The 72,089-nt window shown below is 39.8% G+C and overlaps 1 protein-coding gene across 4 annotated transcripts; it reads left to right on the forward strand.

Moving 5' to 3' along the window:
* Positions 1-4,711: 4,711 nt before the first annotated feature.
* Positions 4,712-59,505, forward strand: LSM14A (LSM14A mRNA processing body assembly factor). Of its 4 annotated transcripts, XM_032842017.1 has the most exons (11): positions 4,714-4,991; positions 29,184-29,347; positions 33,124-33,253; positions 40,994-41,116; positions 46,278-46,454; positions 46,734-46,799; positions 50,099-50,281; positions 50,381-50,552; positions 51,562-51,793; positions 56,584-56,642; positions 57,586-59,505. In XM_032842017.1, exons 1-10 carry the CDS (start codon positions 4,871-4,873, stop codon positions 56,605-56,607), a joined length of 1,392 nt encoding a protein of 463 aa, XP_032697908.1. In that variant the 5' UTR covers positions 4,714-4,870; the 3' UTR covers positions 56,608-56,642; positions 57,586-59,505. The 4 variants fall into 4 exon arrangements, with proteins under 4 accessions (XP_032697910.1, XP_032697907.1, XP_032697908.1 ...); XM_032842016.1 differs by lacking the exons at positions 56,584-56,642; positions 57,586-59,505 and adding an exon at positions 54,219-54,327 and having other exon boundaries at positions 4,713-4,991; XM_032842018.1 differs by lacking the exon at positions 56,584-56,642 and having other exon boundaries at positions 4,715-4,991.
* Positions 59,506-72,089: the final 12,584 nt, after the last annotated feature.

Here is a 72,089-nt window from a genome sequence, read left to right on the forward strand (position 1 = left end):
TCAGACACAGCCTCAAAACTGTCAACACAATTCTCCTGGCCAGCAATGCCAGCTACTTGAGTCGTCATTTGATGAAAAACTCGATTTGCCATCCTAGAATGGTGTAAAATACACCCATTATGGAATCATACAGATGAGGTTGAAATTCATGATTTCCTACCTTAATATTGGATCTAGGTTACTTGACATCCCTGAGCCTCAGTTTTTTCATTTAAAAATTAGAAGGGCACCTGGGTGGTGACTCAGTCAGTTGAACGGCGGACTCTTGATTTCGGCTCAGGGCATGATCTTGGGGTGGTGAGAACGAGCCCTGCCTCAGGCTTGGCGCTCAGCAGGGAGTCTGCTTGAGATTTTCTCTCTCTCCCTCTCTCTCTGCCCCCTCCCCAATCTCAATAAATAAATCTTTTTAAAAAAAAATTAGAAATAAAAACAGGTTATTCAGAGCTACTATTAATTAAAAGACAGCAAATAGGAGCACCTGGGTGGCTCAGTCAGTTAAGCATCTGACTTCAGCTCAGATCATGATGTCAGGGTCCTGGGATCGATCCCCATGTTGGGCTCCATGCTCAGCAAGGAGTCCTCTTGTCCCTCCGCCTCTCCCCCTGCTCGTGCTCTCTTGTGCTCTTTCTCTCTCAAATGAATAAATAAAATCTTTTAAAAAAGATAAAAGTCAGCAAACAATGAAATTGTATCATCTGTGCATTTACCTACGGAAATTCAATGATCATGCTCTAAAAAGGGAAAGGGAGAGAGACAGAAATCGGTCACAATGCCACACAATGTGCCTGCACCGCCAAACAAACATAGGACGGGAGACATCCCCCATAGTACCATCAATTAAGTCTCAGTTTGGGTATGTATCTCAAAATGAGCAGAGTGGTTCTTTGAAGGGACATATTTCCCAAAAACACAGGCCTTAAATGCAAGTCAACAATGTCATGTTACTTAACTGAAAGGCTAGCAGTCTATCCCAACTCTAGAGGAAAAACTGACCAGGAGGGCCTCTCTAAGGATAAAATGGACATATCCCTAATGGATATACATGAAAAACAACAACAAAAAATCTTCCAAATTCTACTTCCAATTAGATTGAAAAGGTCACAGCAGACGATCACTTCCCCTGTAGTAATAGAGGGGGGAAATGGGTAAAGTAAAATATATTTATTTTTACAGATATCACAAAGTGGTTTAAAGGAACTAAATTCTGGAAAAAGGGGGATATGACTTCGTAGATGAGATTAGCAGCTACAGGGGGCATTTACCACCTCTGGGCCTGGGCAGGCAAGTGATGGGGCCTGCCATAGTCAGAGGACTCTGCTTGGCTAAGAAGAAACCACTAATACTATAAACATCTCTCTGGAGTAAAGCAACGGATTTGAAAAGATGAAAATTCAAAACGCAGTGCTAGTCTTCCTCTTTGGTTAAAAGGGTGGTAGTGCAGAAGGCTGGGGACTGAACTGAAAGACCTCTTCATCTCCTGATACTTGGGTCCACGTCCCACCAGAAGGGGACGTCTGTGAGACACATAGATCATATCTTGCCCTCAAGGCATTGGAAGCCCAGGTGAACTTGTTATACTGTGAATTATAGTAAGAAAAATACATATTTGGTCTTCATCCTGTTTCTGGAACAGAGTTCCTAAAACACTTGGAATTTCATAACTACTGATGGTGATAAAGGTGTCTTCTTGTACATTAATGAGGTTACTTCTAGAAAGCACCTAAGAATGGAGGCTGGTTGCCAGTGCAGCGGACCTGCTAATTACAGGGTTAGACCTCTCAGTCCCACTCCCACCCTCTGTCCCCCACTGCCAACATCCAAGGAGGCAAGAGAGGCTGGAGATTGAATCAAGGGCCAATGGCCAATGAGTTAACCAATCATGTCTGTGTAATGAAGCTTCCATTATAACCCCAAAGGATGGGGTTTTGAGAGTTTCCAGCTTGGTGGAGATGTAGAGATGCAGGGAGGGCAGCATGCCTAGAGAGGGCATGGAAGCTCCATGTCCCTTTCTACATACCTTGCCCCGTGCATCTCTTCTGTCTGGCTTTTCCTGGGTTATATCCTTTTATGATAAACCAGTGATCTAGAAAGTAAAATATTTCTCTAGTTCTGTGAGTCACTCTAGCAAATGAAGTGAACTCCAGAAAGGGGGTTGTGGGAACCTCTGATTAACAGCCAGTTGGTCAGAAGTATGGTAAAAACCTGAATTTGTGACCAAGTCTGAAGTCCAAAGGGGTTGGGGGGTTGTTGGAGCCCCCAGTCTGTAGTTGGTTGGTTGGAAGCACAGTTGAGAACCTAGGCTTATGATTGACATCTGAAGGGGGAGTAGTCTTATAGGACTGAGACCTCAAACTGTGGGATCTGATGCTATCTCCGGGTAGATAGTGTCAGCATTGAGTTGAATTGTAGGACACCCCAGCTGGTGTCCAAGAATCACTTGTTGGTATGGAAATCCCTATGCATGCATTGGAATTGGGATCTTGTGGCTCTTAAACAGGGGAGCAACATGGGATCTGGGTTTTCAAAAGCCATGGTAATGTCACAGTTTTCAACTGTTTTCTAGCTCACAAGGTGGAGATTCATATATATAATATGCCATGGGGTATCACACTGATCAGCAGCAATTACGCATGGTTCCTGGCACCACAGGGGGCAGGAAACCATGAGTTACAAGACATTAACAGAAGCAACAAGATTGGTTATCCAGAGTGTAGCTAGAGGAGTACTCTTGGTTTCAGTATTGGATATCTGATTGAGTCCTGGGGCCAGTGATGGCAATGAGGAGTAGGGGTAAAGAGCAGGTTTATTTGGGGGAAGGAAGGTTATAGATGCAGATAATTTTGAACATCTTGAGTTGGAAGCTTCACAGGAAATACCTGTGAAACACACCCCAAATACGGCATCTAGAAAGTACACAGTTTGTGTGACTGAGAGTCAGGATATCTGAAAGATGTAAATTTGGGAATCATCAGCTTTGCGATGGAAAAGGATGAGTTTGGGAAGGATGAGAAGCTAAGCTAGGTTCTAGGCCTGGAAGGGAAAGGAATGAACACGAGTAAGAGCTCAACTCCCCAGCAGGAAGCTGGTACTGAGGCAGGTTATTTCATAGCCTTCCTCTGAAGCCATTGCACACCAGGCTCAACACAACCTCTAGTCTTCTTTCTTGCCTCCCCGTCTCCACATTGCCGCACTTCTCATCATTCGTTCACTTAGCTAACCAGACATCCTGTCTGCGCCCTGCCCTCATCCATATAGCAATTTACTGAGAAGTTGCCCTGTGCCAGGAGCTGTACTGGGTCCTGACCATACAGCAGTGACTAAAGCATCCTTGTCTCAAAATGTTTACATTCTAGCAAAGGAGACAGATGCACACAAATAATTAAAAAGACATATTGGGGAGAGATAAAGACTGGAGAAAAAGTAAGCAAGTTAAGGGAATATAGTGATGCAGGTGTCCTATTTTAATCAAGACAGTAGGGAAAGTCATCTCTGGAAATCACATCTGAGATCTGAATAAAGTGCAAAAGTTCTTGGCAAAGAAAGGGCGGCTAATGAGGCAACAAGGGGCTCAATCATACATGTTTTTATAAGCTTAAATAAAGAGTCCAGCTTTCACTCTGTGTGACAAAGGATCACTGGGGAGGGGAGTATTGAGTAGAGAGGAAGGACGCGTACTTAGATTTTGGCAAGATCCCTCGGGCTGCTGTGTGGAGAATTACCACTTGGGGCAGGAACAGAGGTAGAGGGTCCTTTTAGGAGGGAACTGTAGTAACCCTGGGCAGGGTAAGTGGGGTTTGTTGTACAGGGGTAGGAATAGAGATGGTGAGAAGTGATCAGATTCAGGTTATAGTTTATAGATGGAAAGGACAGGATTTGCAATCAGAACAGATTTCCGGGTGAGAGATAAGTCAAGGACGACTCAAAAGATGAACAGTTGAATAAATGGTAGCAGTTACCCCAGTGGTGAATAGTGGGCAAAGGTTAATTTTAGAGGGAAAATCGCGAACATTGTTTTGGAGACACAAAGTTAATTACATGCTGATTACACATCCAACCAGAGAGGTTGAGTAGACTATGGCTTATATAAATCCAGAGTTCACAGAATTGATCAAAGCAGCAGACAAATGCTTGGGATTGGTCTGTGTAGTGGCATTGAAAGCCACGAGCCTAGATGAGACCATCTGAAAGTGTTGGACAGAGTCCCAGCTCCAGCAGCTGCGAACGGGAGCTGGGGGGTGGGAGGTAATGGGAGGCTGTCATGGTCCTTGAGAGCTTCAAGAGGGACACAGTAGCCTCAAAGGGGAAAGGACGGCGTCTTGAAGGGGCTTGCCACGAGCTTGGAGGCGGATGGGCCATTTTCCAGGCTGAGAGACACACATTAGCGAACACAGGACGACGGACAAGATACGAGGGGTCTGGAAATGGAGGAGGCCGCAGGTGAGGTCAAGAGGGCCGCGCGCGCCTCCACTCCAGCCCACCGTGTCCTGGCGCCATGAGGTACTTCGCCTCTCCCTGAATCGTCTCTCAAGCTGCGCGAGCACCGCTGCCCCGGAGTAGGCCAAGCAGCCCCGCCGGGACTACCGAGACCGCGGGGGAAGGCTGAGCCGCCCTCACCCGGCGGAGTCTCGCGAGAGCGCGGCCTCACCAGCCCAGCATGCCCCGCGCCGCCGCCGCTGCCGCCGCCGCCGCCGCCGCGCCGCGGCTTGAGGGCGGGAGGCTGGGGGAGGGTAGCGGAGCCGGCGCCGCCGCCATGTTGGGTCTGAGGCGGCTGCTGTAGGCGCCGACGGAGCGAGCGGGCTTGTGGAGCGGCGACAGCGGCGTGGGTTCTGCCTCTCTGCGAGCGGCCCGGAGCGGCGGCGGCGGCGGCGCCATGAGCGGGGGCACCCCTTACATCGGCAGCAAGATCAGCCTTATCTCCAAGGCGGAGATCCGCTACGAGGGCATCCTCTACACCATCGACACCGAGAACTCCACCGTAGCCCTCGCCAAAGGTACGCCGGGGCGGGCCTCGGGGTGGGGTGCTGCGCCCGGCTCTCGGCCCGCGGCCTCCTCGCTCCCTCCTTGCCTCTTCCGTGGTCCTCCCGGAGGCCGCTCCCTTCCCTCCCTCCGGGCCCGGGCGTCGCGGGCCGGGCCGCGGCCTCCCCCGGGCTTCCTGGCTTCCACCCCGAAGGTCCGCGCCTTCAATCCGGGAACTGCAGGACCGAGAGCGGGGCGGGCGGGGCGGCCCTGAAGTCCGAGAACGGGCCGGAGAACACGGAGAGACGTGTCTTCCAACTCCGAAATTCGGGGGTTCTGTCGTCTTGCCACAAAACAGATTCTGAGTATTCAAAGAATTTCTCCGCCTAGCTTGAGTTTCGTGCGATTTGTTGATTCGAAGGGACCTATTTTCTCACGTTCTTAATTTCGATTCGTTACGGTATTCATCAGGTGAACTGTAAGTAATGTGCCGAAACTTTGGGTTTGCTCGGCGACGCAGACCGTCTCCAGCTGCCACCGGTACCAGCGAGCAGATCGCATCCCACTTGTCTCCTACGCGGTATATTTACCTGTTAAACCGGAATCCTTCTCGAAGGCTGTTGTGCAACCATCTCTTTTTACAAATGCTTGCGCTTCTCGCATCGACCCTTGTTTCTGAAAAGCCGGTGGGGAGGAGGGTTCCAGCTTAACCCAGGACCCTTGTTCCGAAGGCAGATCCGAGTGGTCCGTGGGCTCTGACTGGTCCCTGTGAAGGCTCCCTGGGATGGCGAGGCCGGGGCATTGAGGAGGAAAGTGTCGTACCCGTAGTATTTCGTTAAGCGTCGCCCAGTCTTGAGTGGGTTTTGTTTCCGTTCACACGTGCTGGGCCTTCGCTCCGCCAGAAAACCAGGAAGAAAATAAACTTTAGCTCCTGCTCTTAAAGCAAATCTCGCAAGTTTGGAATCCTTAGAAGAGGGTAGCGAGATAACTAAGGTAGCTTTCCAGTACATCTCGTGGAGTTATGGGATCAACTCCGTGGTAGAGACAGAGGTCCAGGGCTAGGAAGAAATTTTCTAAATCTGTAAAAAGAAGAAAAATTTCATCTGTAACTAGTAGGAGAATCATTTCACGGTATGTCACACTAAATGTCACACTAGTGACACTTTGGTGTCCTTTTTAATAATACTCGTGTTGGGGCAAATTTTATACCTGAGGTAAGGAGTCTTAAGTCTTTTTTTTTTTTTTTTTTTAATCTTCACTTCTTTTCCACTCCCAACCCATGAGTCTTTAGCTGTATAGTGTCTTAGTTTTTAATGGCTTTATGAAATTATCAAAAAGGCTTTCTAAAGCTCTTGGTGAGAACCACATACAGTATTTTTCATTAAAGTGGTTTAATAACTTTTTAAAAAGCATTGTTTTCCGTAATCTGAATTTTAAGGTGTCTTGCCAGCTTAGAGTTTGAGTTGACCGTGCTTTTACTTCTCACAATGAAAAAAAAACCTGCATACATTTTTAAGTTTTCTGATGTATTAACTTCAGTCTTTTAAAAGCCTTTGAATATATTCTTTTATTCAAGAAAACAAAAAGTCTATATTATTAATGACCCACATTTTTAAAAAAATCCATTTTGGCTTCTAGAGTTAATATTAACTACAATTTTATTAGTCTGTAATAGTTCAGTTCATATGCCAATTTGTTCTTTGTATCCTGACTTGATAAATACGAGAACAGCAATGAAAAGATTTTTTTAAATCACTGAATTGTCTGTATTTATGGCTTTGATAATTAATCCCCCATATATAATACATGCTTTTTGTTAAGCAGGAAGAGTTATTTAATATGTAACAGAGATTTGGGAATACAGTTGTATTTGCAAAAACTGAAGTTACCAAATTTTGGTAGCTTATTCTACATAGCAGTATCTAATCTAAATCTCCAATAAAGCAATACTGTCAACACTGGGCACTTCAAATTCCAGAATTAGAAGTGGGGTGTTTGTTCTTAAAACTTTAGAATTTATGACTTGTGAAGTAATGTGATATCTGATATTCCACCTTTTTTAAAATTTGGATGATGAAGCAGTTGAACAGATTAAAGCCAAAAAGTTTGTTTATGTGGTTTAGAACCCAGTCTGTATTTACATTTAGACATCCCTGTTATCTTTGTGAACTATCAGTTGAGTTAATCTCTTCAAATGACATTCTTGGAATTCTCTTTTGGATGTTAATTTTTTTCCCTCTCTGGAAGAGGGTTTTTTCCCCCCCTTTTATTGTGAAATTACCTCACACGTTGAAAAGATACATAGATAAAAATGGAATATTTTTAAACAAAGATCCCTGTAAGTACCACAGAGGGCAAGACAGACTGTTGCCAGCATCCCAGAATCCTCCCACCCCTTGCATCTTCCCATCACCACAACTACCCACTTAAGCTGGATATAAACATTATTCTAACATTTATAGTCTTATCACTGAAGTTTACATCCCTGAATAATAGAGTTTATGTTTGTCCTTTTTGAACTTTATATAAATGGAATCGTCTTGTATATATATTTGATTTTGTTTTGTTGTGGCTTGGTATTTCATCAGGAATATAACAAGTTTATTCTGCATTTATTTTTTATGTTCTACAGTTAATGTTTAAATTGTTTACAATTTTTGCTATTATGAACAATGCCTTTGTGAACATTTAAGTGCGCTGATGCCTGTTTGTATACTTTTCTTGAGGGTGTGCACTTGAATTGCAGGGTCATGGGGAATGTGTGTCTTTATTAGGTAATGCTAAGCAGTTTTGTTGTTGTTTACTAGTTTTTATTTCAGTTATTAATATATGAGAATTCTAGTTCCACATCCCTTACCAACAGTAATACTTAGTACCAGATATTTAAATTCTGTCCAGTCTGGTGAGTATGAGTGTACCTGGCTTTAATCTTCCTGATTACTAATGAGCTGAACATTTTGTCATATCCTAGTCATTTGGATTTCATCTTTCATGAAATGCCTTTGAAATCTTTTGCTCATTTTACTACTGAAATGCACGTCTTTTTCTAGAGTTCAGTATTCTGAGTACGAATCCTTTCCTGGGTATATCTGTTGCAAATATCTTTTCCCATCTAATGGTTTCTTTTTCTTTTTTTTTCTTTTTTTCTTTTTTTTTTAAACGATTATTTATTTATTTATTTAACAGATAGAGATCACAAGTAGGCAGAGGGGCAGGCAGAGAGAGAGGAGGAGGCAGGTTCCCCCACCAGGCAGAGAGCCTGATGTGGGGCTGGATCCCAGGACTCTGGGATCATGACCTGAGCCGAAGGCAGAAGCTTTAACCCACTGAGCCACCCAGGGGCCCCCATTTAATAGCTTCTTTTGGTGAACATATGTTCGTTTTAAAGAAGACATGTTTATTATTACTCTTTTATTTATGGCTAGTGTTTCTTCCTTCCTTCCTTCCTTCCTTCATTTCTTCCTTTCTTCCTTTCTTCCTTTTTAAGGAATTTTTCCCTACCCCAAGGTCATAAAGATACTTAGATTACTTTTTCAGAACTTTTTGTTTTGCCCTTTCACTTAAATTTAGTAAGGGATTCACTTGGTTTACATGATCCAGGTTAAAACAGGTCCTTTACTTGGATGTTACTTATAATTTAAATTCATGTGGAACTATACAGTGCTCTTAAAATTTTGGGTTAGTTATATTTGATGTGCTATATAGTTACTGTGACCAAATGGCCTGGTTTGCCCTGGTGGAAGGTCCTTGTTTGTGCCTGTTGTTCTAGCATAATTATTAAAACACTCCTTTTCAGGCACCTGGGTGGCTCAGTTGGTTAAGCGCCTGCCTTTGACTCAGGTCAGGGGATCAAGTCCCCATATGGGCTCTCTGCTCTGCAGGGAGCCTGCTCTCCCTCTTCTCTCTGCTTGTGCTCTCTTACATGATCTCTCACTCTATCTCACACACACATAAATAAATAAAATCTTTAAAAATAAATAAAACCTTAGAAAAATAAAACTAAAACATCCCTTTTCGCTCTTGAAAGTGTTCCAGTTTGGGTAATAAATTGTATGATCACACTAAATATAATCAAAAGCCCAGGGGTAGTAACTAACTGGGTAATGTCCTTTATTTTCTGCTAGAGATTTCACAGACTAGCTCTAGCTCTGTAAAGGTAATATTGAAGTTAAGTTTGATGAGCTTTGATACACAGAATCTTCTTATGAATGTCAAGGAGTCTTAAAGGCAACCTAGAAAGACTGATGTCAGTCTGTTAAGTGTGTTAATAGATCATTTGGTCTGTAGTTTGTCTCTCGGAGTCTTTGTCATAGCTCTGAGTTTATTTTCTTCCTGATTACGACCTGCACTTCATCTTCTTTGCTTATTTGCATATGTTTGTCACCTTCCTTCCCTCCATAAAGTCTGAGTTCCTGGGAGAATGAATGTTTATTTAATGAATAAATGGAAATTATTTAGCATTTTAGGTTATTAATCTTGTAGAAATCTCTTGGGGGAATCTCCAAATAGTACTTCCCATGTTCACAATTATATATCTCTTTAAAATTGAAATGCCTAAGATGTATTGTCCCTCACCCTATCCCCAACAGTGAGAGATTTTGGAGACTAGAAATACAGGAGGATAACATCTTGTGACAAAATTAACCTTGTTAGGGAGATGGAGTTTTTACCTTGTGACTCAAGCTCAGTTATAATTTTCGTTTAAAATTGAAGGGAAGAACTAGTTCCAGATGTTTGAGGGAATTGAAAAGTGGTGGCATGCATGAATAGTTTGTAGAATATTTCCAATTACTGTAAATTCAAACCTGTGTCTGTGAATGTGATGCCCAAGCACATACCAGAGACTGGATGCGAAGAGATTGCGAAGAATCAAAGTTTCACAAATGCGGAGTTTTGTCTCATTCATTGCTCTACCCTTGGTGCCTAGAACAGTGCAAGCCCCCGGTAAATATTTGAATAAATGAAAGGATAGTTGTAGTTATTAAAGATTTCTTATTATGGGAATTTCAAAGCTGGAGAAAGTACATATTTCCCATAAGTGTTATGTTTCTAGATTTTTATAATATTTAAATAAAATGGGCTAAAATGAATGAAATTCTTATTTCATCTACATTAGGTTAGCTATATCTGGATAATACACCACTCCAATGAAAACCAGGTTGCCACTGCATTAGGAAAATATTTGTAAAGAAGAATGATTAGTAAGTCGGGTGCTTTTAAAATGATTTGTCCTTAAAATCAAGGCATTGGTAGGAGAATATCAAAGCTGGTAATGGATTATTTACTTAAATTACATAAAGTAACTTAGTACTAAATTACTTATTACTTAAATCATCTGCTAAGTCCTGCCCATTTTTATACCTTAGCCACTTCTTGATTGTTAATTAGCCACATACTCATAAACTCCATTGAGTGAGTAGGAGAGCTCTGTAGGATGGATGAAATGCCTGGGAAGTGCTGTATTGAATTCTTGCATTCTCACATGAGTTGGGGACCTAATCCAGCAATTCACAAAATCACTACCTAGAATGTCCAAAGATTAGTAACTTTTCAGGCTGCAGTTTCTTTTGGTTTAGTGAGGTTGCCAGAACTTGAGCCTTGGAAACACTTTATTGTTGCTGTACAGTCCACGGAAATACTTAGTAATTTGGGAGTCTGAAGTCAATGCCAGAAACTAACTGCATCTTTGAGAGGAGTAAGATAAGCTGTGGCTTTCTGAGTAAGAAGTACAGAAAACAGCGGCGCCTGGGTGGCTCAGTGGGTTAAAACCTCTGCCTTCGGCTCAAGTCATGTCCCAGAGTCCTGGGATGGAGCCCCCGCATTGGGCTCTATGCTCAGCAGGGAGCCTGCTTCTCCCCACCCCTCTTTGCCTGCCTCTTTGCCTACTTGTGATCTCTTTCTGTCAAATAAATAAATAAAAATCTTAATTAAAAAAAAATAGAGAAAACAGTAAAAAGCCTGAAGAAAATAATAATAGAAGGAAAGAAATAGGAAGAGTAAAGAAATCTTACCTGTGCTTGACACATAGCAAGGGTTTCGTAGTGTTTAACTCAGTGCCACAGTAATACTACTAGTAACTGCAGATGACTTAACCTGAGTTTACTGCTCCATGATAGAAGATGCCCTCTACAGAAGCAGTTTACCTTCTTATTTCTCTGTGGTGCTTTAATACTGTTTATTTTTTTAGACACACATACGTGCGTGCATGCGCACTTGGGGGATGGGCAGAGGGCGAGGGAAAGAGAGAATCTTAAGCTGGTGCTACGCTCCTGGAGCCCAACCACAGGGCTTCATCTCACAATCCTGTGATAATGACCTGAGCAGAAATCAAGAGTCCAACAATTAACTGACTGAGCCACCCAGGCACCCCTGAAGTAATATTTTAATTAGCTGTATTAAAATCTAGATATCATTGAAGTAAGTTTTAAGCTTAATTTTAATTTAATTTTAATCTTAATTTTTAATGGATGATGTGTAAGTTAGTTTGTAAAATATTTTATTCACGGAGATCTTATTCTAGTTTTGGTTTTTTGGATTTTTTTTTTTTTAAGATTTATTTATTTATTTGTTGTGGGGGCAGAGGGAGAGGGAGGATGAGAGAGAGTGGAATCTCAAGCAGACTCCCTGTGGGGCTCCATTTCACAACCCTGAGATCGTGACCTGACCTGAAATCAAGAGTCCCAACACTTAACCGACTGATCCACCTAGACACCCCTCTTATTCTAGTTTTGTGGGGTATTTATTTCTCGAAGAAAATGTGACCCAAAAGGCCAGTTGGAATGCTTAGTAGCTCTTTGGCCTTGGACAATTTATTTAATCCTAGCTTTAACTTGTTCTTTTAAATATACGTAATAGTACCCATCATTTATTCTGAGAGTAAATGAGGTAGTATCAAAAGTGCCTGGTTTATTGGGGCACCTGGGAGGCTCAGTGGGGTAAGCCTCTACCTTCAGCACGGGTCATGATCTCAGGGTCCTGGGATCGAGCCCCACATCAGGCTCTCTACTCAACAGGGAGCCTGCTTTCCCCTCTCTCTGCCTGCCTCTCTGCCTACTTGTGATTTCTTTCAAATAAATAAAATCTTTAAAAAAAAAAGTTGGGACTCTTGGGTGGCTCAGTGGGTGAAGTCGCTGCTTTCAGCTCAGGTTGTGATCCCAGGATCCTGGGATCGAGTCCCACATCGGGCTCCTTGCTTGGCAGGGAGCCTGCTTCTCTCTCTGCCTCTGCCTGCCACCTTGCCTGCTTGTGTGCTAGCTCTCTCTCGTGCTCTCTCTGTATCTGATAAATAAATAAATAAATAAAATCTTTTTTTTTTTAAGTGACCCAAAAAAAAAAAAAAAAGTGCCTGGTTTATTGTAGGTGCTTAATAGAGTATAACTATCTCATTGTTATTTCCAGCCGCCATCTCCATCTCTGTCTTCTCTAGCACCTGAACTCCATAAGTCATTCAGACCTATTGTAAGTACAGTATGTCTGTTGAACTTACTACCCTTCAGTGTCCCACATCCCCTTCATGGCTTTACTTCCCTCTTTATCCTGTTTAAAATCCAAGAGCAGTTACCATCAGTACTTAGCATAAACTCAGCCTCCTGCCCACTCCCGCTTTCTTGTACAAGCTTAGAGAAACCACAGTCCTGATTATATCAACAGACATGCTGACCAGTTTCACTCTAAATTTACATTCACTAACCTCATCAGTCATGGTTACTTCCCTGCAGTTATACTGTATTTCCATAGTCTCCTTGTTCCATTTTTTTGCATGACTCTTTCATTCCTTCTGTTTTCCTCAGACCTCCAATACCTCCTACCCATCTTCACTTTCAGTCTGTGAACCTTGCTTCCTATTTGAGGAAAGAATAGCAAGCAGAAGAGAATTTTGATGAACTCATCCTCCAATCCCACATATATCCAGTTACTCACATCTGTGCTCCACACTTTGACTTTTTCAGTGGTCAATGTAGAGAAAGTTTTCTTCTCTGTCAGACCACCCTTCCCCTTATGTAAATTCCATCCCCTCTTGATTTGAGGTCATTGCTTTAGCAATTCTCTACTCTCTTCCTGTGAATTCAGTTTTCCTTCTCTGCTAGATCTTTCCTGTCTTCGAGGAGATCTGATGCTAACTCACCCATCTTAAAAAACAGCAACAAGAAAACACTATGACTCTTTAACTGTTTCCTCTATCACCCCATTTCTTAAAGATATTGATTGATTGATTTGACAGAGATCACAAGCAGGCAGAGAGAGAGGAAGAGAAGCAGGCTCCCCACTGAGCAGAGAGCCCTATGCGGGGCTCTATTCCAGGACCCTGAGATCATGACCTGAGCCGAAGGCCAAGGCTTTAACCCACTGAGCCACCCAGGCGCCCCACTACCACCCCATTTCTGTCCTTCCCTTTACACCAAAATTCCTTGAAGGAATTACCCACACCACTTAACTTATATTATTTTTTGAACCTAGTTTATTGAGGTTTTTATTTGCACAGGTGACAGACTTCTTAATATACTTTATTTTACCATCTGCACTTTTCTCTTGATAATCTCTTGCAGTTCCTGACTTTGAATACTCTCTGTACATTACTGACTCCTGTCTCCAGCCTGGACCTCCTCACTTGTATGCCCAGTTGCCTCCTTAACACACCTGGAGAAATGTCCACATACCTGTTTCTCACATACTGTTTCTCCATCTGATTGAATTGACAGTTCATCCTTTTAGTTGGTAAGACCAGAAACCTTTGAGTCATCTTTAATTCTTCTGTCCTTCTCACACTTCATATGCGTTTCTGATCCTATTACCTTCATTTTCAAAATATATCCAAAATATGACCTCTTACTGTCTCTACTGCTCTACTTTGATTTATTATCTCTCACCAGACTTTTCAGAGACACTCAGGGCCTCGTATTTCAATGTTGGCCTCTTATTTAATTCTCTTTTTGCCCCCCAGTTGTGTTTGAGGGCATCTTTAGCATTTAAAAAAAAAAACAAAAAACAAAAAACAACTACATGGAATGTGTGGGTGGCAAATTTTTTTTAGTGAGCCTTTGTTTTTCTTAATTACTTGACTGTATCATCCTAAATTCAGATTTTATTTTTATTTTTATTTTATTTATTTTTTTGCAAGGGTGGTAGGGAGGGCCGAGAGAGGAATTATCCTCAAGCAGATTGCTGAGCCAGGAGCCTGGCGCAGGGCTCAATCCCATGACCCATGAGATTGTGACCTGAGCTGAAACCAAGAGTCAGATGTTTAATTAACTGAGGCACCCCAAGAGTCTTTTTCTATAAAACTTTGAAGGTATTGATTTGTTGTATTCTGACATTCTAGCGTTGCTGATGCCAATCTGGTTCTTAGTCAGTTCTCTCTCCAGAAGCTTTGTTCTTGGAGTTCAGAAATGTTACCACACTGATTCCTAAGTGGTTCTCTGTGAATCTTATAAATCCAAAGACTCCCAAGTCTCTTCAACCTAATAAATTCTGTCTTAGATTAGTTTCTGTCTTGTTTCTCTTCCTCCATTCCTCACCCATGTTTTGAATTCCTATTGAATGCAATATTGTGTGTGTGTATTTTTGTTTTTTTCTGTTATTTTCATCTCTGTCTCTTGGTTTTATAGTTTGGGAGATTAAAATATAAAACCAACTACAAGAAAGAAAGCACAACTGAAAGCAGCTTAAAGAGTAAAGATTAAATTTATACTGCAGATTGGACAAGGTTTTACTTTTATTTGCTGTTGATAAATCCTACTAAAATTATATGCAAGGACTTTTTTTGCTGTTTTAGGCAAAAACTATAAAGGACAAGGTAGATTTGGAAAGGAGACAAGAGCAACAAAATTTTGGAGTTTGAAGAGCAAGTGGGTGAATTTAAATGACTTAGAAGAGCTGAGAAAGCTACAATCTAAGTAGACAGTGGGTTATACCAAGAACTAACCTGATTCACACCCAGACTTCTGAAAGGCTCAGCAATTGGCATTACCAATTGGAATGGAAACTAGAATGAAGTATGAAATAATGAGGTGATGAGAAGAATGAAGGAATGAGAACTGAAGATGGAGTTAAAAACTGGAAGAGCAACTCAAAAATTGTTTTAATGGTGGTCAGATTTCCAAATCCCCTTTTGCATTTCACACAGCTGGATAGCTGCTCTTCTCCAACACTGGTACTCTCTGGAGAGGGTGGGATAGAGTTTCTGGAAAAACATGGACCCATTAAGAACAGAGGTACCTCTACACTAAAAACAGCTTGGAGCAAATGGGGCATTTAAGAAGCTTACATCTGCCTGGTACTTACTATTTAGTAAGCTATTCATTCAGGAAAATTACTAAGCACCTACTATGACTACATGCTAGACAGTATGCTAGGTGCTAGGAAACAAAAGAGCATTAGACACAAGATTCTTAAGAACACAGCATTTAGGAGCATCTGGGTGGCTCAGTGGGTTAAGCCTCTGCCTTTGGCTCAGGTCATGATCTCAAGGTCCTGGGATCCATCCCCACATCGGGCTCTCTGCTCAGCCAGGAGCCTGCTTCCCCCTCTGTCTCTCTGCCTTCCTCTCTGCCTACTTGTGATCTCTGTCAAATAAGTAAGTAAAATCTTTAAAAAAAAAAAATAAACACAGCATTTAAGATGCAGCCTGACGGATAATTACAGTTAGCCACATGAAGAGGATATCTAGTAGGAAGTATCTGGTCCCAGGTCACAGGGAGTTTGCAGTCTTATCAGAGAACAACTAGAGCCCCAAACTTTTATCCTGACCCATAATACCTAGCACTCACTTAAGGTGGGATCACAGACTCTCATTCAGGTCCTTAGATCATCCAAGTTCCTTCAGATTTGAGGCCTTTTCATAAAGTGCCTTTGGGGTTCTCTTCCCCTACTCCTTATATGGATGTGGTTGAAGAATGAACAGTGCAACAGATTAAGAAGTCACAGTGGTAAGAAAAAAATTAACTCTGGAAGGCATAAGTGACAGTGAAAATGTGTCATATAGCAAGCTCAGGCACTCTCCCTTCCCCTTTAATTTTACTTCCACTGCTAAATTTATCTTAATATATTCAGTTTGTCACTTGAATGACAGGCTAAGAAGTCTGAATTTTCTTGGTAGATTTCGAGAGCCATTGGAAGTTTTTTAGCCGGTAAGGTAACATGTCAGAGTCAAGCTTTAGGAAGTTTATGCTGCAGCATTGTGCAAAAACATTGGAGGTGAGAGGAGAGGCTGACGATAGTGACGTCAGTTGAAGTATTTTAAGAGTTTGGGAAAGAGGAAATAGAGGCCTAAACTAGTTAAAACAGAGAGGGAAGAACAGATACGTGAGAAATCAGGAGAGTGGGTTAGCCTTTAAAAAGTTGATAGGGAACAGGGAAGAATTGAGTGATGATACAACAGTGATTCCTATCAACTGAAATTGGGAATGGATCAGGAGGGACATTAGATTTATTTTTCCTGGTTCTGCTTGAGCATCATCACCCCTACAAAGCCTTCCCTGATTTCCCACAAGTCAGGAAATGCTAAGTGTACCTTCTGTGTTGTCTTTTTGTTTTCTGTTTTCTTCTTGTGCTTACCATGCCTGTCTTACTATGTTTCACAACTAGACATCAGCATCTTTTCCCCCTTATGTCCCTTGTACATAGCAAAGTAACTATTTGTTGGTCTCATAAGCGTTATTTTTTCTGAAAATTTACCTGGGTCGGAAAATGTGTACTTGTACGACTTAATATTTAATAGAAAAAATGTGATAATTGAAGATGGTATTAAAGATATTTTACTCTCTCAAATTAATAATGATGAGTATAATTCAGTTTTCTTTTGCAGTCCTGTGATTTACAGAAATGTTTCAGGATCTTATCTACAGTTTCAGAAGGGTCCTGGTAAATATGTTTAGCATTATTACTGTTGTTTACTGCCTCAGTACTGCAGTTACTGCCTCACTGTCTAAATTTTTGAATCGCTTTTTGGTTATACAATTTCTCTTCATGCCACTCTCCCTAAATTCTTACTCTCACAGGTCATTATTCCCTTATGCTTAGTCTGACATTCTCATGGTTGAGGAAACATATGTTAGAGTAAGTCTGCAAATATTAGTAATTCAAGGGGAAGAATCTTGCATGGGGAAAGCAAGTGAAGTTGCAAATGAGAGAAGCTAATTAACTGAGCAAGGTCTCAAACCTGTAATTGTGGGAGATGACTTTAGGTTAAAAGAAATATAAGGTCTCTACCCCTCTGAGTGCAAGAGGGAAAAAAATGAGTGAAGATGATGAAATGTACTAACGAAAAGGACAAGATGGTTTTGGATCTTTTTAGGCAAACCAGAGGTTACTTCAACGTTTAGAGTCAAAGTAATGAGTTGGTTTTAAGAATATTTGAAAGGTGAGGGGCGCCTGGGTGGCTCAGTCAGTTAAGTGTCTGTCTTTGGCTCAGGTCATGATCCCAGAGTCCCAAGATCAAGTCCCACATCGGGCTTCCTGCTCAGCAAAGAGCCTGCTTCTCCCTCTGCCGCTTACCCCACTCCTCCTCTCTCTAGCTCTCTCTCAAACACATAAGTAAAATCTTTGGAAAAAAAGAAAATGCCTGAATGATGAGAGGAAAGTCACCTACATTGTGAACTCTGGAGTGAGGGTGGTTTTTTGTCTTCCGATTGCCAGTGGTTGGTGCGTGATCAGTGCTGAGGTGGTTGAGAATATTGCGGAGAGAAGGTTTGTAGAGATGTCTGCTGGGGTGACAGGTATGTAATTGGGTACAGGAAAAGATAATAGTGGCCAGAGACAGATGTTTTCACTCAGTGCAGTAATACTCCCTAACAGAAAGTAGTGTGAGTGAGGGGGAAGAAGGGGCCAAAGAGGAGAGTGCAGGTGTGTGGAAAAGTAAAGCTTTGTGGAGGCAGTTTGTGATGTGATTCACAAGCAGTCCTGGGCCGCCCCCACCCCCCGCCCCAAGTAAAACATCAAGAGTGTACTTACTACCATCCTTCTATCAGGGTCTGTGCATGGGTCCTCTGTCATAGAAGAGATAGTTTTATAAAGCTAGTCTTAGTTTTTAAATGATTAAACCATATATAACAGTTCATTCCAAATATGTGGTATCTCACATGCTTTCAGCAGTAGTTAGTGTAGGATACTAGTTGTGCAACAAGAACTGTACTTACGGATAAATCCAGAAAGAGAAGAAAAATGCCAAGTGCAACTTCTCACTTTTTTTTCTGGTTCAGTGCTTTTGCATATATTGTTTTTTAAGTAATGCTTTTTTTTCTATTTTCCCATCCTGTTGATATCCAGTTGTCCTTTCTTTTTGATGCAGTCATTCTCCCATTTTATTCTAGGTAGAAGTATTGCATGATTTAATTCAATTCCATTGATATTGAACAGTGTTCAGTAATTTTGGACGTTGCTTACTCAATAGCTTTTTCCACTGTGGAATTTATTCAACAAATATGCACATGCGAGCAATGTAAGATAAGATACAGTGTTAGGTACTGAGGGAGTTGCAAAGATTATTTAAATACAGATTTTTCTCCTGAAGACTTTTTTTTTTTTAAATTAAGATTTATTCATTCGAGAGAAAGCAAGTGGCTGGAGGGGCAGAGGGAAAGGGAGAGAATCCTCAAGTAGGCTCCCCGCTGAGCATGGAGCCCGATGTGGGGCTCAATCCCACAACCCATGAAATCATGACCTGAACTGAAACCAGAGATCAGATGGCTCAAGCAGCAGAGCCACCCAGGCACCCCTCTCCTGAAGATTTTTCAGTTCTAGGAAGGGGAAGGTATAGACAGTGTGACAGAATGCTGTGTCATTTTTAGAGGAATAATGTGTTACTTCCACCTGAAAGTATTACTGATAGAGATGTGTGATGGTTAATTTTGTGTCTCTGTGGCTGGGCCAAGTGCCCAGAATTTTGGTCAGATATTCTGGATGTTTCTGTGAAGATGGTTTTTGAATGAGATTACTCTTTAAATCAGTAGACTTTAAGTAGATTACGCTACATGATATAAGTGGGTCTTATCCAATCAAGTGAAGGCCTTAATAGAGCAAAGAGTGACTTCCTCTGAGCAAGAAGAAATTTTGCCAGCAGACCACCTGTGGACTCAAACTTCAGCTTTTCCCCGGGTCTCTAGCCTGTCAGCCTACTCTGCCAGTTGTGGATTTTCACATGAGCCAGTTCCTTAAAGTAAATCCGTGTGTGCGCGCGCGCGCGTGTGTGTGTGGTGTGTCTGTTGTTGGTTCTGTTTCTCTGGAGAAAGCTGATGAATACAAGTAGCATATAAGCTGAAATATAGCATGTGTTGAGTGTGGGGAGAAGCTATGGTAGAAGGCAGAAACCCTGCTCTGGCTATTGAGAATAATGAGCTTTGTTGGAAGTTTGTATAAATGGGTTGGGACTAGATCTTACAAGTAATATTTGACAGAAGTTTTAACTTAAAGGGTACATCAGGAATCTTATTCTAGGCATGCCTGGGTGGCGTTGTCGCTTAAGCGTCCAACTCTTGGGTTTCAGCTCAAGTTGTGGTCTCGGGGTCATGAGATTGAGCCACCATTGGGCTCTGTGCTTGGCACAGAGGGCGCTTGGGCTTCTCTGCCCCTCCCACACGTGCTCACTCACCATCTCCTCTCCCTCTCTCACTCTCGCTCTTGCTCTCACTCTCTTTCAAGTAAATCTTTTTTTAAAAATCTTATTCTAGATTTACATTTGAGTTTAGGCTTAGATTTCTAACTTACTTTGGGCATTTCTTGAGTAATTCAGCCTTTTTCATTTATTGCTCTCACATTTTGGTATTCAACAGATTTTTCTTTCTTATCCATCAGTATTAGATTTACAATTTTTAGTTTGTGTCCAAAAGTGAAATCTTTTGGAAAATACTAATGATGTCACTTTGTGCATACTGCCTGTACTTAACTATGTATATGTTTGTCATATTTAAACTTACAAAGGTTTGGTATTTTGTAATGGAGATACTGTATTGGGCAGTTGATCTTTACAGCTCTTCCCTCTATCCATGTAGTATGACTGTATGTTTAGGTATTAATATACTGGTAAATAGGTTTGACATTAGTTGATGATTGAACTTGATCTATTAGAAATAGTTTTTTTTTTTTAGATAAATGATTTTGCCAGAACTTTTACCCTTTTTACGTATTTTTTAAGAAGACAACCATGGGGTTGCCTGGGTAGCTCAGTTGTTAAGCATCTGCATTCGGCTGATGTCACGATCCCAGAGTCCTGGGATCGAGCCCTGTATCAGGCTTCCTGCTATGCAAGGAGCCTGCTTCTCCCTCTCCCACTCCCCCTGCTTGTGTTCCCTCTCTCACTGTATTTCTCTGTGCCAAATAAATAATAATCTTTAAAAATTATTTTAAAAAAGATAGTCATGGGATGCATATCTCAATAAATCATTTGTAGTCAGAAATAGGGAATTGATTATGTTCTTTCAGACTAACAGAGAAAAATTTTTCCCTATTTCCCATACCCTTTTATTAAACATCGGCCCAAAACTTGGGCTTTTCATGGAGGACAAGGGGAGATGGAGAGGAGAAGGGAGTTGAGGGAAATTGGAAGGGGAGGTGAACCATGAGAGACTGTGGACTCTGAAAAACAATCTGAGGGTTCTGAAGGGGTGAGGGGTGGGAGGTTGGGGGAACCAGGTGGTGGGTATTAGAGAGGGCACAGATTGCATGGAACACTGGGTGCGGTGCAAAAACAATGAATACTGTTACACTGAAAAGAAATAAAAAATTTAAAAAACAAAACAAAACAAAAAAAACTTGGGCTTTTCTAGTTGGGGGTTAAAAAAAACTAGGAGGGCACCTGGGTGGCTCAGTTGTTAAGCGTCTGCCTTCAGCTCAGGTCATGATCCCAGGGTCCTGGGATCGAGCCCCACTTCAGGCTCCCTGCTTGGCAGGAAGCTTGCTTCGCCCACTCCCCCTGCCTGTGTTCCCTCTTTCACTGTGTCTCTGTCCAAACAAATAAATAAATAAATAAAATCTTTAAAAAATAAAAAAAACTAGGATACTTACCTGAAACAGCATAACACCATGATGAAATTTAGAGAGGACAGCTGCTCCTAGTTCCAACATCTAACCCAGCTATTAATACTGTTTTGTGTATTCTCTTTGAGGCTGTATTTGTGTGTGGGAAGGGGAGGATTATTGAGGTGAAATTCGTATAACACAGTTAACCATTATAAAGTAATATGATTCAGTGGCTTTTAGTTTAGTCACAGTGTTGTGCAACCACTACCTCGCTTCGGTTTCAGAATTTTTTCATCACCTTAGAAGAATATCCCTACCCATTAAGTAATCCTTCCCCATTTCCCTTTTCTTCCAGTAACCATTTATCTGCTTTCTGTCTCTGTGGCTTTTCCCCTTCTGGATATATGTAAAAGAGATCATGCAGTATGTGACCTGGCTTTCACTCAGCGTAATGCTTTGGAGTTTCTAGTTGTAACATGTCTCAGCATTTCATTCCTTTTTATGGCTGGGTAATATTCTGTGTGTGCATGTGTGTCTAAATATAAAAAGCACTATTTGTTTATCCGTCCATCTGTTGATGGGCATTGGGTTGTTTCCCAACCTTTTGGCTCTTATGAATAAATACTGCTTTAAACATTCATGGACAAGTATAGGTTCTTACACATGTAAGTGAAATTACTGAGTAATATACATGGTAATTCCATGTTCAAGTTTTTGAGAAACCACCAAGCTGCTGTCCACAGCAGCCGTACCATTTTATATTTCTTACAATGTCAGAGATTCCTATTTCTCTATATCCTTGCCAATGTAGTTATTTTGTTTTATTATTTTTTATACATTTTTAATTTATACATTTTTAATTAAAATTCAATTAACATTAATATATTACTGATTTCAGAGGTAAAAGTCTATTTTGTTTTATTATTAAAGCCCTTCTTGTAGTTTTGTTTTGTATTAACATAATGACCAAAGATATTAAGCCTCTTTCACAAGCTTGTGGACTACTTGTCTATCTTTTTTTGAAAAGTGTCTCTTCAAGTTTTTGCCCTTTTTTAATTGGGTGCTTTGTCTTTTTGTTGTTGAGTTGTTGGGGGGCTTTTTTTTTTAAGATTTTATTTATTTAGGGGCGCCTGGATGGCTCAGTGGGTTAAGCCTCTGCCTTCAGCTCAGGTCACAATCTCCGGGTCCAGGGATCGAGCCCTGCATCAGGCTCTCTCTGCTCAACAGGGAGCTTACTTCCCCCTCTCTCTCTGCCTGCTCTTCTGCCTACTTGTGATCTCTCTCTCTGTGTCAAAAAAGTAAATAAAATCTTTTTAGAAAAAAGGTTTTGTTGTTGGTTTTTTTTAATCTTTTTTCTAAAAAGATTTTATTTACTTATTTGTCAGAGAGAGAGCACAAGGCAGGGAGTGGCAGGCAGAGAGAGAAGCAGGCTCCCTGCTAAGGAAGGAGCCTGATGAAACCCTGGGATCATGACCTGAGCCAAAGCCAGATGCTTAATCAACTGAGCCATGCAGGTATCCCTGTCGTTGAGTTGTTAAGAGTTCTTTATATATTCTAGATATAAAACCCTTGTATGTGACTTGCAGATATTTCTTACATACCATAGCTTTTGTGTTTTACCATTCTCAGTATTGTTCTTTGATGCACAGAATGTTTTGATTTTTATGAAGTCCAGTTTATTTTTTTGTTGTTCCTCATGTTTTCAGTGTTAAAGAATCCATTGTCAAATCGAGGTCATAAAGATTTACTTCTGTGTTCTCTTAATAGTTAAACAGTTTTGGCTTATATTTAGATTATTGACCTGCTAAAAGAAAAATTGTGTGGGATGCCTGGTGGCTTAGTCGGTTGAGTGTCAGACGTTTGTTTTCTGCTTGGACCATGATCTCAGGATCGTGGAATCAAGCCCGTATTGGGCTCTGCGCTTAAAGCGCGGAGTCAGCTTGGGATTCTTTCCCTCTTCCTCTCCCTCCCCTTGGTGTACATGTGCGTGCACTGTCTCTCTGTCTCTGTCTCTGTCTCTGTCTCTGTCTCTCAAACAAATAGATAAATAAATCTGTTTTGAAAAAGTGCTTTTTCCTCTACTCACCAGTTTACTTAGTAGTTCTGGCCACCACATGTTCAGTCAGTCATATCAACCAATTCTCCCAGCTCCCTAGATACCACCTGGGTATCCTACAATTTAGTTCAGTTCTGACACTATCTATCTGAGGTTAGTGTCAGATCTCAGAGGTTAAAGGCTCAGTCCCAAGAGACAACCCACCCTGGCCTACTTCACACACTAGTCTAAAGTTGCAAGTTATCAACTGTACTTCTCACCAACTGGCTATAAATTGAGGCTTCCCAGAACCACCACCTTGGTTTGATCATTTGCCAGAATGGCTCACAGAACTTGGGAAAACAGCTTACCCATTAGATAGATTACCAGTGTATTATAAGAGGATACAACTGAGAAACAACCCAGGTAGACGAGATACATAGGGCAAGATATGTGGGAAGGAGTGCAGTGATCCTGTCTTCTCCAACCAAGTCATCCTCCCAGTACCTCTACCTGTTCACCAACCCAGCAGCTCTCTAAATCCCATAGTGTAGGGATTTTTACAGAGGCTTTATCACATGGGTGGCATGATCAGTTATCAGTTCCATCTCCAACCCCTCTGAGCGTAGAGACTGATGTGGGGCTCAATCCTACCACCCAAGATCATGATCTAAATTGAAATCAAGAGTCAGATGCTCACAGCGCCTGGGTGGTTCAGTGGGTTAAGCCTCTGCCTTGGGCTCAGGTCATGATCTCAGGGTCCTGGGATCGAGCCCACATCAGGCTCTCTGCACAGCGGGGAGCCTGCTTCTCTCTCTCTCTCTCTCTCTCTCTCTCTCTCTCTGCCTGCCTCTTTGCCTACTTGTGACCTCTGTGTCAAATAAATAAAATCTTTAAAAAAAAAAAAAAAGATGCTCAACCAACTGAGTCATCCAGCTCCCTGAGGGTTTTTTTGTTTGTTTTTTTAATGTGATTACACGTATAAATTTCTCTCAAGTATGGCATTCTTTACATCTCATAATTTTGGCACATTATAGTTTTTTGGTTTTTTGTGGGTTTTTTTGGTCTCAATTTTTCTTAATTTCCCTAGTGATTTCTTATTGGACTCACTGGTTGTTTAAGAGTATGGTATTTAATTTCCAGGTCGAGTTTCCTTTTATTATTCATTTCTAGCTTTACTCCATTGTGGTCAGAGAAGATACTTCGTAAAATTTCAATTTTTTTCAATTTATTGAGAGTTGAGTTCGGCCTAACATGTGGTCTACCCTGATGAATGTTCCATGTGCAATTGAGAATAATGTATATTTTGCTGTTGTTGAGCAGGGAAAGGATAATCTGTTGCTTTTAAAAACTTTCAGGACACTACTGAGGAAGTTCTTTGACTCTTGAGCCTTGAAACAGTGGTCCCTCTGTGAATTGCCAGATAGTTCAAATCACACAATCGTGATTTTTCTGGGATATGCTGCTTGTTTTCCACCTAGCACTTGCAAAGCTGCACCAGGATCATGAGCCACCATCCCTATGGCTGCCCTTTGTGGAGATGGGAGTTAATGAATGGTAGCAGCTTCCACTATGCAAAATGCCAAAATTAACCACAAGTTAACAGCCTTACTTCATCAGCTACTCCCATGGATGCTCAAGAGTGTCATTAGAACTCCATTGTTCTAAAATGGTTTATTCAGACTTTAGGTGCCAAGTCAATAGTTGTTTCGGTGTTGGGACTGATTCCTGGATTTTCTTACTTTGCCATCTTTCATGTCAGTCACCTCTGTGTTTTTATTTCAGGTAGTTGTAATCTTTTGAAAATTACAGTTTTGTAATCTGCCTCATATAATATGTTTAATGTTACTGTGTATATTCACCTAATGTTTTTTTTTTTTTTGAAGATTTTAATGATTTATTTGAGAGAGAGAGCAAGCAAGCATGAGAGGAGCAGAGGAAGAAGCAGGCTCCCCGCTGAACAGGGAGCCCGATGTGGGCTCAGTCAAGCCCTGAGATCATGACCTGAGCCAAAGGCAGATGCTTAACTGACTGAGCTATCCAGGTGCCCCTTAAATCTCTTTTTTAAGTGGGGCTTAAACTCAAAACCGTGACCCGGAGTTACATGCTCCACCGACTGAGCCAGCCAGGCACCCCTATATTTACTCAACTTTTTGATATGACAAATAATATATCTATTTTGAAGGAAGAAAAAAGACCAGAGTTGTAGAATTCTAAATAAAATTTAAAAAATTGCATCCAGTAAATCGTATTCTTTTGGTGAATTTGAGTCTAAGACTGACCCCTTTCTTTAAGTTCCTCTACACCGTTACTTGGCCTGGTAACTTCCAAACTGGTCTTCTTCCATTTTCACTTTGTTTTCCACCATCACAGAAGGACAAATACTATAGAATGGTGGTTTCCAGAGCCTAGGGGTAGGGAAAATGAACAGTCATGGTTCTGCGCATGTAAAGTCTCAGTTAAGCAAGATGATAAAGTTCTAGATTTCTACACATTTTGCTATACAAATACTGTACCATACTGCTTTAAAAAAATTCAGGAGGGTTAATCTTACATGTTCTTACCACAATTTTTAATTAAAATGATAGCATTAACAAAAATCCTGGTAGTGAGTTATGCCTAATAAGGCAGCTTCAAAGAAAAATTGAAGAAGATCTAAGAATTGAGGCTTTTTGCTGGAGACTAGGAAAGAGTGCATCAAGATCAGGGAGAACCATGCAACAAGTACTTTTAAGACTAATTATGTAGCCAAATTGAGCCAAGGAAAAACTTGGGGTGAGTGGGAATCATACTAGCTTTCCGTGGTTTGCCGTGTTTAGCTTCTGTTACCTCCAAGTGCAAAAATTAAATAACAAGAGAAATTGGGGATGAACCAGTGTGATTTCTTACTATATTGTTAATTCCTTTACTTAACATTTGCATACAAACTAATTCATGTGTTGAAATGTGTTGTAGCTGAACAATAGTAGTGATTTTCTACCTTTTCTGTGCTTATCATGCCTTTCTTTCCACTCTCAATGGCCAGGTTGTTTGTATTATCTTCAGCCATGTGTGCCCTTCTGATCTCTGTTAATTTTTTCTTTATAGTGGTACAAGACTTGTCTATTGGAAATATTAAATCTGATCAAACTAGTATCTATTATTAGAGTATGTTTCTCCTACTCTTGGTGTGTACAGTTCATTCTCCATGGTCTCTGTTTTCATACCTTTTCATTATCCTCTTTTATTGTATGATACAAGTTTTCTTCACATTTTGGAAAATGTGTCCTTAATTTTTTTTGTTTTGTTTCAAGATTTTATTTATTTATTTGACAGACAGAGATCACAAGTAGCAGAGAGGCACGCAGGGAGAGGGAGAAGCAGGCTCCCTGCTGAGCAGAGAGCCTGATATGGGGCTCGATTCCAGGACCCTGAGCTGAAGGCAGAGGCTTAACGCACTGAGCCACCCGGAGGCCTCTATGTCCTTAGTTTTAAACTCTAATGTTGGTTACATTTAGGACCTCAAATAACCAAATTTTAAGCCTACAAATACTAATTTACCAACTTCCCAAAAAATTTTATCAAGTGATTCTCTGCTATAACAGATGAGATTTTCAATTTATGTATTTCCCTTTGTGTTTTCCTCTATTTCCACTCATCTTCATCTTCCAGTATTTGTTAGAATACTATGTGGTAGGGCACCTGGGTGGCTCAGTGGGTTAAAGCCTCTGTCTTCGGCTCAGGTCATGATCCCAGGGTCCTGGGATCGAGCCCCACATCAGGCTCTCTGCTCAGTGGGGAGCCTGCTTCACTTCCTCTCTCTCTGCCTGCTTCTCTGCCTACTTGTGATCTCTGCCAAATAAATAAATAAAATCTTAAAAAAATAAAAATAAAATACTATGTGGTAAACCATCCTGACTTTTGTCAGTATGTAATTTAGTAGCTTTTTTCAGAACTATTAAGCTTACATTCTGTTCTAAGACCATAGTAAATTGTCATACATATTTGTGTGTTTAAATGAATTCTTCATCTCTTGTTTATTTAAATTCAGCTAATTAACATATAGTTTATTATTAGTTTCAGAGACAGAGTTTAGTGATTTCATCAGTGCATATAACACTACGTTAAGTGCCCTTCTTAAATGCCCATCACCCAGTTACGCCATCCCTCCTGCCACTTCCCCTCCAGCAGCCCTGTTTGTTCCCTAGAGTTAAGAAGAGTCTCTTATGGTTTGTCTCCCCTTCTGATGTCATCTTACTTTATTTTTCCCTCCCTTCCCCTATGTTCCTCTGTTTTGTTTCTTAAATTCCACATGAGTAAAATCATATAATTTCTTTCTCTGATTGACTTACTTCACTTAGCATAATACCCTCTAGTTCCATCCACATTGTTGCAGATGTATTTATCTTTCTTTTTTTTTAATGAGTTAAAAGTCTAATTCTGAACCATTTTTATAACTGCATTTTCTCTTGAAGTGTCGTATCACAGCAGGTTACAACAGCTTTGGGATAAAAGGCAAATGGTAAACTGTCCAAAACAGGGTTCCAAATAACACCTCTTACTGATTTACCCTACCCACATCATCTTTTATCTTTTATTTGGTACCACATCTAAGTCCTTGCTGTACAAAAACCACCGACAAGCTCCATTAGGTTTTCCAAGGCCTAAAAAAACCATTCAAACTATACCCATGTATTCACTAGACAGATGAAAAATCCATTCAAGATTAATATTTATCACAGGAGATGGAAGAAAATTTCAGAAAGAACTGCTCTACCTTCTTGAGAAAAATAAAAATCTTATGATCAAAATGACATTGAAAAGAAAAGGTAGCATACAGAGCTAAGGAAGGAGAACAGACAAGACAAATATAACATCAGAGTAACTATATCAATACAACAGTTAAAGCAGAAAAACCAAATCATTAATAGAGAACAATTTTGAGAAAAAGCAAGTAAAATGTAAAGAAAAAGTACAGCAATGAAATGGCTGAAGACGATGTTATGCAGATTTAGACAAGAGTATAAGAGAAAATATATTAAAGATATAACAGAAATTTCCTGACATGAGGACCTAAATTTGATCAAAGGACCAAAATTTGATTTGATACAAAATCAAATTTTTATTTCCAGAAAAAGATTTAGTGCACTATAAGCTATAGAGACTTACACTTTGCTTTATCAGATTAAAGAACTCACAGAACAGTGGCATCAAGCAAAAGATAAAGTATCATAAGTAATGGACTTTGTAGCATAAAGGAGGGAGGCATTATTTAAAATGAAACGATACATATATTTAATCTAACCCCAAATCAAGTATAGGGAAAAAAACGTACATTCAAAACATTGCACATTCTTAAGGGGTTTACTCCCTCTAGGACACTCTTAAATGGATAATACATAATCTTTCAAAATTTCTTATTTGAAACTTCTGTATGGATGCAGACATTTTCAGAAATCTAAGACAGTGAGCCCGAAACTTTAATGTTCATAAGAAACTCTTGAAGAATTGGTTTAAAATCCAGGTATCTGGACCCTCTTCTCAGAAAGTCTGATTCAGTGGATTTGAATAGGATCCCAGAAATCTTTTTAGCCAGCTTACCCTGGTGTAGGTGGTCTGTGGTTTAACTTTGAGTAATGCTATCTTAAGTGTTGAAATAATCAGATTTAATTATGAGATAGATATTTTAGGTAACTAGGGCATTTCAAGCTGTCCCCTGGGTTGAATACCTGACAGCTGCATGGCTCAGCTTCTAGAGGACCTACTACTCACTGAGATAGATGTTCCCTTCATTGTCTTCTCTTAACCCAAAAGCTCAGTTTCCCAAACTTTGGTATTTTGTGGATGGGGATATCTTCATTTGGCCATTCCACTCCCCAACAAGAAGTCTCACATAGGTTTGCCAATTTTTTATTTTGCTGAATGATACTAAAAATTAGGCACAATGAAAGAGGACATTTATAACCCCTCCTCTCACCACAACCACCAAAGATATAAATAAATAAAAATATAGGAAGAAGATGACCTCATAATACAGATTGTCTTTTAAATTGAGTGTATTTAGCTCTAGGCAGAAACCCTCTATTTTCTCTTTTTTTAAACAAAATTTCGTTAGCTACAGATTAATGAATATTTGAATATTTTCTTACAGATGACATTTAAGAACTGCTGTTTATTGGTATTCGGAAGAGGGCATTTCTAAGAGTCACCACCTGAATATGATGAGTAAACATACATCTCTTATCCTCTGTTTTCTCAACAGTTCGGTCCTTTGGTACAGAAGACAGACCAACAGATCGTCCCATACCACCTCGAGATGAAGTCTTTGAATACATCATATTCCGTGGGAGTGATATTAAAGACCTCACTGTTTGTGAGCCACCAAAACCACAATGTTCTTTGCCTCAGGACCCAGCTATCGTTCAGGTAACTGATAGTAAATTTGTTGTGGAGTACAAGAAAACTTGAAGTACGTAGCTAGTCTTGGCTTTTCTCTCTCTTGGATTTTGGTTTTGGGGTGGGGTTTTTTTGTTTTTGTTTTTTGTTTTTTGTTTTTTTTCTCTCCCTCAGTTGAATGTTCATTTGCTTATCATTTCCTGGTTACCTAGATACCTGAAATACCTGGATAATGTCTTTTTCTAGGTTTTTTTCTTTAGATCATAAGTTGGGACTCAATAAAGTAAGAAATAGCAGAGGTATTTTTTTTTTTACCATAAAATATTTTCTAATTTTAGCAAATTAAAATAGCTTACATTTATTGAGGTCTAACTGAATGAGCAGCACTATTCAAACTACTGCAGATAGAATAAGTAAATCCTTACAATACTCTCTGAGCTTGATACTATAATTATAATATAGCTATATAATTCTCATTTTTACAAGCGAGTAAATTAAGGTAGAACCATAATTTGGACACAACCAGGCAGTCTGGCTATGGAATATAGGATCCATGTCACTTACACTATTATCCATATTTGGTTCATACTACAAACCGGGGTGGTAATGGTTATTCTTAGGTAAGATTATTAGGTTCAGTGAAAAAAAGTAATAAATCATATTGGTATCATATTTATACACACACAACATAATATGCATGCAATGTTGTATAATAAGATAACACAAACATAAAAGGATTTTAACATACACAGGTATGTTGCTCGATTCTCTAAATAAGGTATAACAAGGGACCCCTGGGTGGCTCGGTCTATTAAGCATCTGCCTTCGGCTTAGGACATGATCCCAGAGTCTTGGGATCCAGTCCCACATCGGGCTCCTTACTCAGCAGGGAGCCTGCTTCTCTTTCTGCCTGTTCTGCCGCCGCCCCCCGCCTGTGCTCTCTCTCTGACAAATAAATAAAATCTTTAAAAAATATATTTATAATAAGGTATGAAAAAAGAAGACCTAGGGGTGCCTGGGTGGCTCCCTGGGTTAAAGCCTCTGCCTTTGGCTCAGGTCATGATCCCAGCGTCCTGGGATCGAGCCCCACATTGAGCTCTCTGCTAAGCAGGGAGCCTGCTACCCCCGCCCCCTGCCTGTCTCTCTGCCTACTTGTAATTTCTATCAAATAAATAAAATCTTCAAAAAAAATAAAAAAGAAAAGAAAAAAGACCCTAAGTATTCTCAATAAAAGAAAGAAAAAATTTATATTTTATTAAAAACAAATACATGATTCCTAAAAGATTATAAATTATGAATCAAGGAGGATATTCATTACAGTGCTTGTTTACATGATAATTGGAAATATATAGAAACTGCCTGAATTTTAGTTACAACAACAGAGGAAGCAGATTGGCATAGGAGTGTTTTCATTTTAGGGCATGGCTGATTAAAAACGTATGGCCCCCATGATTTTCTTCTTGGATCTGTTTTCTTCTCAACCCTTTTTCTTGTCAGTCTTTGGTCATTTGCACCAAAATATGCTTGTTGATTTTTTTTTTTTTCTTTAAAGTAATGTAATACTTTCAGATTTTTTAAAAGTATCTTTCCCTATTTTATGCTGTGATAAAATCTTAGTTTTCCACAAAACAGATTCTTAGAATATATACTATCTTGCATCAGATTTGTCTTCCAATGTTAAAATACCTAATGAACTAAAAAAAAAAAAAAAAAAAAAATAAAATACCTAATGAACTCTTCTAAAGAAATAATTAAGGGTATATAAAATTAAAATGGAAAAAAAAAAGAGGGGTGCCTGACTGGCTCAGTTAGTGGGGTATGTAACTATTGATCTCAGAGTTACAGGTTTGCGCCCATGTTGGGTTTAGAAATTACTTAAAAATAATTTTTTTTTAAGATTTTATTTCTTTAAGAAAACATGAGCACAACTGGGGAGTAGGGGCAGTGGGAGAAGGAGAAGCAGACTCCCTCCTGAACAGGGAGCCCTCTACGGGACTCGATCCTAGGACTCTAGGATCGTGACCTGAGCTGAAGACCAATGCTTAACCAGCTGAGCCACCCAGATGCCCTAAAAATAAAATCTTTTTAAAAAATGGGGAAAAAAGGAAAGTACCTTTTAACATTTATTTAATAACTTTCTTGAATATAAGGCTTTTAGTAAGAAATAATTAAATTTATTCTTAGAACATAAACTGGAGAAATTCTCTTCTTTCCCCTCATTCCATGTTAAGACTTAACTTTTAAGGAAGTAAGTCTGAATGAGTCCTGAGAAAATGTGAATTTTCTTAAAGGGAGGGAGAAGAAACACATTTTAATAGAGATAGCCTATACCAAGGAGTGGTGTTAGCTGAATGTCTTATATAAATCTTCCGATAATTCTCCTGGGAAATTGTTATTTATCAGCTTTATGGAATCAGAAGAACCAAGAAAACATAAGTCAGACTGGTATTGAATAACTTCCAGTCACCATAAATTTTGACTTTTGACCTTTTGATTCATACAACCAGTAGTATTTATTGAACACCTGCCATGTGCCTGATAACTAGCAGTGAACACACAGACAGGGTCCTATACCATCAGTGAGCTTATATCCTTGGTCGGTAGTATACTTCATATTTGTATTATGAGATATTTTATATTAAGATAAGTGAATATATAGTATGCATATTTATGTTCTATAATTTTAGGTTTAGTAAGTTAAAATTTTTGTAAAATGTTCTTTTTTTATCTTTTTAAAGATTTTTATTTATTTGACAGAGATCACAAGTAGGCATAGAGGCAGGCAGAGAGACAGTGGTGTAAGCAGGCTCCCTGCTGAGCAGAGAGCCCGATGCAGGCCTCCATCCCAGGACCCTGAGATCATGACCTGAGCTGAAGGCAGAGGCTTAACCCACTGAGCCACCCAGGTGCCCCTAAAATGTTCTTTTTTTTTTTGAAGACTTTATTTTATTTTATTTATTTGACAGAGACACAGCAAGAGAGGAAACACAAGCAGAGGTAGTGGGAGAGGGAGAAGCAGGCTTCCCGCTGAGCAGGGAGCCTGATGTAAGGCTCAGTCCCAGGACCCTGGGATCAGGGCCTGAGCCAAAGGCAGACGCTTAACCACTGAGCCACCCAGGTGCCCCTGTAAAATGTTCTTTAATTTAATGATACATATATTTAAAAATGTAAATGGTCTTGGGGCTCATTTGGCTTAGCATCTGACTCTTGATCTCGGTTCAGGCCTTGATCTCAGGTTATGAGTTCAAGCCTCACATTGGACTCCATGCTGGACATGGAGCCTACTTAAAAAAATAAATAGATGAAAAATAAAAATGTAAATGGTCTTTGTGGGGTAGTTTGTTTTTGCATCTCTTTCCTGTAAATTTAATAGCACACCTCAGATGATGGAAATATGAGCAAAATCACAAGTGAGATACCTTGTTTTTGTCAGCACTAGACCTAAAACTCAGCATAACCAAATGTAATTTTTCCTATATTTTTTCTTCAAACAAAGTTACTTTATTTATTCAAGTAACTTTTCTTTGGTTCTTTTCTAAGCCTGCTGTAAAGGTCTTAACTCTACTTAACTGTAGAAAAATACATTTATAAGTCACATCAAGTATAATTGGCATGTATGTACAAATATTGAAATCAGGAGGTTGTTAAACTGTTTGGATATTAAATGTATGTTGTAGGTTATCATAATTGCGTTTGTATCTAGTAGTTATAATTTAAAGTTTTCCTTAAAAATGTAAATACTCTAATTTTTTCATTATAGAAATGTTGTGTAGAGCCTGGAAAAATAACCCATGATCTTTCTTCAGTCTTCACTAGGCTCATCTACTTCTTCATTCCAGTCAGTGGGTTCCTATGGACCTTTTGGCAGGATGTCCACGTACAGTCAGTTCAGTCCGAGCTCATTGGTCGGGCAGCAGTTTGGGGCTGTCGGTGTTGGTATGTTGTGCTTCTTTCTTTTTCTTTTCTCTTCCTTTTCTAAAATTTACCTGTCTTTACCACAAATTTACAGACGTGTTTGGTGTTCCTTCTGTATAACATTAATTTAAAGGCTTTATTTAATGTCTTCAGTAACGGGTGATTCTATGAAGTCATCTCTCAGAATAGTCACATTTTTTTTTAGTCACATTTTTTTAAAAATCTAGATCTGTTCAGCTGCCAAATATCATTGAGTGTTATTTTAAATTTATATAAGATATATCCATTTAAAATAAGCATTTATTTTCTGGGGTACATGGCTCACTCAGTTGGGAGAACATATAACTCTTAATCTCTGGGTCATGAGTTCAAACCCCACATTGGGTGTAGAGATTACTAAAAAAAATAAACTAATCTAAAAAAAAATCCTAAAATAAGCGTTTTTCCCCAACAGGATGGGTTTTCAAAAAGAGGATTGGGTATAATGCTAATATTAAGGAATAATAATGCCATTAAGGGATATTTATATTAGGTAGAATGTGAAAAGATAATCACATATAACATGTTTGGGGGCATGATGCTTCCTTTAACAGTGTTTTAGAAACGTTAACACTATAAGGAGAAAGCTAGATATAATCAGATCAGCTCGGCGTTGTGTTGTTTTCATAGCTATGCATTTTAGCTCTGTAGTATACCTTTACTGAAATTTTCACACTGAAGAGTACTTTTTAAAATCTCAAATTCTAGCCCTTTATCTTTTTTAATTCAATTGAAATAACGATTTATCAGTTTACCTGGTTTCTCTGCATCACAAATCCGGTTTTAGGCCTATCCTGAAACATACTAGTATGTTAACAAATTTTGTTAAAAATAATTCCTTTTTTTTTTTTTTAAGATTTTATTTATTTATTTGAGAGAGAGAGAGAGTATGAGAGGGGAGAGGGTCAGAATGAGAAGCAGACTCCCCACTGAACCTGGAGCCCAATGCGAGACTCAATCCTGGGACTCCAGGATCATGACCTGAGCTGAAGGCAGTTGCTTAACCAACTGAGCCACCCAGGCACCCCAAATTAATTCCTCTTATAAATATACTTTTTTTATGTGGTTGTGACTTTTCAGGTATCTAAATGTTTTGCTTACTCACAAAAAATCAAAAAGGATGGGAAAAAAATAAATCCTAAAAGTGAATGGATACAAACAGAAATAACTGGTGCTAAGTTTATATCAAATTGATAGTATAACCATACAGAATAAAAGAGGAATTAAAATAACTTTTACACTCTTAGTAGGGGTATAAGAACAAATAGAACTGTAAAAAACCCTTGACTTAGGGCTTATAATTAGTAGAAGTATTGGTGTTAATTTTGAAACTGTTTTGTATGTATATAGAAGAGGGCAAATAATATAGTGATGTTGGGAAATGATGTTCTTTCCATGGAGAAGGGCGAAAGAAACATAGGGGTAAGGAACAACCCTGTGGTGTTGAATGTAAATTGGAAGCATGAATGTGAACTTGTTTTTTAAAAACTGGTTATTTCCTGTCTCTGTTCATAGAAAGGACCTAGAAGCGATGATACCCTATAGCAGAGAATATGTGTAGACCCAGTTCTTGGTTTCTAAATACCATTCCCCACTAGAAGGAACATGGGCCCCTTGAAAAAAGAAGGGGAAACAGTGCTCTTTTTCTTTTTTTATAAGTTTATTTATATAAGTAATCTCTACATCCAGCGTGAGACTCAAAACTCAGGACCCCAATATCAAGAGCACATGTTCTTCTGACTGAGTCAGCCAGGTGCCCAAACAATGCTCTTTTTTAACAGAAAAATGCCAGCTAATAAAGAGAAGGAATGGTATAGAAAATCACCATTTTTGTAATATCCAGAGTATTAACTAGCAAGGATTATCAGTTGCTAAAATCATTGGGTGAACAGTGTTGGAATGAATATTAAAATGGCCTTAAAGTATCATCCCACAGTTAATTAATTACAGAGGGGACAACATTGTGCCTTTATAATGGAGACCTCTCATGGTCACCATTTTAATCTTCAAGTCATAAAGTTTGGAATTGCCACAGTTACCTAATTAAATGTCTCCTAATGTGATGATATAAGAAGAAGGTAAATCCAGGTTTACCCTGCTAGCTATAACTGTTAGAATCCTATTCTGAGGATTTAAATAAGGGGCAGTTTCAAATTATCCTTTTGAGATTCCTTTCACTAAATTGAGTAGTTGGCTAACATTGAGATTATTACTGCACCTACCTCATACATTACTGCGAAGTTTGCATGACTTAATACGTGTAAAGCATTTGAATAGGGTCTAGCACATAGTGTTACATAGTAAATAATGTTTCTGCCATTTCTTAGAGCCTGCTTTTCTAATCAATATCTATTTCTTGTAAATGCTTTATCTAATTTCAATATTATTGGGAGTTGCTAGTTTACTGTTCTTCGGGTGTCACAAAGGTAGAGGGTTTTATTTGTATTTTCTATATCAGTTGAGTAATTTTTGCAGTAGATGATTATTTTTTGTTTGTTGATTTTCATATTGGTAGGATAATTTGTGGAATGACTGGAGAGCTATATATAATATTTAGAAGTTGCTAAAATGAGGAGAAGGAGGAAAATTCTTGCATTGATTAGGGTGGTAGGTGATTTTTAGAAAAGGAGTTAACTCAGATATGGTTTGCGTTAGCACAGATTAAGCCAGATTTTAGTCTAAGCCTCTTGTTTTCGATCCCTAGTGCAGTTGACCCTTGAACAAAAATGTATCCGAACTGCACAGGTCAACTTTCACATGGGTTTTTTCCAATAAATACATTAATAAATGTATTTTTCTACCATGTGGGTTTTTTTTTGTTTTTTTTTAAGATATTTGAGAGAGAGAGAGCATGTGTAAGCAGGGGGAGGGAGAGGGCGGAAGAATCTTGAACAGACACTGGCCTCAATCTCATGGCCCTGAGGTCATGACCTGAGTGAAAACCAAGACTTAGACGCTTAACTCAGCTACACACCCCCAAATGATTTCCTTAATAACATTTCCTTTTCTCTAGCTTACTATATTATAAGAATACAGTACAGCATTCTGACTTAAAAAGGAAATTTAAATCAGGGAAACACTTGTTATTTGGGAAAATTTTTTTTCCACTTCAATTTTTATATATTACAGTCTTTTTTATAATTTTTTTGCAATTTATATAATGAAGGATTAATATCTGTAACATCTGTAGGGACCTACAACCCAACAGAAAAAGAGGCAGGTATTAGGAACTAATTAATTTTGCCTTTTTCAGAAAGAAAGGAATACAGATGGTCCCCAAATGTGGAAAAATGCTTAAGTTTTGCTTATAATAAGAAATGTACAAAGTAAATCTGTACTGAGGCACCATTTCTCACTGTCAGTTTGGCAAAAGCCCAAAAGTATGAGTGTGTGTGTGTATGTATGTATATATATATTATTTTTGCAAGATAGTGAAGAAATAGATACTCTCATACATTGAAAGGAATGATACACCAGACAGGATTAAAACACTTATTTTTTTAAAGCTGATGCTAAAATAATTCTTAAGTGCAAAGATTAGGTCTTTATTGACTTTGATTTATGGAACCTTAGGAAAAATTAATGACCCCACAATAAAGGAAACAGTAAAATAGCCATGGCATGCTACGTCTCATAATACCCTGTGGACAAGACAGAGAACTATTGGCTGAATAGTCAGACAAATGGGTACATTTCATCGGGCTCCCTGGATGAAATGTACCCATTTGTCTGTCTATTTAGGGCTCCCTGGTCAGCAAGAAGCCTGCTTCTCCCTTTCCCACTCCTGCTTGTGTTCCCTCTCCTGCTATATCTCTCTCTGTCAAAAATCAGTCTGGGGGCGCCTGGGTGGCTCAGTGGGTTAGGCCTCTGCCTTCGGCTAAGGTCATGATCCCAGGGTCCTGGGATCGAGCCCCGAATCGGGCTCTCTGCTCAGCGGGGAGCCTGCTTCCTCCTCTCTCTGCCTGCCTCTCCGCCTACTTGTGATCTCTCTCTCTCTCTGTCAAATAAATAAATAAAATCTTTAAAAAAAAATCTATCTTTAAAAATTAAAGATAAAAATTTAAAAAGATAAAAATTTAAAAATTAAAGATAGAAATTAAAAAAAAAAAACAACCTATATCCCAGCAGCTAACTAAGATACCAAAATCTTAATGAGGTCATTAGAAGAAAAGAAAATTACAGCCCATACTGTGGACATGTATTTAAAAATCCTTAACACAGTATTAGCAGTGAAAGCCAGCAATTCATAAAAAGAATAGTACATAATGACAGAGTTATCTCAGAAATGCAACAATGTTTTAACATTTGAAAATCATTAGTAATTGACCACATGAACAGAATAAATGAGAAAAACTATAATCCCAAGAGATACAGAATAGGCATTTGATAAAATTCAGCACCTAATTTATCAACAGCTGAGGAATGGAAGGGAATTTCCTAAATTTGATCAGTGAAATGAAAAGTTTACATACACACAGACAAAGTAAAAAGATAATAGAGATTGAAAAGCAAGAACTAAAAATGTCTCTGAAGGTGACATGATTGTGTATGTAGAAAATGCAAAAGAATTTTCAAACCATTAGAATGAATAAGTGAATTTAGCATGGTAAGAGAATACAAAATGAACTATATTTTTTATTCTAGAACAGATGGGTTGCCAAACTGTGGTCTGTATCCAGTCCGCCTCCTGTTTTTATAAAGTTTTATTGGACTACAGGCAAACCCATTTATTATATGTTGTTTATGGCTGCTTTTATACTACATAGGCGGAGTATAAGTAGTTATTCTGGAGTCCATATGGCCTGAAGACCCTAAATATTTATCGTCTGGTCACTTGTAGTTGAAGTTTATTGACATGTGATCTAGAACAGATTGTTGAGAAGTGAAATGCAAAATGCATCACAGCTTGCAGTTAGCACAGTAAAATCAAATACCCAGGAAATAATATAACGGAAGATATTTGAAAACATCTACAACAGTGGTTCTCAGTGGAGGAGGGTTAATTTTACCTTCTTCCTACAGGGGACATTTGGTAACGTATGAAGACATTTTTGGTTGTCACAACTGGGGGAATACTACTAGTATGTAGAGGGTAGAGGCCAGGGATGCTTCCTAACATCTTATAATGCGTAGGACAACTCCTCACAAAATGTCAGTAGTACTGAAGTTGAGAAAACTGCTCTGTAATGAAAACCACAGAATATTGATGAGAGAAATTAAAGTTCTAAGTAAATGGAGACTGAATTCAGGCTTATGAGTTGGAAAATTCAGTATTATTTTTAAGGTAATATTTTTCCCAAAATTGATTTATAGAGCGAACACAATCCAAGTAGACATTTTAAAATAGAAATTGATAGGGGTGCCTGGGTGGCTCAGTCGGTTGGGCATCTGACTTCTGATTTCGGCTCGGATCATGATCTCAGGGTCATGAGATCGAGCCCTGTGTTGGGCTCTGCGCTAGACATGGAACCTGCTTGGGATTCTCTCTCTCCCTCTGCACCCCCAACCCCACTCGTGCTCTCTCTCAGAAAGAAAGAGAGAAAGAAGAAAGAAAATTGACATGCTGATTCTAATATTTATATAGAAATACAAAACCTAGAATAGCCAAAACAGTCTTGAAGAAAGGGGGCATCAGGATGGCTCAGAGAGTTAATGGTCCAATATTTGATCTTAGCTTAGGTCTTAATCTCAGGGTCATGAGTTCAAGCCCTGTGCTGGGCTCCATGCTGAGTGTGGAACCTACTTTAAAAAAAAAAAAATGTTTGAAGTTTGTATGTGCTTTCAAGGTTTACTGTAAAGTTAAGAGGAATCAGAACAGTGACTTAATGATACAAGGATAGACAGATAGACCAGGAATAAAGAATAGAGAGTACAAAAATAGACCTACTTAAATAGTAATTTAAAACAGAGATGCCAGTGCAGTTCAATGGAGAGGGGGAAATCTCCTTAACCAGTATGTATTTGGAAAAAATTAACCTTGGCCCAAGCCTTACACCATATATAAAAAACAACTTGAGGGGTGCCTGGGTGGCCCAGTCAGTTAATTGTCTGACTTTTTGGTTTTGGCTCGGGTCGTGATCTCAGATTCATGAGATCAAGCCCAGCCACGCTTAGCATGGAGTCTGCTTAAGATTCTCTTTCCCTCTTCCTCTGCTTCTCCCCTCTCTGCTCATTCTCTGTCTCAAGTAAATAATCTTTAAAAAACAAAACAAAACAAAAAAACAACGTGAGATAAACCAGGAGGCAAATTAGAGTAAGGAACATGGGTGTGATAACAACCAGGAACTCAGAGAAGAGATGGAGGAAATAAAGATACATAAAGATATATAGAAGAGTTTGTTAACCAGAGGGCAAGCAGTGGGAGGTTGGAGGAGGTGAGGAAACAAAGCAGCATGCAGATAAGACTACACATCTTCAGAGTGGCTTATGTCTTAATTATTGCCCAGAAATACTAGGGATAATGGGATGGATTTAACTTCCCACAATCATTTAAAGCATTAGTCCCCACATTTCCTGGTGATGTGGGAAGTTACATTAGGCCACTCCTGAGCTGGCCAGGGCTGTATCCTGACTGGATTCCATCTTCAGGGGAGTCCCAGTGATTCTCATTATCTGAAATTCTATGCTAGGTTCTGATGCCCTGTTTTGGAAGGGTATGAACAACTAGGATTTATTAAATTGGAGGGGGCAGTGTTAAAGACAGTAGGAAGGTAAATAATGGTTTGAAGGAACTGGAGTTGCTTAGCTGGGAAATCAGAAGATTGCTAGAATCTGATCATGATCTTCAAATGTTTAAGAGCAGATGGGTCAACTGCTGTGGAGTAGACTGATGAAAATAAGGAAAGTGGTGAGAAAAGAGGTAGACAGATAAGGGGAGGGTCTGGTAAACTGAGGTAAGTAATCCAAACTTACATCTTAAGGGCAGTGGAAAGCCATCCCAGGGTCCTAAGCACTGTGGTAATGAGGTTATATCTGTATTTCACAAGAGATCTATCATTTTTAGATTGGAGTTAGAGATGGGAGAGGAAGGGCTACTGAAATAGTTCCTGCTACAGAAAACCTACATAGATTAAATGTTAGATCAGAAGAGAACACAGCATAAGAAAAGTGAATAATCTGTAAGGACTGCAGAAATTTAGAGAAGATTGACGTAACCTCATATAGCAAAGAATTTGAGCCCTTTCTAGGGATTTGTTACTCATACTACCAGAACTTTTTGTGGTTGCTTTAGCAGAATGCAGCCCCGCAGTACCGTCCTGGAGGGAAGCATTAAAATGAACTAGAGTCCATTGGCTGGTGCCTTGGAAATGCTGGATAAGCTCTTCATAGACCTGTCGGTTAATTTGGCTGTTTGTGCAGATACTCATTATTAAAATAATTACACCTTAATACTGGTGTAGAACATACCGTTTCTGCTACTTCTCTAACATTGGTCCTTGCTGTCCTATCTAACTGCTTAGGACAGTATTGCTGTTAGAAAAATTGTTTGCATCTAGAGATGCTGGGGTGTATATTGGTTTGCTTTTTTCATATAGTGTAAAAGATTTCTCATACTATTTTTGATGCACTTTAGTTAATTTCCAGGGTTATTAAAATGCATGTGTGTTGTAGGGGGTAGGAGTGGCAACAGTTATCATCATTAAAATGGTATATTACTTTATATAATTGAAAGTTTTAAATTAAATATATATTTTTTTGTCATTAAAAAAAAATCTCTTAAAGCTGGAAGCTCTTTGACATCCTTTGGAACAGAAACATCAAACAGTGGTACCCTATCCCAAAGTAGTGCAGTTGGTTCTGCCTTTACACAGGATACAAGATCGCTAAAAACACAGTTATCTCAAGGTAAGCTGTTTTTTCTTTCATATAAACCATTCCTAACATCTTTAGTGGTTTTTGTCTTTCTCTTTGAATGTAAGAGCTTTGCAGCCTGCAGATCACATGTATCCTTCTGTTTGGTCCTTTTAACATTTTTTTCCTAGTTGCTGTTGTAATAAGTATATTATTGAAAGACATCCACTGTTTAGACTCTTTACAATTCTGAAATCATAAAACTGGGAACCAGTGAACTTTCTCTAAGTTTGACACTTTTTGCAAGGCGGTTATGTAACTTGTATGTAATACTTAAATGTATCAAATTAGTCCCAGACTCACCACTGAAAATGAACTATTCTTGATTAACTTGAAATAGTAGCTTAAAAAACCAAGCTATTCTTTGTACTGTTGAGTCTTTCCTAGCATCCGCACAGGATCTAGAGCAGTGGTTCTTAGTGTGGGCCACCCACAACCAAATCATCTGGAGTGCTTCTTAAAAATACAGGGCCTGGGCACCTGGGTGTCTCGGTTGGTTAAGCCACTGCCTTTGGCTCAGGCCATGATCTTGGAGTCCCGTGATCAATTCCCACATCGGGCTCCCAGCTCTGCAGGGAGTCTGCTTCTGCCTTTGACCTTCTCTGTTTTCATGCTCTCTCTCTCTCTCTCTCAAATAAATAAAATCTATAAAATAAAAAGCAGGTGCTGATGATTGCTATATCAGAATCCTTGGAATTTGGCAGTGTGCATCGTAATTAGCTTCTTACAGGATCCTGTTTAATATTTTAAAATCTATTTTTTCTACCAGCCAGTTTTATAATCTTCGGTGGTCCCAAGATATTCTCTCTTTTTATCTGCATCTGAAGCGGTTGTTACTGACACATTGCTTTATATGGATGTTCACTTTTAAATAAAACAATGTAAAGTTTTTTCAGAAGGATGCTATCTGTAGTCCCAGGATGATATTGTTTAAAGCTGTTGAGGGTAAACTCAAGCTAATACTAAACATGATCCTATGTATCTCACTTTAGATATTTTGAAATAGTTACTGTCCTTATTACTGATTTAAAATAATTTTTAATTTTTTCAACAGTCTGAAGATTTATTGTAGATGAATTAGAAATACAGTAGGTGTAAGAAAGAAAATAAAAACACCCGTAGTCCCATTGTCCAGAAATAACAAGTAATTACTTTTTGTTGTATACACTTCAGACTTCTTTGTAGGTTAATAGAAGTATGTATTTCTCCATAGCTCTTTTGGGGATTTTTTCTTTTTAAGAATTCTTTCTTACCCTACAGGGAGCCTGCTTCTCCCTCTGCCTGCCACTCTCCCTGCTTGTACTCTATCTGTCTCTCCCTGTTAAATTAAGTAAATAAAATCTTTTTCTAAAAAAAATTCTTTCTTAAATAAAATTCTTCATCTTTTTACGCATTAGCTTTCTAAAATATAAAATGGGACTTGAGGGGCACCTGGCTGGCTCAGTGGGTGGAACAAATGACTCTTGATTTTGGGGTTGTGGATTTGAGCCCCACGTTGGCTCAAACCACGTTGTATTGCAGAGATTACTTAAAAATAAAATCTTTAGGGGCACCTGCGTGGCTCAGAGGGGAGCCTGCTTCCTCCTCTCTGCCTGCCTCTCTGCCTACTTGTGATCTCTGTCTGTCAAATAAGTAAAATCTTTAAAAATAATAATACATAATAAAAAATAAAATCTTTATAAAAAATAAAGGGGCACCTGAGTGGCTCAATCAGTTGAGTGGCCAATTCTCGGTTTTGGCTCAGGTCCTGATCTCATGGTCATGGGATCCAGCCCCACAATGGACTCCGTTCTGAGTGTGGAATCTGCTTCAGAATCTCTCACCCTCCCCCCCCACTCACATTCACACTCTCTCTTAAGTAAATAAATAAAACCTTAAAAAAATAAATAAGAATAAAATAAAATGGGGTTTTATTGGTAAGAAACTTACTGTGAGAATTACATGTTAAAAAATGTATGGAATGCCCCTGCTTGTAGATGTTAACTATTTTAATCAATGGTGAACATTAACCTTAATATTGAAGCACTTATTAAAAATCATAAGTCAGGGGCACCTGGGTGGCTCAGTGGGTTAAGCCTCTGCCTTCGGCTCAGGTCGTGATCCCAGGGTCCTGGGATCAAGCCCCACATCGGGCTCTCTGCTCAGCGGGGAGCCTGCTTCCCCCTCTCTCTCTGCCTGCTGCTCTGCCTACTTGTGATCTCTGTCTGTCAAATAAATAAATAAAATCTTTAAAAAAAAAAATCATAAGTCAGGATGCCTGTTATCATTACTACTCAGCATCATTCTGAAATTTTTAGCTTAATCAGGAACACATGAAAATGAAACAGGCATAAATATTGGAATTAGTATTATTTGGCAGTGCTATGACTTTCTGCTTGGAATTGAGAATTAACTGAAACTGAAATTAGAGGTAAACTATAAAGTTACACACATAAAAAGCAATAGTTGTTCTAAAACCTAACCCACTGATTATGTAATGGAAATAAAAATACGTAACAGATACGGCAAACCTCTGTAGAAAACACAAAATGTAGTAGAGGGACATAAAAGACGTCACAGGTAATCAAAGAAACAGATCTTATTCCTAGATACAAAGGTTTAGTATTAGGAAGACCTTGTGTCTCTTCATTAAATTTACTATACTCTTAATAAATCCAAATAGAATAGTAGGAGAACTTAATAAAAGAGATACACAGTCCTAAAAATGAACATGGACATATAGTTAGACATTTTTCAAATAAAAGTAATGACATAGGGCTTACATACTTGATAATAAAGTACGCATAAAGCAGGGCAGGAATAAAAGTCAGAAATAGTTCCAAATATAAATAAGTGATTGATACATGATAAAGATATTCTTAAGTTAGTAGAGGAAAGCTGGCTATCCAATAAGTAACGTTGGGATAGACAATTGCCTGATCATTTGGGAAAAATATTCGATCTAGGTTTCTTCCCTCATACTTAGGACTAAAATAAATAAAATAGATTCAAGTATTTAAAAATTTTTTAAGTACATATTTTAAGAAAGAGGTATATTTATATAAAGCTGTGACAAAGAAAGCCTGGAACTCTGCATTTAAGTTTCATCAATGAAAACTTACGAACTTTACAGAATTAAAATACCTAGAGTTTTCTTTGAACTGGTAAGAATGTGCAGATGCGGGGGCTGTTTTTATTATTCTGAAACCAGCTTCTGGGTTTATTCCCAATGGTATGTCTAGCATTATCTGTATTTCCCTGTGGATAACACAGCTGACAGTATGACTAGAAGACTTCAGTCACAAAGGTTTTAAAAGTACACAGCAGGCAACACCTGGGTGGCTCAGTGGGCCTTAGACTCAGGTCATGATCCCAGGAGTCCCACCTTGGGCTCCTTGCTCAGTGGGGAGCCTGTTTCTCCTGCTGCCTGCCACTACCCCTGTTTGTGTGCACACATGCTTTCTCTCTCTCTCTTCTAATAAATAAAATCTTTTTTTAAAAAAAGTACAGAGCAGACCTTGCTTGCTGTGATCACCCCTTCACTTGTGGTTCTGCAGCACTTGTGGGTCACAGGATTCTTTTCTCAAAAGCCTCAGTGAGACAAGTTTTAGAAATGTATAAGATAGGAATGCCTGGGTGGCTCATTCAGTTAAGTGTCTGTCTTCGGCTCAGGTCATGACCCCACGGTCCTAGGATCAAGCCCCAGTTTGGGCTCTCTGCTAAGCAAGGGAGTCTGCTTGTCTCTCTCCCTCTGCTCCTCCCTGCTGCTCATGCTCTCACTCTGATAAGTCTTTTTTTTTTTTTTTTTTTTTAAGAAAAATTTATAAGATCATTTAATGTAATATTGTAAAATTGAACAGTAGGCTTTCCAAAAAACTTAGCAGTTGTTTTATAAGTAAATTCCTATATAAGGTGATAAATGATCACAAAATGTTTTGTCATAGGCCAGAACTTCTACAAACCACCATGATTCCTGTTGTAATCAATGGGAACATTGCACTGTTTCTCTTAGTGGTAGAGTCAGCTTTGGCATTAATGGCTGGAAATGGTGATACACATTTGTAATTCCATACTTTAGATAACCATAAACTTGGGGAAATTACTAATAAACGGTCCCTGAAGCATTTGGTGCACAACAACCAGTGCGTTGTGAGCACTCACCAGTTCACCAGTGTTCGGAGCCTGTGAGATGCACTGGTGGGTAGTAACATTTGCCACATACTTGGACTTTTTTTCCCATGAAATGAACATAATTTTCTTAAGCAAAACATCCCATGCAATATCGTGGGACATGAGAGCACCTTGAGCAGAGATTTACAGCAAACAGAGACAAAAGATGATGGGAGCCTCTGATACTACATTCTTCTGTCCATGCTGTGACCAGGCTCAGCATGTGACCACCTCAAAAAAAAGGAAAAATGGAATTTGTGAGTGCACAACTCACATTAACCAGAAGCTTCCAAAAGATCTTTCAAATGGCCAGAAATGAATACGGCGACTGTTATTATCTGAAGGGTGTATTTGTTGCTGGCCTTTGAGTACTGATTTGTAATTTTCCCAAGCCCCCTAGGGTATTAGAGGACTTCACCTGTCTAACTTTCTGGTTCTTTACTTCCTTCATAATGGAAATGCAATGGAGATAGTACCTATAAATATAAAAGTACCACTTTAGACATATCTTCAGAAAGTACTAAAAATTTTAGGTTACAGCCTCTGGAAATAATGGCTTAAGTGTCAGTATAATCTTGGGGTTGTCATTATTGGGAAGAGCCTGCATCCTACCTGCAGACAACATGATCTTTGATAATATTCCTGGGACATCTCGCCCAGGCAGCAGTTTTTGGAAAATTTGCTTAAATCTTACTGCACCAGGTAGAAATACAGATAAAGTTCCGTTGGTTGGTTGGTTGGCTGGTTGGTTGTTGGGGGTTTTGGGGGGTTTTTTTTGTTTTGTTTTTTTGTTTTTTTCAGTGTTTCTCTACTAGCCTAGTGACCCAGCCCACTTAAGATAACCAGTTTTAAACTCTGGTCTAATAAATAGATGAATTCAGATTTGTGCTAAGGATTTAAATTGATAGAAATAAAACTGTAGACTTTTTTTTTTTTTTGAGGGTCTAGATTATTTTGAAATCCCCAGAGGGATAGGGTAGTTTCTTATCTTTTGGTTACGTTTTAGGTCGTTCAAGCCCTCAGTTAGACCCTTTGAGAAAAAGCCCAACCATGGAACAAGCAGTACAGACCGCCTCGGCCCACTTACCTGCTCCAGCACCTGTTGGGAGAAGGAGCCCTGTATCAACCAGGCCTTTACCATCTACCAGCCAAAAAGCAATAGAGAATCAAGAGCACAGGCGAGGTAGAACTTTAGCTATTTACTATTCATTAATTGACTGATCAACATTTTCCATTCACCTTATTTTTCATTAAAAAGATTGACTGTATGTGAATGATCCTAGAAGGTTTAAACTGAACTTGATAGAATGTTCAGTCTTTCCAACTTGACTCAAAGTAGTGATGGTGGTGGGGGTATAGATTTTTTGCTTTTATTTTGGGTTCCTTTGTTTTTCCCATTTTGAACTTAAAGTTTTTGATTTTGTGTCCTGAGCTCATTCCTGACTTTGTATGTCTTTTATAGCTGAAGTACACAAAGTTTCAAGACCAGAAAATGAGCAACTCAGAAATGATAGCAAGAGACAAATAGGTAAGTTACTTGAATCTGAAAGCCATATTCTTTGCTTCTCAATTAAAAAGAACATTTGATGCATAATTACTATTAAAAAATGAAAGCCTGGGGCACCTGGGTGCCTCAGTGGGTTAGGCCTGTCTGCCTTCAGTTCAGGCCATGATCTCAGGGTCCTGGGATTGCAGCCCGCATCAAGCTCTCTGCTCAGCAGGGAGCCTGCTTCCCCCTCTCTCTGTCTGCTGCTCTGCCTCCTTGTGATATCTCTCTCTCTCTCTCTCTCTGTCAAATAAATAAATAAATTTTTTTTTAAAAGGAAAGCCTGCAGGGGCACCTGGGTGACTCAGTGGGTTGAGCGTTCAACTCTTGATTTCGGCTCAGCTCATGATCTTATAGGTTGTGAGGTCAAGCCCCATGTCAGGCTCTGTGCTCAGCAGGGAGTCTACCTAAGACTTTCGCTCTTCCTCTCTCTCAAATAAATAAATTTTTAAAAAACAAAATGGGGGCGCTTCGGTGGCTCAGTGGGTTAAGCCTCTGCCTTCGGCTCGGGTCATGATCTCAGGGTTCTGGGATCAAGTCCCACATCGGGCTTTCTGCTCAGCGGGGAGTCTGCTTCCCCTCTCTCTCTGCTTGTCCCTCTGTCTACTTGTGAGCTCTCTCTCTCTCTCTCTCAAATAAATAAATAAAATCTTAAAAAAAAAAAAAGGCAAAATGAAAGCTTGGAGTTTCACTGGGGAATAGCACTGGGGAGTCAACCTGGGAGTAGCACTGGGGAGTTTCATTGTTGTAACAGAGCATTTCTTTATCTTGATTATGGTAGTAGTGGTACAGATGTATACATGTAGCAAAATGTTATAGAACTATATATAAAGATATACTAGAAAATGAATATCTCCGAAACTGTTGAAATCTGGGGCACCTGGGTGACTCAGTGGGTTAAAGCCTCTGTCTTCGGCTCAGGTCATGATCCTGGGGTCCTGGGATCTAGCCCTGCATCGGGCTCTCTGCTCAGTGGGAAGCGTGCTTCCTCCCCTCTCTCTGCCTGCGTCTCTGCTTATTTGTGATCTCTGTCAAATAAATAAATAAAATCTTAAAAAAAAAAAAAAAACTGTTGAAATCTGAGCGAGGGTTATAGTGTAGTTATATTGTGCTGGTGTCCGCTTCCTGGTTTTGGTAATGTACAGTAATTAAAATATTATTGTTAGAGGGGAAGCTAGATAATGGGCATATAAGACCACTCTGTACTATTTTTTCAATTTTTTTGTGTCTAAATGTTTTAAAATAAAAGTTTTTTAAAAATCACCATTTCTGGAATAAACTCTACTTGATGGGACACAATTGTCTTTCAGTATATTGAATTTACCTGCCACTAAGATTTATACATTTATATTTACATTGTTGAGTGATTTCCTCTTTAGTACTATCTTTTGTGTTGTTTAATGTTTGTCACTTTCAGGTTAACATTATAAAATTGTTTTCATTGTTTTCTGTGCTTTTAGGAGTGGATTTATCTGTACCTTGAAGGTTTGAGGTGTTCTCATTATAATTATTTAAGCCCTGAGCTTTTTGTCCTTTAAGTAATTGTTCAAGAACTTTAATTTTCTTTCATGATTATTGAGTTAATAAAACTGTACACTTTGTGTTTTGTAATCTATAACATTTATCCCCAGATTCATTTATCAAAACATATTACCAAAGATAAATTTATGATTTTAAATGTCCAAATTAAAAAATAAAGGCAAGGTATAATCACCTTATTTAGATAATTAGAAAGTGATCTTTCACTTAATTTCAGAAAATGTATACTGAATTTCTCCTGTACATTGCTATGTATGTTTTTGTATGTGCTGTGTGCCATGGAATTCGGGGGTTTTGGTTTGATTTCCTATATTTCACTTTTTGTATTTTGGAAAAGAGAGAACTTCTCTCTCAAGATAATTGTCATACTACCATCATTTAACATATAAAGTAATAAGTAAAGTACCTTTCAGTACACTTCAAAATTCATCCCCCAGAGGTTCATTAACAGAGCAGTGACTATTCTTTCAGACTTTTTTTCTGAACGATTTTACAAACATAGTACACACTTAAACTTTTTTTTTTTTTTGAGACGGAAAGATTGTGCTATATTTACTTCCTCGCTTATGGCTAGGGTGTTTTTAATAGTGAAGTTGAATGTTTTAAACATCCTGCTTACCTACTTTTAAGTGTCTGGATATGCTGCTATGGGTTTTTGTGGTTTGTTTTTTCAAACGTGGGCAGTTTGCAAAACTTGAGCAAACACTGAACATAACCTGTCTGTTACCGTGTAGTCACTTTCTGATCTTTGTCACTGTGTGTTAAACATTTCACTTAAGTATAATCACTGAATTTATATTCCTTTGTGCTCTGTTTCTGTTAACAGAACATGTACCACTCTTCCATATTCCTCTTTTTTTTCTTAACACTTCCTCTTGTGTTGGATATTTGGGCTCTCAAGTTTTTACTGTAATTTATGCTATTTTGGTATTGCTTTATCATATTTCATAAATCTTGTTAGCACATTTGACAAGGAATAGATACAGGCAGATTTGAATAGTATGAAATCATTTAGAGGGAGACAGGAAAGATGGGAGAGGAAGTGGTTGGAGTGGTTGAGACCTGGTGATGCTTTTGTGTGTATATCTGTAATATTTGTGCTTATTAGTGTTCATTTATTTTTTTATTACAAATCTTGGTTCCTGTGATCCTTTCATAGAAGACTTCCTAAATTTTGAGAACCCACTGTATGTTCAGCACTTTGTAGGAATTAGAACTATAAGCAGAGCAGAGCCCTTCCCTTAAGGAATATGACAGTAATTTACTGTAGAAGTCTTCAAAGCAGTTTGGTTATGCACTCTGAAAAACATGTATGTGTTTGATCCCCATAAGTATAAATTTCATGTGTGCTGTTCTCAGTTCACAGTATAGTAGGTTAGTGAAATTTCATTTCTTTTTCCTTTTTTAAAAAATTTTTTCTAAGGATTTGTTTATTTAGAGAGAAACTCGTGTGTGAGTGTGGGGGAAGGAGAGGGAGATGTTAAAGCAGACTCCCTGCAGAGCGTGGAGCCTGATGTGGGGCTTGATCTCACAACCCATGAGATCATAACCTGAGCCAAAACCCAAGAGTCGAATACTTGACCAGCTGAGCCTCCCAGGCACTCTAATTCATTTTTATAAAAACTACTAATGTAGTAATGTGTATAGAGACTTTTAAAAAGCATTTTTGTTATTGTCCATTTAATAAGACCATAGTAATAGCTTCTGTCTTAAACCAGTTTATTCTTTCTTTATTGATATAGTTCCAGGTGCTCCTTCAGCTCCAAGGAGAGGGCGTGGGGGTCATCGAGGTGGCAGGGGACGATTTGGTATTCGACGAGATGGTCCAATGAAATTTGAGAAAGACTTTGACTTTGAAAGTGCAAATGCACAATTTAACAAGGAGGAAATAGACAGAGAATTTCATAATAAACTTAAGTTGAAAGGTGAGTTTATTTTTCTACTCAGAAAATGTTATTTGGCTTATGAATTGTGGATGTTTAATGTAAATCTTGACTTTCTGGTATGTGCTTGTTTTTCATTAGAAGATAAACTTGAGAAGCAGGAGAAGCCTGTAAATGGTGAAGATAAAGGAGACTCAGGAGTTGATACCCAGAACAGTGAAGGAAATGCAGATGAAGAAGATCCTCTTGGCCCTAATTGCTACTATGACAAAACCAAATCCTTCTTTGATAATATTTCTTGTGATGATAATAGGTACCGTCTTTTAAGCTTCTCTTATGCTCTTAGGAGGTTGAAGTATCAAATGATTTCCTATAAATTCACTAAGTTTAAGGAATACTTAAAAATATCTAAGGACTACAATTATTTAGTGTTTTGTTTTGCCAGAAGAAAATACTCTGTACTTAAATTTTCAATGATATTACTCCTCGTGAAGAAGAAATAACCATATACTTTTGTTTAGGAATGCATTCACATTTAAAAATTAGTGATTAAACCAAAAGCATTCATCTAACATCTAAGTAAGGCCTTTACTTACTCCTCTACACTGTAGTTCAAATGAAGCCATGGCCAGAAATGCTAATGTTACTCTGAAGTTTGCTAACATAGTAAAAGTTGGCCATATCGTAGCAAATGTGGGTCCAGAAAATTGCTTAAAGGAGCCAGCATAGCAGGAGTTCTAGAGTTTTTGCTACCCATCCCAAATTTTCCTTCTCCGAATGGTAATTTGGTGCCACCTGGTGGCAGTTGTCTACTTCAGTGTAAACATGGGGAGGGTGATGATCTGATCTTAGTCCTGGGATTGTATGGCCGTAGGACAGCAGCAGTAGCGATCTAAAAACAGCCTTCTGACATCAGGTCCAGGGACTGGGCTACAAGGATACTAGAAACTTACTTCCCTGGCTCACTGGGACCTACTTTCCTTCTCCTAGCTTCCTGAGACAGTTCCCTTTCCTGGCTTAGTCTTCTCTCACGCTGGGGCCGAGAGGGGGTGCAGTCATTTGCCAAGCCTACTATATTTGAATTCCCGTTATATTGGAGGCTGTTACGTTTGTTTCATCAGCTATATTTGAAAGAAACTAGTACTGGTCATATTTTCATGTGAAGTTTAACAATAGTATGGGAACATCCTTCCATGGACAGTTGTGACAACTTCACTCTTGAGGATTTATTTATTCTTAATTTGGAAATTAGTGCGCCGCATAGTTTTCCTGGAAAATGTTCTTAAACCCAATACACTAGAGATTATTTGTTCTTATAACAGAGAACGGAGACCAACCTGGGCTGAAGAAAGAAGATTAAATGCTGAGACATTTGGAATCCCACTTCGTCCAAACCGTGGCCGTGGCGGGTACAGAGGCAGAGGAGGTCTTGGTTTCCGTGGTGGCCGAGGGCGTGGTGGTGGCAGAGGTGGTACCTTCACCACCCCTCGAGGCTTTCGTGGTGGATTCAGAGGAGGTCGTGGGGGCAGGGAATTTGCAGATTTTGAATACAGGGTAAGCATTATATGGTTTGGGGTTAGCATGCAGTTTTATGAAATTCAAAATGGTTTATTTTGCATCAATATTTTTAAGCCATTTATATAACTTCCAATTTGTTCAGAAGGGGATTAAGTTGTTTATATAATTTTAAGGAGCAGTAACTTCTTGGCTAATGAGTCCAAAGTTTTTAACTGCTTTCTTTTCAATTGGAGGAAGTAAGAGAACTACAAGATAGGGGTGGGAGAGGTCTTTTTTTTTTTTTTTTTTTTTAAATAGAACCATGGTTTTAGATTTCATGGACTAGTAAAATTAACCCCCCCCCCCCCCAAAATACTAGAAAGTGATTTAGGGTTTTTTCCTTTTTTTTTTTTTTTTTGGAGGCCATGGGGGATTATTAAATACCAAAAAAGACTATATCTTATCACCTTTATTTTATACTACAAAGTGGGTAAAGAGTCTAGGAAGGACATTCTCCAGACTGGAACGCATCCATAGCAGCCAACATTTATATAGTATTTTGCATGTGTTAGACATTGTTCTAAATGTTTTTCACATATTAACTCACTTAAATCTCACATGAACTCTAAGATTGTTCTTATCACCATTTTACAGAAGAAGAAGTAGGTATAGAGATATTAAATACCTTGTTCAAGGTCAGCTAGTAAGTGATGCTGTGCACTCATGAGCCTCATAAGTTTGTTCCTGAGTCAGTGCTCTTAATTTAGTTTTATGGAAAATTCAACTGCATTTTCCCTGGTTTTCTTCTTTTACCTTGATCTTGAAAATATTGTGATATATTGGCATTTGAGAACTGCTGCTAGAAAACTATGTAGCTCTGTATAGTATGTTTATGTGTATAGTTAATTTACTGAAAGGAGTCTGTAGATGAAGTCAGTGTCACTCTCCTAGTTTATTGATTTTTAGGTTCAGTAGAGAGGAAGGTTATATAATCACAGAATGGATCAAAATCCCTTTGTAAAGAGATCTATTAGGAATTACAAAGGGCAGCTGGAAACAAAAAGACCTGCTGGCAGGAATTTTATTGTCCATTATTTGAAACTGCCCATTGTTGAGATCCCCCTTGAAGAATCGATGTTAGTGGCTTTGGGTTCTGGTCTGTTAATTCTGACACCTCTGATATTATATCATCCTGCCAGCACTGCTGAAAATTAGCTTCAAGTCATTAGCTCAGGCTGTCCAGCCATGGTGGCCTAGTGCAGCTACAGGACTTACAACTTGCAAAATTTCCATTCTAGCTGGGAGACTATGTCTTAGGAGTTACAGAATTCCCACTGCTTGTCACTATTATTCTTACTACTGCCCTTGCCAGTGGCCTTTTGCTTTAGAATTCAGTAGCCTTTTCACAGATTTTTGCCCTTAACACTCCTGAAGTATTTGACACAGATAACCACCCACTAGCCCTTCTAGTTTTTAAAAATACTGTTATTTTTAGGGTATTTTTGTCTTCTTCTTAAAAATAACACGTGTTCCAGGGCACCTGCTGGCTCACTTGGTAGAGCATGTGACTCTTGATCTTGGGGTTGTAACTTTGAGTTCCATGTTGGGTGTAGAGATTACTGAAAAATAAATTTTTTTTATATAAGGTCTTTAAGAATAATGTAATAATAACGTATGTTCCTCAATACAGCCTATAAACACTTCATGATACGCTTCTCCAATTCAGAAGTCTTGTATTGGCTCTTGTCCTTTTTGCCATCGGGACTCCCCTTTTCTTTACTCACTCTGCTGCAGATATGTGGACCACCTTCTTGCTCTTGTTCAGTGCCAAACTTATTCTTATCTCAGGACCTTTTCACCCATTCCTTCTGCCTAGAATGTTCAGTTTGCTCCTTAAAAGCTTTCATGCTCCAGGTGCCTAGGTGGCTCAGTTGGTTAAGCATCTGCCTTTAGCGCTGGTCATGATCCCAGAGTCCACGGGACCAAGTCCTGCATTGGGCGTCCCACTCCATGGGGTGTCTGCTTCTCCCTCTGACCCTTCCCCCTCTCATGTTTTCTCTCTCTCTCTCTCTAACTAAATAAAATCTTTAAAAAAATAAAAGCTTTTATGCTCATGTTTGTGCTTGCTCTTCTGCCCCCTTCTTTCTTGACCCTACCTCTCTCCCCTCCCCTTTCTTTCCTCCTCCTCTTGTGAGCTTGTGAGCTTGTTGATACATAGCTTTTAAGGTCCCAGTTTTTCACCTGGGACCTTATATGCTTCTACCTGCATCTCTCCATCTTTATCTGCTTTATGTCCTTTGACCTTCTTTAAAATGACCTTACCATCTTCTTGGCTTCCCCCCGCCCAGCACCCTCACTAGCTGACAGTGCAGTGTAGCCCCTTTGCACACTACCGCATTTGTTCCTATTCGCTATCCCTGCCCGCTACCGTAGTAACCCTCTGATTGGTCTGCAGACGTTTGGTCTCTTTCCCTCACTTCAGACAGATCAGCTCTCTGTTGAAGAACCTGTGACAGCTCCTTGTTGAAGACCACATGGAGTCAACTTGTCTTGAGGAAAAGGACGCTTAACTTTAAATTTGGATCCTGATGAGAATTCTAAGATTGTTGCCACTGTGACTTCAGTTGACTCGTTAAATCTTTCAGGCCCTCGGTTTTTACATTTTTGGAAAAAGAGTTACGCTTTTATCAAATACACATTTTTTAAAAATTTTTATTAACATATAATCTATTATTAGTCCCAGGGGTACAGGTCTTTGTCAAATACACATTTTAAAGATCATTAAGGTCTCAGAGTTACAAAGCATCTGAGAAGTCAGAGCTCCTGGCCAAGCTGTGAGTCCTGAAGTATCCCTTATAGGGGCTGGCAGCTTACTTCTCCTAAAAGCATCCATCCTACCCCAGGGGTAGTTCAATTAGTAGGATTTCACAGTGTGGGTGAAGATCTTTCCCCTTATCTTCACTCTTAGTTTAACTCTAGCCTTATAAACACACAGAATATACATACTCCTCCATGATAATTCCTCAAATATTTGAAGCAGCAGCTCTCATGTCATCTCTGAGATTGGACAGTTATTTCTCATTATCTAAACGGTCATCAGTAAATCTTTAAATAACTGCTGTGTGCATGGTACATGCATTTATTAATTCAGACTTTTTGAAGCTCTGTCTCTGTTCGTCACATTTGAGCCCCCAGTGAAATCCCCTATCTCACACGTTGCAGAACTAGAATTCATCGTAGAAGTTGTCTGCATGAGTCTTTATCCATATTAGTGTATCCTTGACAAATAGTCCAGCCTCTGTTTGGGTGTTTCAAGGCATGATAGGTTGACTGAGCCCTAGATGTTGCCCTGGTGGTAAGGTTCTAACGTAACATTGTACTGCCTGCTCTTCTTACTCTGTGCGGATCCCACTGCTATATCCAGCCCCGTTTCTCATTGTGCTTTAAGGTGTTTGGTTCAAGCAAGTTGACTCGTGGTCAGTGCTTATACACACTGTCCTTGATTCCAACTTTGACCTCATTTTGTTGACCAAATATAATGGACCAGATATAATGAAGTCTTCATATATAGCATGCACTGTGCTGGATATTAATGGTAAGCAAGACGGGTGCAGTCCCAGCCTTGTTGGTGTTTTAGTCCAGTAGGGAGAGACACATAGCTCAAAGTCAAGTTTCACATCTTTCACAGTCTTCTCCAGGGTTTGCTCTGTCCTTGGAAACTTCTCTTCCTGCACTGATTTCTTCCCTTTCTGACTCCTGTGGATCTGCTTTCATCGGTACACGTTTTCAATACACTTGTGTTCCATATTTCATGTATTTTTGTTCCGCATTTCCAGCTGCATATGAGCCTCTTGACATTAGCAAACGTGTATTTTACTTTAATTTTCACCAGCAGACATGGAACCGTAGTGGGCTTAAAGTAAGTGCTCATCATGTTGATTAGGAATACACTACTTCAGCCTTGAGTAAGGCAGGAGGTCCATCAATGTGGCTAGTCCTTGTTTGTCCATTCCAAAGTTAAATGACCCTTATATCTGGCACGAGAGCCCTGACCTCCACATTGTCCACCTTCTAAATCATACCACCTGGCACCTTTAGAGGCAGAAATAGTGATTGATCACTATTAAATGAAGGAAATTCACCTTTAAGGATTAAACTCCTTTCTAAAACTACATCTGACACTTCTCAGAGAAATGGAGGTCATTGGCATTTACAACAGCCTTCATGTAATGTTCTTCTTTGTGCTCTGTTGGCATGAATCGTTAGTTTTGAGGTGCACATAAGCAAGTCTGGTTGTTGAATGAAAACATAGGCAAGGTAGGATTGTAGATTTTTAGAACTCCTTAAAAATACCAGCTGAACTATAAACTCTCTCTCACCCTGCCCCCAATAGTTAGGAAACCAGCAACCCGGAGAGGTTAACTCTCTTGATCTAGGTACAAGCTAGTAAAGCCAAAACTTAATCTCTTTGACTTCTAGTCCAGTTTTCCTTGAGGATAATGTTGGAAACATAAACTTGTGTTAATAAGGTTGGTCCTGTGGTGCTTTGTGGGGGTGGGGGATGAGGAGATCAGGTTGGGTTTGTAGTAAGAATATAGTTAGCTCCTATTTTATATGCTGCTGCTGCTACAGAGGTTAAGTAAGCCACCATGTTAGGTGAGACGGACTACCTTCTGTTTGAGTCTGTTTCTTCAGATAGGGTCCAGAAACAAAGAGGTAACGCAAATGACTCAGCATGGTACTCTCTCTCCCTTTCCCCCTTTCGTTTTTTCCTCTCTTTCCCTCTACTTCTCTGTATCCCTCTACCCCTCTCTTCTCTCTCCCTCTTTCTTTTTTTTACCTTTCAGAAAACCACAGCTTTTGGACCCTAAAATAGGTCTGGATTGATCGTACAACTTTCTGAAAGGTAAAAAAAAATAAATAAAGTTGGGGCATGTGAAGGTTGACTTTGGTGGGAGACTGTGGGGTGGGATTATCTTCAGTTTATTCCTTTCTGCACCAATTTATACCATCCGTATGTACTCCAATTTAATGACATTGTGCAAGTGATTTGGTGCTATATACACAGATAAAGTTAAGTTTTTAACATTGGAAATAATGTATTTCTAACAGTCAGGATGAGAATCAGCAGTAAAAATCAGGTATATGATAACAGCTAGTCCTGAGGAAAATAGTAGCCCCTGGGTCTGGTGTTATGTAAAGGCCTTTTGATTAGGTTTAGCCTCACTAGAAAGCTAAAGGTTCCTTGAGACTTTTGTTTTTTCCCTGGTTACTTTTTAAAAATCACCCAGTCAACTCTGATTATCAGAATGTATTTTGAACTTAAAAGTTATCCTTTTAAAACGAATTTCTAAATCATTGCTTTCTCCTGGCATGAAACCTGGGAGAGAAATGTTATTTTACTGTCTGGATATTTTATTGCTTAGTAAAGACATCAGAGACTTCAGGATTTTATTAATCCTTTTCCAGAGTATGTTGTCAATTGTATTTGATGAGTTTGACTGCTAAGTTGAAGGTTTAAGTTTATCACTGTGTTTAAAAATTACTAAGGTGCAAGCAAAGATAGTAAGGTATGCCTGTATCTTAGGGGCCTTCTCGCTAGAACCAGCCCACACCACACCACCACTGCTGTAACCTCTACTAACTAGAAAATGCAGTTAACAAGTAATGAGCTACTGCTGGGTGTAGAAGTCGTAAAATGTTTCCTGGAAATTAGTGAAATGGATTTATACATGAAAGGGAAAAGAGGGTATATTTCAAAGTAATGAGAAATACACTTAAGTAAATTAGAAGTACTTATTACTAAACCAATAGTTTGAAACATGAGCTAATTTTTTTTTCCTTTTTAGAAAGACAACAAAGTTGCTGCATAGTCTACAAACAAGTCTTTGAAAATAGGTGAATTTCTAGCTCTTCATGGTCCGGAGAATTGGTTTCAGTCTTTGAGAAGAATGAAGAAGTGAATTTGCTGTATATTTGTCACCAGCACTGGGTTTTTGTTTGTTTGTTTGTTTTTCTGCTTAATTTCAAAGATATAATGCAGTTACTTTTGAGGGGGGAAGGCTCATCTTAAAAAATGAGCATTAAATATATTTGGAATAGCAGAAGGTTAAGTAATTTCTTATGTATAGTTAAACTACAGCAGTACTTCAGTGGGACTTAATAAGTATTTTTTCATCACTGAAAGGATTTTTCTTATCACTAAATTGTATTTGGCAATTATTGTAAGTTGCCTGCAGATAGGGCCGTGATACTGTGTTTTGAGCCACAGAAGGTTGTGTGTATGTATGTGTGCGTGCGCGTGTGTGTGTCTATATCTTGCTCTCTTTCTTTCTTTTTGGAAATCCTGTAATATCCCTTTTGAGGTAGCTTATTTCGTCAATTAATTAGGGTGCTGGATGGTAGAGAATTTTGTCAGTCAACTATGTACACACAGTAAATACTGTTTCTTAGGCAAAGGTAACTTTTTTATATAGTTGTAAAATTCCATTATATTCCATTGCCAAAGAAACATTCAGAACTTTGTATAGCTGTATAAAAAGCAACTAATTTTTTAAAGAATAAACATTTTAAAGTCAGCAAACATACTGTGTCCTTGCAGAAGTTGATGTGCTGAGGAGCAGAGCTATGGGTGGTGGGTCTTTTTTCATAGCTTTCCAGGCTTGAGAGTTTTGATTTTGACTTTTTTTTTTTTTTTTTAATGTTTGGAACATAAATGAAGATTTGATACATTCTTCCATTATCTGAAAAGGATAAATTACTCATACTCATTGTAAGAACTTCATTTTATAACAAATGGCATATCACAGGATTTGTCCAAATAATAAATATTTTCAGTATATGAATGTAAATAATCATAGATAAGAATGTCCTTAGCTGTATTTTCAAATAAGCACCTCCCCCTTTTTTAAGACAATAAAACTGGGTATCGATTAACCTGTTCTTCCTGACATGCCTGGAGTTTCGTTGTGGCATCTTGATTCATTCCATTATGTTTCAGGAGGGTTCAGAGTGTAGAAGTTATTTTGGCGACCTGTAAGATACCCTAACACTGGTCCTTGGGCCTGTGGCCCACAAATGACTCGGTAGTAGAGTTCATTGCTAATTATAAATCACTAGTAAATCTTTTTGATATTTTAAGCTATAGTGGGAAAAAAAATCTGGCCGCTTTTGTGTTTTTATGAAGGCCATGGAATAAAGGGATCCAAAGATTTAAATATTTTTATCTATCTTGATTTTTGTTAACTTTCTCTTAAGGTATTCAGTAGTGATAAAGATGTGGAAAACTGTGCTGTCGGAGAATTGGAGTATTTAAAGATGGTTGATATTTTTAATTTTAATTTTATATCTTTTGTATAGCTCTACAAGGAAATGTTTTGTAATTTGGTTTCATTTAAAGTCCAGTACTTGGCAGGCATAGTTTAGATAATGTTGCTTAATACTGTTTGCTTGCATGTTAACAACCAACCCTTTTGGAGGACCCACAAATCATGATACTGAACACATTTCCGAAGCATTCTGAACATCAAAGCAAGTGCTATGATAATACCTATGTAGACTGTTTGAGATGTCCCGGGCCAGTTTCAAGAAAAGCTGTAAATACCAGTTCTACATGCTCTGAAGGTATGAATTCACGTGTTTTCCAAGCCCTCTGGGTCACTGACTAAGGCATTTGGTGCCCCAGTAATAACTGGCAGCATGGCAGTGCACCTTACAATATCAAAGCAAGGTTTTTATCCTAAGACAGAATAAAACTGTTAAATAAAAAATGTTCGTCAAAGTTCTTTCTCTTTAAATAGTAATACCATCTTACCATAGAGAGAAACATAATGAAAGACCTCTTTTAAGTATAAGAATGGAATTATGGTTATGTTTATATTCCCTAAAATAACTAGTTTCTAACATTTTTCCTAAGATTGATTTATTGCTGTAGTGCTTAGGAAGCTGGAAGCCCCTTTGTTCCTCACTAGGATGCAGAGTGATCTTGAGTTATGGTCCCCATCTTGAGACTGAGCCAGCCAGGCACAGGCCAAACTAGAAGCCTCGGGCTAAAATGCTCCCTCTGTGGGCAGGCAGGGTGAAAGAGAAGAGAGGGAAGGGCTGACTCCTAACCTCATTTGTTGGATCGGACCACGTCTCCCCCTGAAAAAGCAGGACTTACAGGAGTAGGGAGAAGGGTCGGGAATGTTAATCCAGCTCAGTGGCTCTCAATCAGGGTTTGGACTGACATCCCGAGAGCATTTAGGAGTATGAGGGGATGTTGTTTGGTTGTCGCAGTGACTAGAGACTGAGTAAGGGCCAGGGCGCCAAAATCCTACACTATGCTCCATGGTGCTGCATAATGTGTTATCCAGCCCAAAGTACAATGGTGGCCCTTCCAGTTTGAGAAATGCTGGACAAGAAAAGATGAAGAGCAGGGAATTAATTCTTTCGATGCCCCCCCCCTCCAGATCTTTAAAAACATTTACTGAAGAAAGTATCTTTACATGGAATGAAAGGACAAGGTATAAAGGGACCTTACTTTCCAGTGGCACAGTCAGTGTGTTGGAAAGCTGTTACCACAGGAATTACCACTTCATCCTGGTCTCTCTCAAGAAACGGTTCCCAGATCTCTTGTCCAGATGTGCTGAGGAGCATTTGTAAAGTACAAATTCCTGTGCCCCACACTTCGAGAGTGCAGGTCTGAAGTTCTGTGGAGGAGCCTGGACATCAGTCGGACCCCCACAGGTCGTACTAAAAGGTCATTAGGAAAACAGCTTTACAACAGCACAGCCAGCTCACCTCATCTAGCCCCTCCTTAAAGGACCTTGGTAAAGTTTTCACCGGATTCCTTTGCCATTTCCCCGTCCTTCCAAATCCAGTACATCCAGGTTGTGACTGCAACAGCAGGAAGATGGAGAGAGGAGTAAGAGGGAGGCGGGGGCATCTCTGCAGGACCGAATCCGGGGGGGAACAGGAAGACTGAGACTCAAGTTTCCTACGGGTTTGGCTGATTTGAGTACTGAGGCTTAGTTCTTTATTTCTAGCGTACAGGAAAAGGGCGTGTTGTTTCTGTGTCTCCGTTTTACATGGCTGTTGTCCCTGTCTCTGTGGGCTGTCTGTCTGAAAGAGAAGCTATGCCTTCCACATGGCTATGCTAATCACTCGGGTCTGATCATGCCCAGATGCAGTGCAATGGGATGCCCCGGCCCTGTCAGATTAGACAGAGCTTGTTTAAACTGTGACCGTCGGGAGAGGTCATGGGATAAAGTCATCAAGGTGAGTGAGCTCACTAAGGAGCTCACATGTCACGTGTCGCTTTACCCATTTTGACTGTTTTTAAAAGATTTTTTTTTAAAGATAATTATTAATACAGTTGGAAGCCAACTTAGGAAAATAAAGTGGCACTGTCGATCTCGGAATCTTAGGATCCTAAATTGGGGTTTGCTCAGAGCAGGCTGCCCTAGCTCCTCCCAAGAAGGAGACCCAAGGACAACTTCTTGGAAGAGGTATTCCCTGACTAGGAGTGAGTGAGGGAAGCGAGGGAGTGTAGCTTTGAGCAACGGGGGCTTGGAGGCCAGTGGCAGCCAGGCAGCCAGCGAGGGTGTGCACTGGGAAGCTAGAGGTACAGGTCCCAAGCATTGGTTTTGGGATAATCCCAAACTTCTGGGGAGGAGTAATGCAAAGGTTCTTCTGTTTTTTTTCAGAGCCAGTGTTAGTGAAAGCAAGCTTGTGGTTTCAAGACATTTATAAATCTGGCTCCAAGGGTACGTGGTGAGACTGAATCTAATGTGGTTTCTGTTCTCAGTGATGGTGCAGAGCTGTGAGTCAGTGGTGTGGGTGTCCTTTAAATTCCAGCTTGGTTCATATTTAACGAACTTGGCTGACTGATAAAAATGTTTTCAGGTTTAGCTCATAAACATACCCAAATAGACCTGAATCTGATTCCAGTTCGTAATGAATGTTGATTTTTAAGGAAATGCTTTGAAATGCACTGATGTCCATGTTGTGGTTCATAAAGAAAGTAGCACTGCGAGGCCAAACCATATTTCAGCTCAATAATAAGGCTTTCTCAGAGTGACTCCATTTAGTAAGCCTTGCCTTTGCCTCCAGACTTGAAGAGTAGTCTGAGAGTGGAACGAGAGAGGAAAGAATGCCAATGTTGAGGGGGTATGAGAAGCCAGGATCTGGGCTACATTGTAGTGAATTCCAGTGGGATTCATTCACCAGGATGGGAACATGTTTACTAGATGTCTGGAGTGTGCCTAATCCTGGTACTAACCTAATCCCAGTAGTCCTCCAGCACTAGCCCCACAACAGGATTGTTGATGAGAATGCAAATCCCAACCCTGCAATTCAGGATTTTGCTTGTGCTGAAATGGTTTTGTAATTTTTTTGTCTTCATGGGTTGCTCCATTCCTCGTTGTTTAATAGCATTGCTCTGTCCCAAAGTGGGTATGTGGAACCTCTCAGGTTGCAGTTTATAAAATGGAAATAGGTATTGCTGTTTTGTTTTTGTAAAAGTTATACATTTAAAAAGAATATGGGGGGGGGCGCCTGAGTGGCTCAGTGGGTTAAAGCCTCTGCCTTCGGCTCAGGTCATGATCCATGTGTCCTGGGATCGAGCCCCACATCAGGCTGTCTGCTCAGCAGGGAGCCTGCTTCCTCCTCTCTCTCTGCCTGCTTCTCTGCCTACTTGTGATCTCTGTCAAATAGATAAATATAAATAAATAAATAAATAAATAAATAAATAAGAATATAGGCAGTATGGGGTTCCTGACTCTCTCAGTCAGTAGAGCACATGACTTTTTTTTTTTTTTTTTTAAGATTTTATCTATTTGATAGAGATCACAAGTAGGCAGAGAGGCAGGCAGAGAGAGGGAGGAAGCAGGCACCCTGGTGAGCAGAGAGCCCGATGCGGGGTCTCAATCCCAGGACCATGGTCCTAGTCGAGACCATGACCTGAGCTGAAGGCCAAGACTTAACCCTCTGAGTCACCCAGGCGCCCCAGAGCACATGACTCTTCATCTCAGGGTTGTGATTTCAAGCCCCATATTAGGCATAGAGTTTACTTAAAAAAAAAAAAAAAAAATTAAGTGTTAGGGTGACTGTTAATTCAACAAAACAAACGGGGGGGTGGGGGGGGGGGGGGGTGGGGAGGGGGGGGTGGGGTTATGGACATTGGGGAGGGTATGTGCTATGGTGGGTGCTGTGAAGTGTGTAAACCTGGAGATTCACAGACCTGTACCCCTGGGGAAAAAATAAATATATGTTTATAAAAAATTAAAAAGAAAGAAAGAAAGAATAAGGGCAGTATGGAAATGGTGTTTAAAAATAAATAAGAAGAAAAGGAAATTTACAGTCCCATTACCCACTAACCATTGTCAACACTGTTCATTCTGTACAGCCATGTGCTCTTCAGCAAGAATGGATTCACAGTGTATGTTCTGTGGTGAAACTTGCTCTTGCACTTAATGTACTGGGTAGCACTGTTTCAGTTTTGAAGTATAATATATACAGAGAACTTGTATCCTAATTGTAAGTAGCACCCAGTTCGGGATTCAGGTTATTTACAGTACCCCAGACACCCCTCTGTAACTCCCTTCCAGAAACCCCTTGCCCCTGAGGGGTAAGTACTATCCTGACTTACGGCAGGGTAGATGGCTTTTGCTTTTTGTTACTTAATAGAAATGGAATTATACACTGTATACTCTTTGTGCTGAGCTTTGTTCAACATTGTTTGTGGGATTAGTCCACATTGTTGCATGTGGCTTTGAACTGTTTTCACAGCGACCGTAATGCTCCATTGTGTTAATAGCCCATAGTTTAGCCATCTTACTGTTGATGCCACATTTAGGTTAATTTCTGCCTTTTAGCTGTCAAAATAATGCTAGCACTATTTTTTCCTCTGCCAGAGAAGCCAGAACTGGAGTAGATGAGAGGAACACTGATTTGCACCCCTTGAGGACATAGAGCGTGGTGAGAAACGGTAGTGCCCACCCAGCGGTGGTGAGTGATTTGTTACAATAGACAGATGTAGATGTAGACAGAGCTATACAGGTTAGAGCAAATGCAGGGTTAATCCTCCCCTGTGCACCCTCCCCCCACCACCCTCCCAGTAGGGACACGAGAGTACTTCTTGCCCTGCAAACCTGTATTCAGGATGTGGGCTTGGTGTCCTTGTTCCTTCCCATCCTGGTGAAACCCCTACTTACTCTGTTGAGGCTCATGTGATCCTCTCACTCTACTGGTTACGATCATCTAATCATCTCCTTACTACCCATTCTCTTTAAAAAAGTCTGATACCTGCCTTTCTCTTCCTCCACACTTCTGTCCTTCCAAGTGTCCAGCTCCAGTGCGGTTGAGAGACCCCAGGGTAATCCTAATCAAGGCTATGATTTCTTGCAGCAAAAGGATACAAAGCAAAGTTAAGCAACAAGAAAAGACAACAGGGGCAAAGTCTGGAGGAAACCACGCTCCAACTTTCTGAGGGGCTTGGAATCACACAGGATGTACTTCATCCCCCCCTCGGCAATAAGCTGTTACAACACGTGTGGAATGTTGTCTACCAGGGAAGCTCATTAGAGACTTAGTGCCCAGGATTTTGGTTGGAGGCTGGCTATGTAGGCACCGTCTGCTTGGCATATCCCGAAATCCCAGAGTTCCAGAAGTAAAGCACAATTAAACCATATTGATTATACACACAGTTCAGGCACAGTGAGCTACTCATGCCAGTTCTGGGAATGGTTGAAACCCTCCTGAAATCCAGGTTTCCAGATGTCAGCCAAGGACCAAACTTGAAGGCAGGAATTACAAAGGTTAGCAGTCAGGCCTAGTATGTTAACTCTCCTGGGCCCACCCCACACCATGGTTCCTGTTCCTCGTCCTGTGACCTTTTCCTCTTACCCTCCATCTCTATCCAAAGCTGTGAACACCCCAGGACCCTGCACAGCGACATTAGCTGCATCACTTCTGAATCGTGAACTTAGATACTCCACGCCGATCTTCCAACTGGCTTACTTAAGAAATAACTCTAGGAGCACTTGGCTGACTCAGTTGGTGGAGCATGTGACTTGATCTCCAGGTTGTGGTTTCGAGCCCCACGTTGGGTGTAAAAATTACATAAAGAAAAAATGGGGCGCTTGGGTGGCTCAGTGGGTTAAAGCCTCTGCCTTCAGCTTGGGTCATGATCTTGGGGTCCTGGGATCGAGCCCAGCATCGGGCTCCCTGCTCACTGGGGAGCCTGCTTCCCTTCCTCTCTCTCTGCCTGCCTCTCTGCCTACTTGTGATCTCTGTCAAATAAATAAAATCTTTAGATAAAAAATAAAATGGAGGGGGTCCTGGGTAGCTTAGCCAATTAAGCTGTCTTTGGCTCAGGTCATGATCTCAGGGTCCTGGGATCAAGCCGCTACCTGATCAAGTCAGGCTACCTGATCAGTGGGGTGTCTGCTTCTCCCTCTCCTATTCCCCTGCTTGTGCATACTCTCTCTGTGTCAAATCTTCAAAAATAAAAAGGGGGCGCCTGGGGGGGCTCAGTCAAGTTAAGCATCCAACTCTTGATTTCAGCTCAGGTCATGATCTCAGGGTCATGGGATCGAGCCCCACATCAGGCTCCAGGCTCAGCACAGAGTCCCCTTGTCCCTCTGCTCTTCCCCTGCTCGCTCCCATGTTCACACTCGCTCAGATAAAATCTTTAAAATAATAAAATCTTGCATTAAAAAAATAACAGTAACCTAACCATTCCCTTGCTCAGTAACTCTTCTAGCCTGGGGCAAATCTCCAGGTCAAGGATCTTTCTACTTTTGACTCATTTAGCTCCCTCCTCTCTTTCGCTTTCCCCACCACCATCTCCCACCAGCCTAGACTCCAGGATCCATCATTTATCTTGCCAATATCCTGAACCCCCTTATATCTCTTGAGCTGCTCCTGCCCCTGCCTAGAGAAACTTCAACTCTGAAAGCGTCCGTCCTTCCACATTATCAGTATTCGCCCAGAGGGTTGAATCCTGCAGAAGAGAGTCACAATGGAGTAAATTAGTACCACTGTAAATCTGATTACTGCTCTCTACTGGGCCCTCAACATTGCCAGCAAGACTGAGTGCTTTTCTTCAGCCACCTCTTTATAGTCAACAAAAGGCCTTGCCATCTCTTTCAAAGAGAACTAGAGGATATTGGATGGAAACTACAATACTTAATCACTCTCTAAACCCACCCCATCTGCATTCAACCTTTTCCTGGTGGCCCTATATAGCAAAAAACACTTCTCCAAAAATTGCTTGTACTCTGGCTTCCTAAACTCCCATCATTCCCAGACATAAAATACTGACTTAACTCTCTCTGCCTGAATCTTCATTATCTTTCTTGATAGGGGATCCTATCACTTGGATTTAATTTTGCTGGCATACTATATCCTACTATGTTAATATATATTAATATATAATTGTAAGTATGTAGCATATTACAAACTTTTTTTTAGAGATTTCATTTATTTATTTGACAGAGTCCTTACTGTGGAAGAGGTATAGTTGAAATGGCAAGGTAAGCAGCAGTGAACAAAACGAACCCGGCCCTTTTGGGGGCTTGTTTTGAGGAGACAAAATAAATGAGAGGAGACAAAATAAGTAAAATATGTAATATGTTAAGAAAATCATTAAGTGCTATGAAGGAAAATAGGGACAAGAAAGGGCATATGGACTGGAGGAGGGATTTCTGCTTCTAATTTAAAATAGGTTAGAAGGGGGGAGCTGAGTGTTTCAGTTGGTTGAGTGTCTGCCTTCAGCTCGGGTCGTGATCCCCAGGGTCCTGGGATCAAGCCCCAGGTCAGGCTCCTTGCTCAGCAGGGAGTCTGCTGCTTCCTCTCCCTCTGCCTGCAGCTCCCCCTGCTTGTGCGCTCTCTCTCTCTCTCTCTCTCTGTCAAGCAAATAAATAAAATCTAAGTAATATAGGTTAGAGGGGTGCCTGGCTGGCTCAATCATTAAGAGCACGCAACTCTTGATCTTGGGGTTGTGAGTTCGAGCCCCACATTTGGTGTAGAGATTATAAATAAACTTAAAAAATAATAAAATGGGTTAGGGACGCTGACATTTGATAAATGACTCAAGAGGGCGATTGGATATTCGAGTAGAAGAAACTAGCTGCGAAGACCCTGAAACAGGAGTGGACCGCCATGGCTGGAGTGAAGCAGAGGAGCAGAGTATGAGGTTAGACGGACGCCTGGTTTGTCAACTGGTTGAGCGTCTGCCTTCGGCTCAGGTCATGTATAAAGTTAGAGAGTAAGCAGAGGCCAGGCAGAAAGGAGGAAGCAGAGCCTGGCATGATTGTCGCTTATTCCGAGGTAGAAGCAAGTGTCGGGTTTTGGACAGTAGAGAGAGACAACCAGACCGACAGTTAAAGACAACCTCGGGCTAGTGTGTAGAAAATAAAGTGGCAGGACGAGAAGCAGGAAGACCAGTTAGGAGGCCAGGGCCCTAATCGGGATGTTTTCCCTGCTCCCTGGTGGTTGGAACGTGCGGCCTAGACTTCCAATACTTAGTGTGCTGCCCGGCGTTCATGGCAGAGTCCCGTGGAGGCCAGCACGGTGTCCCCAGCGGACTGCTGCTCTGACCAAGGCTTTCATGTATGCATTTGCCCAGTTCAAAAATAGGAAACCTAAAAGGATTCCCAGTCAAAAGTTTTCCTCTTCCTACTGTCCCTCAGACTTAAAATTTAAAACCCCTCTCCATGTGGAGCTAGGCTATTTCCAATTTTTGCTAAGTACAGGCTGTGATGCAATGAAGGACCTTGGTGAATTATTTTCATGAATCGGTGGTGAATTTATCTGCTAGATGATCCAGTCGTGGAAATTCTGGATAACAGGAGATGTAGCTTTGTAATTCTTATAAATATTCCTGTGTCCCCATCCACATGAGAGGATAGCAGTACGCCTCAGGCAATTTTTCAGGGTGCCCATTACCCATATAGTCGCCAGGACCGTGTTACCGCACTGTAGCCAGTCCGTCTGATAAGTGAAAATTGTTATCTCAGAACCCCATGCATTTTACTCGGTGTGTGGCTGGCTATGTTTTCATAAGTAAGGTATCAGTACTTCCTTTTCTGTGAACTGTTTATAAATATTCTCTGATTATTTTTCTCTTCAGATATTAGACTTTTTCTTAGTCATTTACAGGAACTCTTTTTTTATTAGAGGAAAAAAAAACTTTTTAAAGTAATACCAATATATAGTTACTACAAATGAAACAAAATACCTTATATTAAGTCTACTTTTCTTCCTCAGAGGCAAATACTGTTTCTCTGTATTTTTCTAAATAGTGTCCCTCTTCAAATTTGTGTGTGTGTTTGTGTGTGTACACACTACCTGTGTCCCCCCTTTTATTAATGTATCAGTTGGAACAGCCTCCATAAACTGTTTTTTTACTTTGGGGGTTTTTTCCCTCCTGTTTATCAGCTGTGGACCTCCTGATATGAAAACTTTCTCTCTTAACCCTTCACACTGAAATTCACACATCCCTCCTGAGTACCTTCGACATACTTAAAATACTTGAGTAAGATGAATACTTAGTAATACTATAACTAAGTAAATACCATTTATGAATGAGCCAAGTGTATAAATCTGTATTTCCTTTCTTACAAATGTGTTAGTCTTCCTGGCCGTAAAAATTACCTTACTTTCACATGCTGGCTGCCTTTATTTTTTTTTATTTTTATTTTTTAAGATTTATTTACTTGAAAGAAAGCAGAAGTGCACATGAGTTGTGGGGGGAGGCAGAGAGGGAGAAGCAGACTCCCCACTGATCAGGGAGCCCAGCACAGGGCCTGATCCCAGGACCCCGAGATCACGACTGACTAAGCCACCCCAGTGCCCCTGTTGGTTGACTTTAAAAGCTGAAAACAAGTAAGTGGTATCCTGCTTTGATTTTATAAGAATTCTTCAGCACAGAGCTAAGTGGTTTATGCCTTCCCTACAATTCTAGTTTTGCAAATACTATGCTGCTCCAAAAAAAAAAAAAAAATTACTATTATCAAATTTAAATGGGTTGTCTTATCTTAGATTCCACAAGTTTCTTAAAATCATCCACATTTTAGGGGTGCTTGGGTGGCTCAGTCAGTTAAGCATTTGCCTTCAGCTCAGGTCATGATCTCGGGGTCCTGGGATCGAGTCCTCTCTTGGGCTCCCTGCTCCTCTCTCTGACTCTCCTCTCACTCGTTCTCTCAATCTCTCTCTCTCTCTCAAATAATAAGTGACATCTTTAAAAATAATAATGATTTAAAAATTTAAAAATCATCCACATTTTAATTTGCTTCATGATTGGACTTTGCCTTTATTCTTCAATTTTTTTAAAAAATATTTTATTTATTTATTTGAGAGAGAGAGAATGAGAAAGTGAACATGAGAAGGGAGAGGTCAGAGGGAGAAGCAGACTGCCTGCCGAGCAGGAAGCCTGATGCGGGACTCGATCCCGGGACTCCAGGATCATGACCTGAGCCGAAGGCAGTTGCTTAACCAACTGAGCCACCCAGGTGCCCCTCTTCTTCAATTTTTAAGTTGTTTTTCCTTTATCTCTTTCCCTTTCACATTTAATGTACACAAAAGAATATGTAATTGTAATATGATGAGGAACTTAAATAAGTTAAATAAATAAGTCTGTTATATAACCCAAAAACTGGTGTTCCCAACCACCTGCGTCTGTGTGTTACAGCTCCCCTGTTCATTTGTGCTTCATGCAAAAGGAAGCCGCTACTCTGAATTTTATGTGTATTATTATCTGGGTTTGGGTTATGTTTATAACCCAAACTTATATAATTTATATAATTTACATATAACCCAAATTTATATAATTATGTTTATAATGTTTAACCCTAAAATTTCTGGTTGGTTTTGCAAATATTCTCTCTCTGTCTCATTTTCTCTTTGACTGCCTCCTGTATTCTCTGTTACTTAGAATCTTATTTCATTCTTCTTGAGCTCAACAATTTTCTAATATACTTTAGACAGTTTTTTCCTTGGACCGTTACTTTCTCTACAGCTTCCCCCCCCCCCCCGGCCCCGGAATTGCTGAATGTTCTTCTTCTTTGCTTGTATTTGTTGCTTTTATCATATAATAAAGTTTTTCTAAACCCTCAGCCATGCAATCTTTCCAATTTGGCCTATGAAATTGTCTTTTTTCCTGGAGGCTGTTCTATAACTTTCTGCCATCCTACTAAAATCCAAACATTGCTTCCGAGATCTTCAGGAAAGTGATGCTGCCGGGATTTCTCCTCATTGCACTTTGGGATGAGAGTCCCAGTTTTGTGGATGCCATGTTTTCTGTTCCGTTGTTTGCTAGAATTCTTCCTTAGGGAGCTTTCTAAGAAAGTATATGTAAAGGGCCAGATAGTACGGTCTCTGTTACATCATCATCTTTTTTGAATTTAACAACCCTTCAAGAATATAGAGACCATTCTTAGCTTAACTGTTGACTCTTGATCTAATATGCAGTAGTGCTAAGTCCAATGCCAATCTGATTCTTTTTCATTATAGATGACAGGTTTTTTCCTCTCTGAAAACAGCATTGACCTTTGTGTTAAGAGCCTATAATGGGGCGGGGGGTTGGGGGCACCTGGGTGGCTCGGCTCAGTCATTAAGCATCTGCCTTTGGCTCAGGTCATGATCCCAGGGTCCTGGGATCAAGTCCCACATCAGGCTCCCTGCTCAGTGGGGAGCCTGCTTCTCCCTCTGCCTGGCTCTCCCCCTGCTTGTTCTTATGCTCTCTCTTTCTATGTCAAATAAATAAAATCTTGAAAAAAAAAAAAAAAAGAAAAACTTTATAATGACTTCCCTAGGTATGGGTCATTTTTGTTTTATTCCTGTTACCCTGAACAGTTCGTAGACTCTGGATTAAAAGACTTGTGTCTTCCCTTTAACACTTTCTCTTATCACTTTTGGGTAATTTTTTTAATGCCACCCACACTGTTCTTCCACTAAATCTCCCTCTTACTCAGAGATAAGAGCTTCAAATGCAACCTCTGTGTCTGTTTTGTTTTGTTTTTTCCCTGTTTTCTTTCCTTACCGATTGTCTGTCTTAGTTTCCTTCCTGTAACATACTTTATTCAAGTATCTGAGGGTTCTTGGTTCTGTCTCATTAGAAAGAGGCAGAATTGTTGCCAGGAGCTCCTTCTGGAGCCAGAATTGTCATCTGGCCGGGTTTGCTGTAAGGTAGTGAGTGCTCTTTGTCCCTGAGACCTCTGAATTGTGGAAGGCTTTGTCCAGAGGTGCTGATATTCACAGATCCCACAGATAGAACTGCAGAGAAGAATCTTCCCTTTTGTTTGTTTTCCCAGCAGTTTGTTTCCTAATTACAGGTCATTCGGATTACCGCAGTGAGAAGATTATTCACTGCTTATTGTACAGACAGACCTAAAATTAGCTTTTCTGTCTTCAAGCCGCCTCCTCACTCTTGCCCTCTTGTCATACCTGCTGCCTCAGAGTCTGAAGCATTCAGCGTGCAGCCGGGTGGCTCGTCCACACACAGCAGCACCCTCGGGCCCACGGTCCCGGTGGCCACACCCTCTGCTCAGCTGGGGTCACCATGCTTACTCCACATGCTCTAGCCAGTCTAGAAATTTGTTGAAAAATACCTCACAGATTGCTTTTTGCCCGATTCTATTTATATTACAAATAGTAGTTTACTCATTTAATGAGCTTTTAATGTAGTCTTTTTTTTTTTTTTTTAAGATTGTATTTATTTGCGAGAGCGAGCAAGCACAAGCAGGGATTGCAACAGGCAGAGGGAGAGGGATAGGGAGAAGCAGGCTCCCTGCTCAGTGGGGAGCCTGCTTTTCCCTCTCCCTCTGCTGCTCCCCCTGCTTGTGCTTTCTCAGTCTCTCAAATAAATACAGTTTCGGGGCTCCTGGGTGGCTCAGTCATTATGCATCTGCCTTCGGCTCGGGTCATGACCTCAGGGTCCTGGGATCAGGCCCTGCATTGGGCTCCCTGCTCCGCGGGAATCCTGCTTCTCCCTCTCCCACTCCCCCTGCTTATGTTCCCTCTCTTGCAGTCTTCCTCTGTCAAATAAATAAAATCTTTAAAAATATATACATACAGGGGCACCTGGGTGGCTCAGTGGGTTAAAGCCTCTGCCTTCAGTTCAGGTCATGATCCCAGGGTCCTAGGATTGAGCCCCACATCGGGCTCTCTGCTCCACAGGGAGCCTGCTTCCTTCTCTCTCTCTCTGCCTGCCTCTCTGCCTCCTTGTGATCTCTGTCAAATAAATAAATAAATAAAATCTTTAAAAAATATATATATATATATACACACACACACATACATACAATCTTTAAGAAGAGAAGGAGAAGAAAACACTTATCCTTGGTTTACCATCTTTTTTTTTTTTTTAAAG

The sequence above is a fragment of the Lontra canadensis genome, unplaced genomic scaffold (genome assembly GCF_010015895.1).
Source record: "Lontra canadensis isolate GAN:19392208 unplaced genomic scaffold, GSC_riverotter_1.0 scaffold125, whole genome shotgun sequence".
Lineage (NCBI taxonomy): Eukaryota > Metazoa > Chordata > Mammalia > Carnivora > Mustelidae > Lontra > Lontra canadensis.

Excerpts from the sequence above, each read along its gene's own strand:
- LSM14A (XM_032842016.1), top strand. The coding sequence starts at position 4,871 with ATGAGCGGGGGCACCCCTTACATCGGCAGCAAGATCAGCCTTATCTCC. Across the intron at positions 46,455-46,733 it reads GAATCAAGAGCACAGGCGAG|CTGAAGTACACAAAGTTTCA; the intron begins GTAGAACTTTAG and ends TGTCTTTTATAG. Across the intron at positions 51,794-54,218 it reads TTGCAGATTTTGAATACAGG|ACAGATCAGCTCTCTGTTGA; the intron begins GTAAGCATTATA and ends CCCTCACTTCAG.